Source organism: Bombina bombina, chromosome 10 (genome assembly GCF_027579735.1).
Source record: "Bombina bombina isolate aBomBom1 chromosome 10, aBomBom1.pri, whole genome shotgun sequence".
NCBI lineage: Eukaryota > Metazoa > Chordata > Amphibia > Anura > Bombinatoridae > Bombina > Bombina bombina.
In genome coordinates, this window is record NC_069508.1 from 36,571,387 (window position 1) to 36,643,475 (window position 72,089).

At 36.1% G+C, this 72,089-nt stretch overlaps 1 protein-coding gene across 1 annotated transcript; it reads right to left on the reverse strand.

Moving 5' to 3' along the window:
• Positions 1–26,938: 26,938 nt before the first annotated feature.
• Positions 26,939–38,543, reverse strand: LOC128641341 (glutamine synthetase). The gene is made up of 7 exons (XM_053693953.1): positions 38,391–38,543; positions 34,567–34,753; positions 33,960–34,121; positions 31,380–31,526; positions 30,452–30,579; positions 29,715–29,914; positions 26,939–29,348 (listed from the first exon to the last, which is right to left on the reverse strand). Exons 2-7 carry the CDS (start codon positions 34,730–34,732, stop codon positions 29,030–29,032), a joined length of 1,122 nt encoding a protein of 373 aa, XP_053549928.1. The 5' UTR covers positions 34,733–34,753; positions 38,391–38,543; the 3' UTR covers positions 26,939–29,029.
• Positions 38,544–72,089: the final 33,546 nt, after the last annotated feature.

Here is a 72,089-nt window from a genome sequence, read left to right on the forward strand (position 1 = left end):
CATAAAAACACATAAATACACATGTACACATATATAGACATATATACACATAAAAACACATAAATACACATGTACACATATATAGACATATATACACATAAAAACACATAAATACACATGTACACATATATAGACATATATACACATAAAAACACAAATACACATGTACACATATATAGACATATATACACATAAAAACACATAAATACACATGTACACATATATAGACATATATACACATAAAAACACATAAATACACATGTACACATATATAGACATATATACACATAAATACACATGTACACATATATAGACATATATACACATAAAAACACATAAATACACATGTACACATATATAGACATATATACACATAAAAACACATAAATACACATGTACACATATATAGACATATATACACATAAAAACACATAAATACACATGTACACATATATAGACATATATTGGAGCCTTTTGCAGTTAAGTAGATGAAATGCTGAAAAAGAATATTTATGCAATATTTATTTTTAATAAAGTGTTATACTGCGTATTTACTGTAAATATTTCACATTCCGATATTCTGCACATAGCAGAATATTTATGAATATATATCCCTTTTTATATATATATATAGGTATAGATAATATATCTTGTATAAAGGTAAGCTCACAAGCAGCAATGCACTAGTGAATTTCTGCTCCTTTAGCAAAGGATACCAAGAGAATAAAGCAAATTTGATAGCAGAAGTAAATTTGTCAAGTTTTTTATAATTGTATTTTCTACATGTTTCTGAATCATTAAATAATTGTTTTTGGTTTCATGTTCCTTTAAAGAGACAGTGTACTGTGATTTTTTTTCTTTTAATGTGTTCTCAATGATCCAATTTACCTGCTAAAGTTTTTTGGGTTTTTTTTGTTTTTTTTTATTGTTGAGGTTCAAAATAAGTATACAAAACAAATGAATTCATTACATCTGGTATCGTAATAGGCATAGTACAAATAAATCCAGACATTGCAGATAAAGCAAAAAAGTAGAAAAATAAATAAATACCAACATGTCTTAAACAAAAAAAAAAGAAACAACAATTTCTCTAGGACAGATAACTGATTTTGCCCGATGTGCAAAAAATAGAACCTCTAACTTTTTCTAGTAGCTCCACATAACCCAATATGGGGGACACCCCCTCAACTCAAAACAAATCCACAAACATAAAAAAAAACGAACAAACGGACAAACAAACAACAAAAAAAAAAAAGGGGAGATAAGATGAATGAACATAAAAGGCATAGAACTGTTTACCAAAGCTTTAACAGTACAAGTTCAGAATTTCGAAATGGATAAATTAAATAATCAATTTCATTAGGGGAAAGGGTTTTGATAAAAGATGACCATTTTGAAAAGAATACAGAAATGTCTTGTTCATCAGTTAAGTTGGTATCGACCTGCTCTAGGATACATTGTTTTTTCAGACAATTCTTGACCTCCGGAATACTGGGGGTCTTCTTGCTTTTCCATTTTTTAAAAATTAGGTATCTAGCCGCTAAGATGGCCATGTTAACCAATCTATGGTTTACATGCCGATTTTTTGAGTCCTCCTGAAGGAACAATATATATGTCAGTTTTAATGTCAGAGGGGAAATCCCCAATTTATTATTAAGCCAATATTGTAACTTAAGCCAGAATTGTCTAATCCCTGGACACTCCCATAGCATATGTACAAGGTTAGCCGCTAGTAGTGAACATCTAGGACAAGTATGAAAGCTGAGATTTCCATATCTGAAACCTTTATCAGGAGTAAAATATGTCATAAAAAGTAGCTTGATATGAGATTCTCTCCACGTAGCGGAGAGAGTAGTTCGTGTTACTGCAGAGATTGAATATTGAATGAAATCAGTATTGACATGGTTCTGCGGAGAGCTAAACAAAACTGTGGCCCATTTTGAAGAAATATTTTCCAAATTAATGGTACCTTTTAAAGAACTCAAAGTTTGATAGCAAGGGGAAACTGACATGTGTCCATTTTTGGCTAACACAAGCCAGTTTTCCATGTGTCCTAAAGTCCAATTCCAGCCGAACTTATTTGTTAGATCAAATAGAAAGTGTCTTGCTTGTAGATACGCGTAAAAATCCTTTTGAGGTAAATTGAACTCCTCACAAAGGGAACTAAACGTTTTAATACACTTGTTATCAGAATCTAATAATTGAAAAACATTATGTAGGCCTAGCATAGACCACCTTTGAAAGGGTGATGTTTGGAGTCCTGCTTGAAATTGTGGATTACCTATTAATGGCATATATTTAGATACCCCATAGTCTAGATCCATTAATTTAGTAACTTTTCGCCAGACCTGAAGCGGATTAAATATAGTTCTCATTTTTTTCACCTCATTAGGTAGTACACTAGAATTACAATGGATTATTGCTGAAGGCAGGAATGGAGCAATTACATTTTTTTCCAATTCGTTATCTGTGACATAGTCTTTACTGAAAATCCAATCCATCACTAGACGCACGAGAAAAGCATAATTATAAATTTTAAGATCTGGTAAAGCCAGCCCTGCAAATTTTCTAGGGAGGGAAAGTTTAGCTAATGAGATTCTGGGTTTTTTACTTTGCCAGATGAAGTAACTCAGAGCAGAATTGATCTTTAGAATATCATTTCTCTTAAGAATCAATGGAGTGTTTTGGAGAACGTACAGAACTTTGGGAAGGCAGACCATCTTATATAGAGCTATTCGGCCTGATAGAGATAAGGGGAGATTATGCCAATTCTTCAAACTCTCCTTTATTTTATTTAATATCGGTGAGATATTAAGACGATACCACATGTCAGGGTCGGGAGAGATTACAATACCCAGATATCTAAAAGATTCGGAGACAATCCTAAATGGTATGTTTACCGGGGGCTTGTTGGGGTATTTAATCCACATAAGTTCAGATTTGGTAGTATTCACCTTATACCCGGAAAAGGATCCAAACTGATCTATAGTCGAAAGAAGTTTTGGGATATTAGAATAGGTGTTTCTAATATAGATAAGGATATCATCCGCATACAAAGCAATTTTCATTTCCTTCTTACCTATCCTGATCCCTTCAAGATGGTGTCTGACGTAAATAGCAAAAGGTTCGATGGAGAGGTTGAAGAGGAGGGGGGAGAGGGGACATCCCTGCCGGGTACCTCTTTTAAGGGGTATATCCGAAGAAATCAATCCATTGACTAACATCCTTGTAGAGGCAGAGTTATATAAATTAGTAATAAATTTGAGAAAACTACCATTCAGACCAAAGCGTTGAAGAGAATAGAATAAGTGGTCATAATGGACTGAGTCAAAAGCTTTTTCTGCATCTATTGCAATAATCGCTAAGTCCGAGGTGTCCCCCCTCTCCCCACCCCCCAACCCCTCCCTAGTTCTAAAATAATCGATGGTGAGAAAAACTTCTCTTATTTTAGCCGAAGAATTACGTTGGAACATGAATCCAGCCTGATCCTTATGTATGATGGTAGGGAGAAGGGACTGAAGCCTAGATGCTAAAATGGAGGTGAATATTTTATAGTCTGTATTTAATAAGGCTATAGGCCTGTATGATTCCTTTTTTTCAGGATCCTTCCCTTGTTTTAGAATTAAAGTAGTATAGGAGGCAGTAAAGCTGGAGGAGGGCTGACTACCCTTGATATACATATCGTTATATAATGAGGTTAGGTGAGAAACAATTACCGGAGATAATATCTTATAAAACTCATTAGGGAGAGCATCTGGGCCTGAGGCTTTATTCAGTGAAAGATCCTGAATTGCTTTAAATACTTCAAGCTCCGAAATTGGAGAATTAAGAATTTTGGTCTTTTCATGTGTAAGTGTTGGGTGCAAGATTTTGCTCCAGAAATCTTCACGCTCAGAGTAGTTAGAATTTTTGAGGGAATAAAGGTCTTGGTAATAATCTGAAAAGGTCTTTAGGAGTTCCTCTGAAGTTGTTAAATTTTTACCTCTATCTTGTAATGAAAGAATCAAAGAAGAACCTTTATCCCTCTTAACTAATTTTGCCAGGAATTTCCCGGTTTTATTACCATATCTGAATAGTTTAGCCTGAAGTCTCAGGTCTTGCTGGGAGGTCCTATATAGTAGAAAGGAATCCCTTTCCTGTAACATTAAAGTATACCTTGCCCAACTAGCCGGTGATTTCTCTATTAAATGATTATTATATGCATTGGACACTGACCTCAGGATTTCCTTTTCTCTTAGTTTGACTTTCTTTGTCCTATTAATGACATAGGCTAAAATCTCCCCTCTGAGGACAGCTTTCGCCGTTTCCCAGAATATGGTAGGCCGATCAGAGTATTCATGATTAAAAAGAGCATATTCTTCAAACTTAGAAACAAGCCAAGTTTTAAACTTAAAATCTGTTGCCATATACGCCGGGAAATGGAACCGCAAACTCCTAGGAGCAAAATCATTAAGCTGAAAATCAAGAAAGATGGGGGCATGGTCTGAAATGCATATAGGGAGAATCCCAGAGATGATTTTTGATTTACATAGCCTTTCATCCACAAGGAAGATATCGATCCTTGAGAGTGACTTATGGGCTTTAGAGAGACATGTAAAGTCTCTGGTATCGGGATTCTGTGACCTCCAGAGATCTCTAACTCTGAGATTCTGAAAAAGTCTATTAAATAGTTTTGACTCTAGGTTATCTCTTTTGGTTTTTGGGCTAGAAGAGTTTTGTCTGAGCCTATCTAAGGGATATTGTGGTGCCATGTTGAAATCCCCTCCTACTATAAGATAACCTTCCGCATATGCCATGATATTAGTTTGGAGTGTTTCCCAGAAAAGAGGATTGAAAACATTAGGAGCATAAATGTTACAGAGTGTAAATAGCACCTTATCTAGTTTGATCTTCACCAGAAGAAACCTCCCCTCTGTATCTGTTTTAGTGTGGAGAACCTGATAATTTAATTTTTTCCCAAGCAAAATTGCAACCCCACCTTTCCTGTGTTTGCTAGGGGATGAAAGGACTTCTTTAACCCAAGAAAATTTAAGTTTTAAAACTTCTTCTGGTTTTAGGTGGGTTTTTTGCAAGAAGGCAATGTTAGTATTTATTTTTTTTAAGTGCGAGATTATTGTTTTTCGCTTAATAGGGGAAGTGATGCCCCCAATATTCCAAGAGGTCAGCTTAAATTTGCCTAAAATATCTGCCATTTAAGAGAATAAGGGAAAAAAGACAACAAAACACAAAAAAAAAAAAAAAAAAAAACAGAACAAGAGGGCCCCCCCCCCCCCAAAAAAAAAAAAAAAAACCCCACACAAGTAATAACCCCTTAGCTTGTTGGACCATCTTCTACACATAGTTAGTTACTAATAGATGAGTATTAGAAACATTAAAAGGAATCATGTCAAGCCCCTATTTTCCAGTGGGAGGGTCTCGGTACAAAATTTCTCAGCCTCTTTGGATGAATCAAAAAAATGCGTTTGATCATCTACCATGATCTTCAATCTGGCTGGGTAAATTATAGTAGCTCTAATCCCCTGATTAATTAATCTAGTACATATTGGGGCCAACTCTCTTCTTTTTGCAGCAGTTTCTGCAGAAAAGTCTTGAAAAATCATAATTTTTGCCTCTCCCAAATAAATGGGCTGATTTTTACGGTAGTAGTGTAGAAGTGTAACTTTATCCTGGAAATTTAGTACTTTGGCTATAATAGGCCTGGGTCTAGTTCTTGTGTGCTCTTTGTCAGCTGTATATGAGCCTAACCGATGTACCCTTTCTACTATAATTTGTGGGTACGAGTGTGGAATATTTAAGAGTTGGGGTATGGTAACCGTTAATAATTTGTTTAAGTCATCATATTGGTTTTCTTCCGGTACCCCAATAACTCTAAAATTGTTCCTCCGAGAACGATTTTCTAAATCCTCTAGTTTACCCTGGATTTTTAAAAGAGTGGTATTCATAACTTCTAGCTTGGTGTTATGACTCAGTGTCAGATCTTCTACATCAGAAGTTCTCTGCTCTACTTCTGAAAGTCTAGCAGAGAATTGTCTAACCTCTTTAGACAACAAGGTAATGTCCTGTTTAATTTCAATCCTAAGGGAATCAAATTTAGGGGTCAAAGCATCAGATATGTTAGAGACCAAAGCCTGGATATCCAACGGCTCCCCTGCATGTGACGGATTAGGGGTAGCAGTGTGTATATCTGCCAGAGTCTCAAGAATGTTCTTATTCCTCCTTTCCCTTTGGCGGGCTGCCATAACTGAAGGTGAAGTTTTTGCGTGAGTGGATAAGAATTTATCCATGTGATTAATAAGTGAAAAAAAGGTAATTAAATGGTGATCAGTGCACTGAACTATTCAGTGAAAGTGAAGGAGTGGTGGATGGGACCCTAAAAAATTGTGCGTAGTAGAAGTGAGATTGTTACGTGCTTCGAAGTAAGTAGGTGAGGTGCTTAGAAAAGGTAAGGTAGAAAAGAAGAAAAAGAGAAAAAAAAAAAAAAAGGGGGGGAGGGGAGTGATAGGAAGTGGGTGATAGGGGGAGGGGGAAAAAAAGGGGTGTAAAAAGTGAATAAAGACTTTAAGTCAGTTATTAGAGCCTACCATGGAAAAAAAAAGGGAGGGCTTTTACAGCCAATATTTTGACGGTGAATGGATCAGAAGAGGGTTTAGATCAAGGTTGAGCAAGGAAAGGCCTAGACATTTGTTTCAAGACCTAAATCTTATTCATGCAAGACCTGATGAATCAGACTGAACAGAGTATATATTACTTGATTAGCTCTATAAATATACTAGATTCGGTTGAAAGAGGCAACTTTTAACTGCAGTTTCCTGCTTATCAAAAGAAAAATAAGAAAAAACTTTTCAGCAAAAATTTTAAAGTTTAAAAAAGTAATAGAAAAAGAGAAAAGTCTCAGTTTTAACTTGTAACTGTGTGTATCCCCCAGACTGCTAGAGACAAAGCAAAAAAAAAAAAAAAAAAACCCCAAAAAAAAAAAAACCCCAAAGAACAAAAACAAAAAACCATCTAATATCAGATGAGAAGAAATAAATGAATAGGTAAATAAATGATTTCTCTCTTCTCTTTTTTTCCCCTTTTTCCCTCTCTTCCCTTCTCACTATATAAATCCTACTAAGGGATGTAATAGCAATATGGCTGGGTTCGATCTAAATAAGAGAGATTTTAGGACCAATAATTAATATTCAATACTTATGATCTGCACAATTATATCAGAACCATAGGAAAAAAAACTCCTCTTTTATGATAGCAAGTAAGAGAGGAAAAAAGAGCAGCCTTAATCAACTAGAAGAAAAGAAAAATAAAAAAATAAAAATAAAAAACAGTCCCAGTAATAACAAATAAAGAGTTACTTGCAGACAGACATCGTTCAAGGGACCTGTTAAAGTATTTGGTTACACAGGTAAAGCATTTCCTCGCCCCTTATGGTGTATTGGTTGCAGGACAGAGCCTCCGAAGTACAGAGGCAAGTTCAGACACTTCCCAAACAGCAACGATGTCTTGAATTTCAGCAGCAGTGAAAGGCACTCCTGGGAAGGGGAGAAGCAGAGCTGATTTGAAATGACGTTCAGCCGGATCCTCAACACACTATCAGACCAGCCGCCAAGGAAAACCCCTGCTCACCATACCAGCGAGGGGAGAAAGTAGGACAGGCTTGAGCGACAGCGGCAAACCGTGGGAAGAAAACAACCAACCCTCCGCATCTAGAAGCCAAGCAAGCCGCTCCAAAACAGAGCCCGCCAGAGAAACCCAGCACGAAGACAGCAACTCCCGTGTGGTGCGGGTGTGAGAGCAGCAGTTCCGGGACGCAGAAGCAGGATAAGTCCCCTTGTATCCAGGAACAGGCAATCCGCTCGTGTAAGAAAGGGACACAGACCCAGATCCTCCCGTGGGAGTTTAGCTGCCGCTCGCAGTGTGGACAAGTCTCACAACATCCCCCTCTCGCAACACCGGTGGGAGGGGGAGATGATCCAAGCAGGAGTGGCAGCCTCCAAAAAGAGATCAGGCAAGGGACCCGGCCCAGCTGGTAGGTAAGAAACACAGTTGTTGCAGGTGGCGAGCCGAGGAGATATTAGCCGTGCGACTAAAATATACCTCCGCAACTACCTGACAGTCCGAGTCCCAGGTACTTCTGGGCGATGTGAATGAAAGTTTCTGCTTGGTCCCCGTAAGGGAAGGAGAGCTTGTGCTTATCCCTTTGTCCAGCAGGTTCTAGGTGGCCTCTGACCTGGCAGTATCAAGTGTAGTCCGGGGAGCCAGTTAAGTCCCCCCGCACCCAGCGCCGGGGGGGGGGGAGGGAGAGAAGAATATTACCGGCTGTTTACCTTTGCACTTAAGGGGCTAATTCATAGGTTAGAAGTCCAGGACAGGTAAACTGAGGAGAAACGATATGGAGAAGACAGTCTTTTCAAGCGTTATGCTGTACAGCAAAGTGCGATGGAAAATGCACTTTTAGAGCTCCGGTAGTGCTAGTAGTTAGACTAAGCAAGCCGCCCAAGGTCTAAGGCTTTCGGCGCGAAGATCCACCGCCAATGACTTGCAGGGGAACAGAGAGCAGGTGCTCACCTGGCCTTGCACACACGCTCCTCCCCCGGAACTCCAGGGCATACCTGCTAAAGTTTATTACACTCTTTACAAATAGCTCCTTTATCTTTATTCTGTACTTTGAAATAGCTACTTTTGCTTGTTGAAACCTCCTCTTATACAGATAATATTAGTACTGAAGTACCAGCTTTAAAAAGCTATGCCTATAAGAGGCAGAAGAAGAAATCAACCTCCCAGTGGGGGCATGGAGGAGAGAGCCCTAGTCACCTGAAAGGGTTTTAATGCAATGAACTCTTAGCTGCTTGCACTGACCCTGTAACATTTTACACGGAAATTGTTTATATCAGAGAAAATAATTATTTGTTCTACAAGAGAATGGGAGCATGGTTTCCACCAGGGGTTTCAAGTGTTTATGCCTGAACTGCTCTTGATTTGCAAAACTTTGAAAATGACAATATGAATTATTATTAATCATTTATTGTGCATACAAATAATTTGCATTGCACTGCTTAATTGCTGGCATATTCTCTGCATATATAAAAAACTCTAATAATAATACTCTAATATTTTCTTCTTTTAAATGGGTTCCCAATTATCCATTTACCTACTGGCGTGTATTCAATTGTTTACAAATAGTTCATTCAGCTTTATTTGCTCATTTGAAATAGATGATTTTGTGTATTGTTTCCCCACCTATACTAAACATTTCTGAATTTAAAGGGACATTCTGTTCCAGAATTGTTATTGTTTCAGAAGATAGATAATCCTTTTATTACCCACTCCCCATTTTTGCACAACCAACACGGTTATAATAATACACTTTTTTACCTCTGTGATTACCTTGTATCTAAGCCTCTGCAGACTGCCCCCTTATTTCAGTTCTTTTGACAGACTTGTATTTTAGCCAACCAGTGCTGGAGTGAGCACAATGTTATCTACTGTGAAAAACTGTCAAAATGAACTGAGATAAGAGTAGGCCTTCAATGGATTAGAAATTAGCATATGAGACTACCTAGGTTTAGTTTATAACAAAGAATACCAAAGAGAACAAAGCAAATTTGAAGATAAAATTAAATTAGAAAGTTGTTTAAAATTGCACGCCCTATCTGAATCATGACAGTTTAATTTTGACTTGACTGTCCCTTTAAGTTTTGTTTTTGTTTTTTAAAAAAAGGAAAGAAAAAGATTTAGATAAAATATTGCTCCCAGTGGGGTACTGAGACAGAGAGGTACAAAAATGTTAATTTTCCTTTGAGTAAACAGTAATAAAGACGATAAGGAGGACTTTGTTTAAAAAATTAAACATATAACATAATGAGGTATTCTCTCTACAAGATCAGCCCACTCTATTGGGTTGTGATTTCAGTTAGTAGAAACAGTTATTTCATATCCAAAAATAAACCTAAATGAACAACTCCCCATACATTTTAAACTCTGCTGCTGGTATAACAAGTATTTAGAAACACGTTAAGGAGAAAACAATTTTACAGTATACTGTCCCTTTAATATCCGCTGAAATGTATTTTGTCACTTCCGACTTGATTTGTTTGTATATTTTTTTGAACATCTGATTAAAATGAAATCTAAAAAAATGAAGATTGCTGCACAATAACTGATCTGTTTTGGAAAATGTTAACGTAATCATATTTTGATGCACTACTGATTCCTTTGAGAATGAATGTCTTTTATGTGGTGAAATGTTGCAGAAGGTAGCGCCCAGCTGGAAGGGAAATATCTGCAGTAGAACGTGTAGACGCACGTGCACTTTGGGAAAACTGATTTATTTATTTTTTTCACATTTGGCCAAAGTCACTGAACTGTTCATAAATGTTTCACCTAAATAATATCATTATTATTTGGGGAGCGCATGTTTACATCTAGTCTAGAAAAGATAGGGCCGTAAGTCTGGGGGGAGCGGAATTTTTAGTAAAAAGCTCTGCAGCAGAAGATGAATTTTACACTACAGAGGGTTTGTATGCCAGGTAAGTATTTTCTTCATGCTTATAAAAATAGCTGTTCTTGCATGTGTTAAGGTTTTTTTTAGATACTTGTTATGCCAATAAATCATATATTCAAGTGGCTTCATTTCAACATCATTTTACTTGGTTTTAATGCTACAACTACAGAACTCCCAGCCATGTTGTGCTATTGTAACTGTTTTTAAGATCTGCTCCATTGTCCCCCCTGCATATTCTTCTTCAGGGCAAATGTCCCAGTTACCAGTATTCCCTCTAAGGCCAGTTTTGTGAGCAGTCCAGCAGCGAAACAGTTAAAGGGACACTGAACCCAATTTTTTTCTTTTGTAATTCAGAAAGAGCATGCAATTTTAAGCAAATTTCTAATTTACTCCTATTATCAATTTTCCGTCGTTCTCTTGCTATCATTATTTGAAAAAGAAGGCATCTAAGCTTTTTTTGGTTTCAGTACTCTGGACAGCACTTTTTTATTGGTGGTGAATTTATTCACCAATCAGCAAGGACAACCCAGGTTGTTCACCAAAAATGGGCCGGCATCTAAACTTACATTCTTGCATTTCAAATAAAGATACCAAGAGAATGAAGAAAATTTGATAATAGGAATAAATTAGAAAGTTGCTTAAAATGTCATGCTTTATCTGAATCACGAAAGAAAATTTTTGGGTACAGTGTCGCTTTAATTAGAGCAATTAGCAAACGCTACACAATACAAACTGCAAGGTATGGATCCCTTATTAAATGTTTCACTGCTGGGTCGCTCACAAAACTGGCCTTAGAGGGAACACGGCCAGTTACCAAAGGGAAACCAGGGACTGACCACAGCCAATCCGAGCAACACCCATTGTACATTTAACCCTCCACTGCAGAACACACTTGACTTAGGGCCAGATGAGCTAAAGGTCTCTGGGCTGGCAAGTTTATTAAAGTGATGGTAAACGTTCCCCTTTATAAAATCAGATCCGGAATATTAGTGATATTTTAGATGGAGTTTAATTAATCAGTTGTAATGAAGTTGCGCTATAGTTTACTTTTTGATATAGACATGAAATTCAAATGCCCCGCGCTCCGCCACTCACTTCAAAAGTCATTTTTTTCTGTGAGCTAAAAGGTTTGAATTAATCACAGAGGTAAAAAACATATTAATATAACTGTGTTGGTTATGCAAAACTGGGGAATGAGTAATAAAGGGATTATCACCAGTATGCACCAGAGAAGCAATGCACTTACTGGGACTATACATGGCTTGAGCTAATGACAAGAGAGGAATGTGTGTAACCATCAATCAGCAGCTATCCCAAGTAGTGCATTGCTGCACCTGAGAATACTTAGGTATGCTTTTCAACAAAGGATGCCAAAGGTATGAAGTAAATATAATAATATAAGTAAATTGGAAAGTTTTCTTTAAATTGCATAGATTATGTGAATTATGAAAAATACTTTCCTGTCCCTTTAAAGGGACACTCAAGTCAAAATAAACTTTTATGATTCAGAAAGAGAATGTAGTTTTAAGACACTTTCCAATTTACTTCCCTTATCTAATTTTGCCCAGTCTTTTTATATTCACACTTTCTGTGGCATAAGAACCTACTGAGCATGTGCACAAACTCACATGGTATATGTATACTAGTCTGTGATTGGCTGATGTCTGTCACATGGGGCCAGAAAATGGGATATAAAATAAATGTGTCAGAAAAAAAATCTACTGCATATTTGAAAATTTAGAGTAAGTGTTATTTCATTGTCTTTTTATTATGCACTTGTTAAGTGTGCAATTGTACTTTATTGAGTGGTCCTTTAAAGGGACAGGAAACCCCAAAATTTCATTTCATGATTTGGATAGAACAAACGATTTTAAAAAACTTTCCTATTTACTTCCATTATCAAATTTGCTTTGTTCCCTTGTTATCCTTTGCTGAAGGAACAGCATTTCACTACTGGCAGCAAGATGAACACATCTAGTCAGCCAATCACAAAAGACAAATGTGTGCAGGCACCAATTAGCAGCTAGCTCCCACTAGTGTATGATATGTGCGTATTCTTTTTCAACAAGGGATATCAAGAGAACAAAGCACATTTGAAAATAGAAGTAAATTTAAAATAGTCTTAAATTTACCTGCACTGATAGTTTAGTTTTGACTTTCCTATCACTTTAAGCATGTTCTTTAAAATACGGTCTATTCTATTATGTCTTAAAGAAGGGGCGGGGTTGTTTGCAGAGGGCAGGTTGTGGGTGTGTCTAACAATAGGTGTGGTTTATGCAGTCTCTTAGAACAAGGACAATGATTGGCTGCAGGCAAGCAGCAGACAAAACCTCCCAACCAGTGACAATCCTGCAGGATATAGGATGGGTTGAAGCTTACTAGACACATTCTGTTTATTAACTGATCTACAATTGAAATAAAAAAAACCAGAGACAACTTGTAGCAGAGTGATCAAGTAACAAAGTATTAACCACACCCACCAATGGTTTCCATAGATCTGATCATTTATAAGGAACGCTCCTACCATCAGTCTGGTATCCTATTGTCAAACTATTTGAATAAACATTTAACGATGTGTGTGTGCTTTTATTAACAAGGTTTTGTGTGGATAAATTAAACAAAACTATTTTATGTTTGATATTACACGGTTTGTTATATCCATAGAAGTTACATTCTTGCATGTATTAGAATTGTTTCAACAGATATCTAGGATATTAACCTATCTGCCCATAATACTCCGGGAGATTCTTGGATGACAGAAAAATATATTATTTTTTCCTTCTGCTATTGTAATGTAAAGTGCAGCAGAGTCAGATGTCACAATATATAGAGTAATATGTACACAAGACCTAATGTCACAGATATCCCTGCCAAGCCCACACCTCAGGGTCAGGCTTTTACAATGAGGGACAAAATCCCAGTCAATTATACCATGGGAGGAGACCAAAAACTGGTACTCTGGTACTGTACTTACTGTACCAGAAAAAAAGGACAGTTGGCAAGTATGACCAAACATTGTCATAACAATAAAATATAAAGAAGTTTGGTTTAGTAGTGAAATAAATATAATCGTCTGCAGGACATTTGTGCTATCCTATTATAACTAGCTGCTTTAAAGGGACATGAAACTCAAAAAAATATTTAATGATTCAGACAGAGAATACAATTTTAAACAACATTCCAATTTACTACTATAATCAAATTTGCTTAATTCTTTAGATATCCTTTGTTGAATAAATGGCAATGCACATGGGTGAGCCAATCACATAAGGCCTCTGTGCAGCCACCAATCAACACCTACTAAGCCTATTTAGATATGCTTTTCAACAAAGAATACCATGGAAATGAAACAAATTTGATAATAGAAGTAAATTGGAAACCTTTTTAATACTGTATGCTCTGCCGGAATCACAAAAGAACATGTTTGTGTTTCATATCCCTTTAAGCTAACAAACTGCCTATTGACATACTGCTGAATCAATAAACACTACTTCAAGTTAACCCTAATCTCTCTCTCTCTTCTGCTTTCAGGTATGAATTGAGTCCCTGTACCATCTACTGCACAATTCACTGCTCCTCACCTCCTTTTGTCATCCCCTAAACCCCCCTTAGAATGTAAGCCTACGAGCCCAGCTGTTCCTGTAGATCACCTTCATGAAAGCTGATTTACAACAGCGCAACTCTATCCATTTATCTCCCATAATTGTTACCTTGCATATTAGACCCATGTTTATAGAACTGAGGAATCTGTTGGCGCTCTACAAATAAATTATAATAATATATGTTCTTACTTTATTAACATCCTTAAAAACACTTCACATTATATTCATAAGCCATAAAAAATAGAAAAAACAGGTGATAACATAAAGAGATAACCCATACTCTACTGCACCCCCGGTATTCCTGGCTGATAACCGGATACCTCGGCATCAGTTGTGGGTGCTGCTGGTGAGCACATATATTCTGGTACAAGAAAACCCAAACTGAAGAGTAGCTACAGAATTTTTATTATTCACAAGTTTGAAAAATGCAATTTTCGGGCTGAAACGCGTAGCTTCTCTTCTGTTATTGTACCAGAAAACAAGTGCCCACCAGCACACCCCCAACTGATGATGAGGTATCTGGTTATCAGCCAAGAATACTGGAGGTGCGGCACTGTTGGCTATCCTCTTTCTGGTGCTGTCTGTTTTCGTTTTTTCTAGCTCTTAAATGTAAAGGCCTAGGTTTATCAATGCAATCCGCATGTATTTACACGTCTAAATACATGCAAAATACATGTGTAGTCAAGATCTCAGATTTATCAAGCTGTTGACCTATGTTTTTCCCATGGTGCCATATGAAATTCTGATCTGTATTTGGGAAAGATCGATTTTACTGATCCAATCAGGTCGTCCAAGTTATCATGATGTGATGTCTGTAACTCACATCTAATAATCCGTTCGTATAGCAAATGTGTATTTGTCACCATAGCACACAATAGTCTTGAAGCTGAGTCACACTAGATAATAAAGTCGCTCTAGATAAGAAAATTCACAACTCGTAGACTATATTAAATTGGGTAATCAAAACATGTCTATATGAAATTGTGAATTCAGAAACCAGTTTTAAATAAATTACCATAGATAACAACAAGTTTATAAGTGGGCTAAGAAACATACATGTTTTGAGAATGGAAGTATTTACAGTAGCAGCAATCTGGAGGAGGTCTACAGCAGAGGCAAGAAGTTAGCAGTGAAAGACAGCGCATAAAAGTGCCAAGATTATTTTCCACCCATTGTGTCTGGAAGCTTTCACAGATCGTGGAATATTTCAGCGTTTCAGACTGTCATGGCACTCCATTTTAATGATTTATAATGAAATTCAACTATTTGGAGACGGCCACATTCAGAACAAGGGCTATTCTTAGTAGGATAAAATTGCTGCCTGTATAGCATTTCATGGCAACGGGCTCTTTTCAATTGCTTCTTATCACGTCCGATTTGACGAGAATATATCAGGTTAATTTTTTATAAATCTGACGGTCAAGCTAAAATTTGTGGTGCTTAAATTTACACAAATTTAGGTGGATATTCTCTTAAAATGTATGTCTATTTATAGACACTTTGATAAACTTAGGCTAATGTGTAGCATTTAAGGAAGACAATAATGTAAAGATATACTGTGTAGATATGATCAAGTGGGGAGGAGCCACATGAAACGCGTCAGGCCACGTTAAGAGTAAAGCTGCAAATGGGATTCTACCCCATATGCAACAATGTGATTAAGGGGAAGGAATACATTTATATGTTTGCCTATATCCTTTGATGTATAAGGATTATATGTGATTGGTTTATTTTTCTGTATCATTATTGTTAGTTTAGTTGTTAACTCATTTCTTTATTTACATTTTCAGCGCTATTGCTGAATACTGTTTTTAGGGATGCATTGTATTTTTTTTTGCATCTGTATTTTGATTGCGTGTCTGCTATATTCAGTAGCGACTAGGATGCTAGCTTTTTATGGTAAACATTGTGCTCTTGTCCTTTTTGTATACATTTTATCAAATTATTGCCATTAGTTCTTCAAACTTAGTTGATGAACCTCTCAATTATAAACTACGGGTGATATAGACTCATTTTATATACATTACTATCTATTGTGTGAACAATATAATATTTCCTTGTATATCATATTTTCTTTTTTATGTGTGTGTATAGGAAACATATCTGAAATGGTGTAGCCTTTAATCTTTGTGTGTTCATTTAGCTAATAGAACAGAATATGGATGGTACTAGATAAGTTAGGTAATAGGTATTTTTCTCATGTGGGGTTAATTTGTGGCAATTTTCTCCACCTTTTTTCCAATCAGCTACACAGAATGAACTGGCAAAGCAAAGACATTGGTCTCTCTGTAAACCAAGAACATAGCTATGTTAACCCTCTAAAGAAAAAGTTTATCGATACAATCTCTTCCTTAGATCTTGTGTTCTGTGTTTTGTGGTGACTTTGTTCCGTGGTGTTTACAGTCTGTTATACTAAACGTTAAAACAGGTGTTTGTAACTGCAATTTTTTGTTTTTGTTGTTTAATGTTTAAACTTTTAAAGTGATGGTACATTCTCCCCTTTTTAAAAACAGATCCATAATGTTAGTGATAATTTAGATAGAGTTTAATGAATCAGTTGTAATTAAGATGCGCTATAAGTAACTTACTTTTTAATATAGAAATGAAATTCAAATTCCCCGAATTTCTGTGAGCTAACGGTTTGAATTGTTATCCAATCAGCGCTCTTGCTACAACAAAAGTGCCATATAGGGAGAGCGCTGATTGGACAACAATTCAAACCGTTCACTCACAGAAAAACTGACTTATAAAGTGGGCGGCGAAGCACCGGGAATTTGAATTTCATATCTATATTAAAAAGTAAGTTATAGCGCAACTTCATTACAAATGATTAATTAAATTAAACTAATTAAACTAAAATCTAAAATATCACTAACATTCCAGATCTGATTTTAAAAAGGGGGCAGTTTACCATCACTTTAAATTAAAGGTACAGTGAGCACCTTGAGATTTTTTTTTTACAAAATGTTTAGTTATGATTAATGACACAACTTTGCAATATATTTTTATTATTTATTTTTCTCCATTTTATGCAATTTAGCTCTGAAAATGTTTTTTTTGTTGTAAATCTCATTATTTGAAAGCCACCCTGCTGATTTCTCAAGGATAACCCTGCTCTCCCTAATCAGCTTTAGCTGATGAAAACTGCAATGCATTTTATACTAACATTATAGCCAGGACTAGACATTATGAGGCCCATTTATCAAGCTCCGTATGGAGCTTAAAGGGACAGTCTACACCAGAATTTTTATTGTTTTAAAAGATAGATAATCCCTTTATTACCCATTTCCCAGTTTTGCATAACCAACACAGTTATTTTTATATACTTGTTACCTCTGTGATTATCTTGTATCTAAGCCTCTGCAAACTGCCCCTTTATTTCAGTTCTTTTGACAGACTTGCAGTTTAGCCAAGCACAGTGTTATCTATATGAAACACGTGAACTAACACCCTCTAGTGGTGAAAAACTGTTAAAATGCATTCTGAAAAGAGGTGGCCTTCAAGGTCTAAGAAATTAGCATATGAACCTCCTAGGTTAAGCTTTCAACTAAGAATACCAAGAGAACAAAGCAAAATTGGTGATAAAACTAAATTGGAAAATTGTTTAAAATTACATGCCCTATCTGAATCATGAAAGTTTATTTTGGCCTAGACTGTCCCTTTAAAGGGCCGTGTTTCGGCAAGCCTTCAGACTCGGCAGAAACACCAGTTATGAAGCAGCGGTCTAAAGACCACTGCTCCATAACCTATCCGCCTGCTCTGAGGAGGTGGACAGAGATTGCGTGAAATCAACCCAATCCAATACGATCGGTCTGCAGGGGGCGGCCTTGTACCAGCAGTTCACAAGAACTGCTGGTGCAATGATAAATGCCAAGGGCTTATTGCTCTCCGCATTCAGCGATGTCTGTCGGACATGATCCGATGATCGTATCATGACGGACAGACATTTCAGAAATAGGCCCCGTTGTCTGTACTAAAGCCCAGATTGGCTCCTACAAAGCAATGTCTATTAAAAAACAATTGCTGCAAACAAGATGTTAATTTCTTTTAAAATGTTAGGACTTGGCTGATATGTTTTTCTTTAGCAACAACAGAAATATATTAAGACATGATGATATGTAAAAAAAAAATTCTGTTCTTTCAAGACAATGTTTCAAAATGTATTACAGTGCTTTGTTTTCTATAAATTAATTTCTCTGTGCTGAATAAACCAACTTTTTGTGTGGGATTTAGTTAGTGAGCAGTGCTGACACTTATTTGTACACTTCATGCTTTCCTGTTACTTGTACTTTACATGTAAACAGATTTCATTTAACCTTTTCCATGAAAAACATATTTTGGAGACAATTAATTGGCTGCCCAACCATAAATGGTTGACTATAGATGTGGTCTCCCTATATTCAGCAATTCCACATGATAAGGGGCTTGAAGCCATTACATTCTTTTTGGACAATGATACAGATTTGAGCGAGGCCTTCAAAAGTTATTTGATCAAAGTGGTTGAGTTTCTTCTAAGTCACAATTATTTTATGTTTGAGGGGGTTTTCTTTCTGCAAAGGCATGGAACAGCTATGGGAGCCAAATTTGCGCCCTCATACGCCAACCTGTTCATGGGCGGTGGGAGCTGTTCCGAGTCTTTGAAGATGGGAACCCCTTCATAGATCACATTTGCTTTTACAGAAGGTTTATTGATGATCTCTTATTTATCTGGCAGGGACATGAAGCGTCTATACGATGCTTTGTAGAATACCTTAATATAAATAATATGGGCATTGAATTTACCCATAATTGCCACATGTCAGAGATCGTTTTTCTGGACCTTCTGTTGACTTTCGATGAAGTAACCAAAAAAGTTAACACCTCATTACATCGTAAACCGATTGCAGGTAACTGCCTCCTACATGCACATAGTAACCATCCACAACATGTGTATAAAGGTATAGCGAAGGGGCAGCTTCTGAGAGCTAGAATGAATTGTAGCTTAGACTCAGATTTTGTAAAGGAATCTCAAGACTTAGTGGTACGCTTTGTAGAGAGAGGCTACAATAAGAATATGGTTGAAAAAAGTATCCAAAGAGGTTGCTACTTTGGACAGGGAGCAAATGCTTGGTAAAGGCAAACACAGACCGGAACATAAAGGTCTAAAATTTGTTACAAAATATTCAAATCAATTCTCTGAAGTCTGCAATATAATCATGAAATACATGCCCATATTATATGGAGATGATACTCTGAAACATGTAGTGGAAAATGGTTGCGACTTCATATACTCTAGAAATTTGACAATTGGCAATATGCTTTCACCTAGCATGCTTCCTGACCGCAGCATCCGCAGTTCATGGTTAAATGCTGTGGGTACTTACAAGTGTGGTAAATCCTGTTGTAAATCATGTGTATATTTGAAACAAGGGGATGGTTTTGGATCCTATGTAACAAATGAAACTTTTATCAATAGGGGATGTGTAAAATGCTCTTCTGCATTTGTTATCTATTTGGTTGAATGCTCAGAGCATAAACAACAGTATGTGGGATTAACCACCAGGGACATACGTACAAGGATTAAGGAACATCTAGGGTACATTTCCAATGACATACATTGCTCAGCACTCTCAAGACATTTCATTGAGATACACAGGAAAAATGTTGACACATTCAAGTGAAATGCGGTTGAAGCAGTACGCAAGCCACGAAGAGGTGGCAGTAAACAAAAAATACTTGAGAGATATCTACTGGATCCATAAATTAAAAACATTTGTTCCAGATGGATTTAATTCACAATTTGATGTAAAAAATTATTGGGAATAAACACTTATATTGTTAATAAATACGCAGGGAATAGACTACAAACAATATATGTACTTTTGTAATCCTTAGGTGTGATTTATTAGATATTAATCCCATTACCGTGGGAGATAATTTATTAATATCTTCCTAACTAAAATACGTCCAGAAAAAAGTATAAACAAATGTGTGTATTTATATAATATTTATACATGGTATGCTAGAAGGTTACCATAGTGCAAAGATAAATTGAAATTAACTGTGGTTTTTCCTTAAATGGGGGCGGAGTGTTGCCCTATAAAAGCACACCCTCTAAGAAGGAGCGATATGTCTATGATTACGGCCAGACTGGCTAAAACATGCTAGGCTGTGTTCAATCATTTTCTTTTATCTGAAGACTCTGCTACTCAGGGTTTTTTACCTTGGCAAACTTTGCATATTAAAGCTTGGATTTTTTACATCAAATTGGATGCCTGGAATCCTTCATTCTTTGCTATATATATATATATATATATATATGTGTGTGTGTGTGTAAAATATATATGTGTGTGTGTGTATGTGTGTAATATATATGTGTGTGTAACATGTGTGTGTATGTGTATAATATGTATGTATGTGTGTAATATATATGTGTGTGTAACATGTGTGTGTATGTGTATAATATGTATGTATGTGTGTAATATATATGTGTGTGTAACATATGTGTGTGTAACATATGTGTGTGTGTATGTGTATAATATGTATGTTTGTGTGTGTAACATGTGTGTGTGTAACATGTGTGTGTGTGTATAATATGTATGTATGTGTGTAATATATATGTGTGTGTAACATATGTGTGTGTGTATGTGTATAATATGTATGTTTGTGTGTGTAACATGTGTGTGTGTGTAACATGTGTGTGTGTGTGTATAATATGTATGTATGTGTGTAATATATATGTGTGTGTAACATGTGTGTGTGTATGTGTATAATATGTATGTATGTGTGCAATATATATGTGTGTGTAACGTGTGTGTGTATGTGTATAATATGTATGTATGTGTGTAATATATATGTGTGTGTGTAAAATATATATATGTGTATGTGTATAATATGTATGTATGTGTGTAATATATATGTGTGTGTGTAAAATATATATATATATGTGTATGTGTATAATATGTATGTATGTGTGTAATATATATGTGTGTGTAACATGTGTGTGTATGTGTATAATATGTATGTATGTGTGTAATATATATGTGTGTGTAACGTGTGTGTGTATGTGTATAATATGTATGTATGTGTGTAATATATATGTGTGTGTAACGTGTGTGTGTATGTGTATAATATGTATGTATGTGTGTAATATATATGTGTGTGTAACATGTGTGTGTATGTGTATAATATGTATGTATGTGTGTAATATATATGTGTGTGTGTAAAATATATATATGTGTATAATATGTATGTATGTGTGTAATATATATGTGTGTGTGTAAAATATATATATGTGTATGTGTATAATATGTATGTATGTGTGTAATATATATATATGTGTGTAACATGTGTGTGTATATGTATAATATGTATGTATGTGTGTAATATATATGTGTGTGTAACATGTGTGTGTATGTGTATAATATGTATGTATGTGTGTAATATATATGTGTGTGTATGTGTATAATATGTATGTATGTGTATAATATATATGTGTGTGTAACATATGTGTGTGTATGTGTATAATATGTATGTGTGTAATATATATGTGTGTGTAACATATGTGTGTGTATGTGTATAATATGTATGTATGTGTGTAATATATATATATATATGTGTGTGTAACATATGTGTGTGTATGTGTATAATATGTATGTATGTGTGTAATATATATGTGTGTGTGTGTATAATATGTATGTATGTGTGTAATATATATATGTGTGTGTAACATATGTGTGTGTATGTGTATAATATGTATGTATGTGTGTAATATATATGTGTGTGTGTGTATAATATGCATGTATGTGTGTAATATATATGTGTGTGTAACATATGTGTGTATGTGTATAATATGTATGTATGTGTGTAATATATATGTGTGTGTAACATATGTGTGTATGTGTAAAATATGTATGTATGTGTGTAATAAATAATGTGTGTGTAACATATGTGTGTGCGTGTGTGTGTATGTGTATAATATGTATGTATGTGTGTAATATATATGTGTGTGTTTCTGTGTGTGTATGTGTATAATATGTATGTATGTGTGTAATATATATATATGTGTGTGTAACATGTGTGTGTGTATGTGTATAATATGTATGTATGTGTGTAATATATATGTGTGTGTAACATATGTGTGTGTATGTGTATAATATGTATGTATGTGTGTAATATATGTGTGTGTAACATATGTGTGTATGTGTATAATATGTATGTATGTATGTGTGTAATATATATGTGTGTGTATGTGTATAATATGTATGTATGTATGTGTGTAATATATATGTGTGTGTGTATGTGTATAATATGTATGTATGTGTGTAATATATATGTGTGTGTATGTGTATAATATGTATGTATGTGTGTAATATATGTGTGTGTGTGTGTATGTGTATAATATGTATGTATGTGTGTAATATATATGTGTGTGTAACATATGTGTGTGTGTATGTGTATAATATGTATGTATGTGTGTAATATACGTGTGTGTATGTGTATAATATGTATGTATGTGTGTAATATATATGTGTATAATATGTATGTATGTGTAACATATGTGTGTGTATAATATGTATGTATGTATGTGTGTAATATATATGTGTGTGTATAATATGTATGTATGTGTGTGTATAATATGTATGTATGTATGTGTGTAATATATATGTGTGTGTAACATGTGTGTGTATGTGTATAATATGTATGTATGTGTGTAATATATATGTGTGTGTAACATATGTATGTGTGTAATATATATGTGTGTGTGTATGTGTATAATATGTATGTATGTATGTGTGTAATATATATGTGTGTGTATAATATGTATGTATGTGTGTAATATATATGTGTGTGTAACATATGTGTGTGTATAATATGTATGTATGTGTAATATATATGTGTGTGTAACATATGTGTGTGCGTGTGTGTGTATAATATGTATGTATGTGTGTAATATATATGTGTGTGTATAATATGTATGTATGTATGTATGTGTGTAATATATATGTGTGTGTATAATATGTATGTATGTGTGTAATATATATGTGTGTGTATAATATGTATGTATGTATGTGTGTAATATATATGTGTGTGTATAATATGTATGTATGTGTGTAATATATATGTGTGTGTATAATATGTATGTATGTGTGTAATATATATGTGTGTGTATAATATGTATGTATGTGTGTAATATATATGTGTGTGTATAATATGTATGTATGTGTGTAATATATATGTGTGTAACATGTGTGTGTGTAACGTGTGTGTGTATGTGTATAATATGTATGTATGTATGTGTGTAATATATATGTGTGTGTGTGTATAATATGTGTGTAATATATATGTATGTGTATAATATGTATGTATGTATGTGTGTAATATGTGTGTGTGTGTGTATAATATGTATGTATGTGTGTAATATATATGTGTGTGTGTGTATAATATGTATGTATGTATGTGTGTAATATATATGTGTGTGTAACATATGTGTGTGCATAATATGTATGTATGTGTGTAATATATATGTGTGTGTAACATATGTGTGTGTATAATATGTATGTATGTATGTATGTGTGTAATATATATGTGTGTGTATATGTGTATAATATGTATGTATGTGTGTAATATATATGTGTGTGTAACATGTGTGTGTATGTGTATAATATATATGTATGTGTGTAATATATATGTGTGTGTGTGTATAATATGTATGTATGTGTGTAATATATATGTGTGTGTAACATATGTGTGTGTATAATATGTACAGGGAGTGCAGAATTATTAGGCAAATGAGTATTTTGACCACGTCATCCTCTTTATGCATGTTGTATTACTCCAAGCTGTATAGGCTCGAAAGCCTACTACCAATTAAGCATATTAGGTGATGTGCATCTCTGTAATGAGAAGGGGTGTGGTCTAATGACATCAACACCCTATATCAGGTGTGCATAATTATTAGGCAACTTCCTTTCCTTTGGCAAAATGGGTCAAAAGAAGCACTTGACAGGCTCAGAAAAGTAAAAAATAGTGAGATATCTTGCAGAGGGATGCAGCACTCTTAAAATTGCAAAGCTTCTGAAGCGTGATCATCGAACAATCAAGTGTTTCATTCAAAATAGTCAACAGGGTCGCAAGAAGCGTGTGGAAAAACCAAGGCGCAAAATAACTGCCCATGAACTGAGAAAAGTCAAGCGTGCAGCTGCCAAGATGCCAATTGCCACCAGTTTGGCCATATTTCAGAGCTGCAACATCACTGGAGTGCCCAAAAGCACAAGGTGTGCAATACTCAGAGACATGGCCAAGGTAAGAAAGGCTGAAAGATGACCACCACTGAACAAGACACACAAGCTGAAACGTCAAGACTGGGCCAAGAAATATCTCAAGACTGATTTTTCTAAGGTTTTATGGACTGATGAAATGAGAGTGAGTCTTGATGGGCCAGATGGATGGGCCCGTGGTTGGATTGGTAAAGGGCAGAGAGCTCCAGTCCGACTCAGACGCCAGCAAGGTGGAGGTGGAGTACTGGTTTGGGCTGGTATCATCAAAGATGAGCTTGTGGGGCCTTTTCGGGTTGAGGATGGAGTCAAGCTCAACTCCCAGTCCTACTGCCAGTTTCTAGAAGACAACTTCTTCAAGCAGTGGTACAGGAAGAAGTCTGCATCCTTCAAGAAAAACATGATTTTCATGCAGGACAATGCTCCATCACACGCGTCCAAGTACTCCACAGCGTGGCTGGCAAGAAAGGGTATAAAAGAAGAAAATCTAATGACATGGCCTCCTTGTTCACCTGATCTGAACCCCATTGAGAACCTGTGGTCCATCATCAAATGTGAGATTTACAAGGAGGGAAAACAGTACACCTCTCTGAACAGTGTCTGGGAGGCTGTGGTTGCTGCTGCACGCAATGTTGATGGTGAACAGATCAAAACACTGACAGAATCCATGGATGGCAGGCTTTTGAGTGTCCTTGCAAAGAAAGGTGGCTATATTGGTCACTGATTTGTTTTTGTTTTGCTTTTGAATGTCAGAAATGTATATTTGTGAATGTTGAGATGTTATATTGGTTTCACTGGTAAAAATAAATAATTGAAATGGGTATATATTTGTTTTTTGTTAAGTTGCCTAATAATTATGCACAGTAATAGTCACCTGCACACACAGATATCCCCCTAAAATAGCTATATCTAAAAACAAACTAAAAACTACTTCCAAAACTATTCAGCTTTGATATTAATGAGTTTTTTGGGTTCATTGAGAACATGGTTGTTGTTCAATAATAAAATTAATCCTCAAAAATACAACTTGCCTAATAATTCTGCACTCCCTGTATGTATGTGTATAATATATATGTGTGTGTAACATTATGTGTGTGTATAATATGTATGTATGTGTGTAATATATATGTGTGTGTTTGTATGTGTATAATATGTATGTGTGTAATATATATGTGTGTGTTTCTGTGTGTGTATAATATGTATGTGTGTAATATATATGTGTGTGTTTCTGTATGTGTATAATATGTATGTGTGTAATATATATGTGTGTGTTTCTGTGTGTGTATAATATGTATGTGTGTAATATATATGTGTGTGTTTCTGTGTGTGTATAAAAGAATCTGCAGAAGCTTACATGTGAGTCCCAGGTGCAAAACCAAAGGTTCTGCCAAAACCCTCACAACAGAAATGTACACGTCTACAGCCCCTTGAAGTAGAAACGCTACTTTATTGAGTTACAGATGGTAACGATTGATGATGATTTAGGGTGATACCCAAAACGTTGCTGTGTTTTTACCATCTGTAACTCAATAAAGAAGAATTTCTACTTCAAGGTACTGTGGACATTTATATGTTTGTGTATATATATGTACTGTATATATAATTTTGTGTATTTAGCAGTTAAAGGAACATTGTACAGTAGATTTATCTTTGCATAAGAGTTTTGTAGATGACCCATTTATACAGAACATAAAGAAGTGTATTAGTAAAAAGGTATAGTTTTGCTTCTTTTTAAAAAACATTGTGCTGATTTTCACACCTAACCAAGCCTAAAGTTTTACATGTATACTGATGTCTACAGACTCCTGCTTGTGTAATGGGTCTTTTCATATGCAGGGGTGGGGGGAGTGTCTGCCTGTTCCTGCTTTCTTAGCCCCTTTCAGTGGGTGTTCCAGGCTGACCTCATCAACAGCGCTAAACTGAGAGCTTCTAAGTACGTTTTTAAAAGGTTTTATACTGGATTTTTAGATCAGTACCTGTTAATATTCTTCTTTATAGTAGTGTCTATTACATGAAGGTATATGAAAATTGGTGTATACTGTCCCTTCAATTGTTTGTTTCAGTTTCCCTTGAAGTGCCACACAACTTGTTTCTGGGAACTGATACATCTTAAAACCTAATCCCTTGTGGAATGTTGGGTGTTGTCATTAACTAAGGTATTCATTCATCTGTCTGGTCCTCAGGTGACCTTTTTTAGCTAATTAATATAAGAAGGTAGCAGGGTGAGGGTTAGGACCACTCATACAAGGACCTGAAACCTGAGAAAAAAAACCTAAAGGTTGTGTACGGTTTTTGTTTACCTTGGAAGCACCAACTAAGATTTTTTAAATTGACTACGTTTCTTTATTTCTTTTCTGCTACCCACCCTACCCTCTGTTTTGCTTCCCTCCACTTTATATGCTATCTCAAACCCTCTCCCTCTCTCAAATTAGTACTCATTTGGTGTCAGGAAGTGAGTGAGCCCCTTCCAACTGTGAAGCCTACATTAGGTAGCCATCTTGTCCAATTAGCAGTAGGATGCTGTAAATATTATGAATGTAGCAGTCAAATTCTACCCCAGTAAAATGAATGACACAAATACGTTCAGATTTAGTTTTTTTTATTATAAAAAGAAAACAAAATCTATTTAAAAAAAAACAGACTATGTCAGAGACGCAAGTTAGAAGCAAAGTCCTAACCAGCCATTAATACAGAGACACATCTATAAAGGAGCAGGAAGTGGTTTTGATGTGCAAAAGTTCTTAAAATCATTTGACATTTTTTTGTATTTTTTTTTTAAGTCAGCATTGTACCATTTCTGTGCCTTTACTGGGTAGTGGTAAAATATCAGTAACATAAGAGCAAATATTAAATATTAATCCAGTTCTTACCCCTTCAATATTTTTGGATGTGTCTCTAAATACATCAAACTTGTTCTGTTATTGAGAAATAGTACAATAGGAAACTGGCATACAGACATCACATAGTGTAGCAACAGATCTGATTTTTTTTTTTTTTTTACAAAAAGAGACAAAAGATCGCTATAAGTAACAGACTTATTCCAAAACATTACATGTTGGCAACAATGCCCATTTTACAGTTTAATGCCATAGCTTGAAACAACCAGTACATCTTAGCAATATTCCACAATGCAATCAAGCTTCCCTTGTTTCTGAAGAAGACAGAGCTGTCTTCAGAGTTTTAGGGGTCGATTTATCAAAGGCTTTCACCAGCCTTGGAGCCCCTACGGCTACAGGTTCTCCCAAGAGAACCAGTACGCCGTATATAACAAGCAGCGGTCATCAGACTGCTGCTTTCCTAACCTTGTGCCACTTCTAAATTTGGCGAAAAACAATCTCCGCGGTCTAGTCCGACCAGGGAAATTGACAACTCCTGCCAGCGCGTGATAGGCTGTGCGCGGGCAGGGGGCAGGATTGCACACAAGCGCAAAATAGCGCTCGTGTGCAATGCTCAATTACGTCAGGGGAATTCAGTCCACCAGAGGCGAGCTGCGTCAGACAGGGGTGCGTATGTGCACCCCTGTCTGCCTCAGCTTGATAAATCGCGTTCTTAATCCCCCCTATAGTTTAGCACCTAACATAAACTTTGCTAAAGATAATTATTATTATTGTGTACACTGGAGAGGAGAGAGTTAAAAGTAATTTAGTTATCTTTATTACTTTTATTTCAGCCAGATTGTTAATAAGCATTCTGTTTTTTTTATTTAGTTCCTGCACATTTTTCCCAGAAAAAAGCACAATGAACACTTTATATATACGACATATTTTTAACTTGTAACTAGACTGTTGTACATTTAAATATAAAAAAATACTACACAAATGGACCCAAATGACAAAATAGAAATGAACAGGAGTGTGCACTTAATGGTTGCCTTAAACCTATATGCATTTGGCAACATTAAATTAGTGAGTTTCCTGTTGTTTAATTATGAAACATGGAGTTGAGCAGCCAAGGATTCTCAGATATATTTAGGTACCTGGTTGAGTATTTCTTATAAGAATGGACATAGCCCAATTCTTTTTAATTAGTGGTTATTAAGAGTAAAAGAGGCGTACCTAACATGCGGCTGGACTTGTCTTAATGCCCTTCCTACCACCTTAAAGTACATTTGTAAGAAAAAGTTGAGTGTAGCCTATATTCAAGTCATCCTAAGTATCCTCTACCATTCACAGATATTGGCTGTTTTCTATTAAACATTATAAAACAAGGGCAAACCCAAGGCCCTAAATAGCTGACACAGATTAAAAAGTAACCAAGTTCAAAGACCCCTTTACTGCCAGTGGAACATATAGAAAAGTCAAGCTGGTTTATGTATCCACATATACCCACTGCACAGCAATTTGTAACAGCCTTGATTAGCAGGGAAGTATTAGAACCAGTCCTGTTTCTGTTTATGATATTAGTTCCAAAAACCCAAGAAGAAACACTACTTTACTTAAAACCATTGAGGGTTACTATAAATGCTCCTCCATTGATTTGAATGTAGTGATTTCACCAAATGGGACATGAGGAGACCCTAGCAATATACCTGTAACCTGGCTAATATTTTATTCAGCCCTACTACCTGGAATTGCCAAAACTTGAGCAAAGAGATGCTCAAAATATTGGAACAGAACTGGCTAATAACATCAGCATAAGTAAGATGGCAGCCATGTGTTGGCAAGGTTCCTCATTCAGTTCTTGTACTCAAGAGGTTCATCTCCAGTTTCTTTCAGTAAGCAGGTCCGGATCAGCGCCTCTGTCACAGCATAGGGATCACAGTTAGCAGAAGGACGACGATCCTCAAAGTAGCCTTTCAGCTCCTGCCCCACTAAACGAGGAATGCGAATGCTTGCACCACGATTTGCCACTCCTGCTGAAAAATCATGGATGTTGGAGGTCTCGTGGAAGCCGGTGAGACGGCGTGCATTGTCAGCACCTCCTTTAGGGTCATAGCTTCGGATGTGGCACTCATGTCGCTTGCTAAGACATTCAATGGCTTCTTCTATGTACCTGGAAAATAAATTGGATAGGAAATTACTAAAGCTGCTAGACTGTTATCCTTTAATAATTTCTGGTATAAAGAAGTTTTTCAAATGTCCAGTTTTCCTAAGAATTTTAATAACATTTCTTTTTTCTGCACTTTTTTTTTAACATGTCTTCCTTCATTTAATTTTCCATATTTATAGACGGCAACATTTAAAAAAAAGAAAAAAATCCAGGAGCACTTTCCGGCAGAGCAATCAAGTCTGATTTTTACAATGTGGGACAGATTCCCAGGAAAATTATAACATGGGACAGAAGGTTAAAACTTTAGACTATCCTGGGAAATTAGAAATAATATTTATTTCCTTCCTTTGTATAAGATATGGTACTTACTTGAGTCCTCCTTCGTCACGCATTGCCTTTGTGCTAAAGTTAGTGTGACACCCGGCTCCATTCCAGTTGCCAGTGATTGGCTTAGGGTCAAATGAAACAACTATTCCAAAATCTTCAGCTACACGATGCAGAATAAAGCGAGCGATCCAGAGGTGGTCACCCATATCAATGCCCTCGCATGGTCCCACTTGAAATTCCCACTGTGAAGAAAATACACCATTACTTCTCTTTAAGAGTTATTGGTCCACCTAAACCCCTAGGATACAGTCAACCATAAACTATGTTAAAAGGGACACTTACATTTTCATGATTCAGAGAGAGCATACAATGTAAAAAATGTACTTATATTATTAAATTGCACGTGTCTTTTTATATGCACACTGTTTGAGGCTTCAGCTCTTACTGAGCATGTGCAAGAGTTTTACAGCATGTATATACTTTATATATATATATATATATATATATATATATACTGTATATATGATTCTGTGATTGGTTAATGGCTGTCACATGATACAGGGGAAAAGGAAATGGAAGGGAGCTTTGAAATGTCAGAAAAATCTACTGCTGTTCCTCTGTCTTTTCATTATGCTAATTATGCAATTCTATTGTATTTAGAGGTCTTTTAAGCAGTGACCTGTTACAATATGAGTTTCCTTGTCTACGTCAGAGTCTATTGTTGACATACGTGAAGCTCTAATACTTTTTGTGGTAAAAGCATTCAATAGTTTGGTTACCTGTGCTGGCATAACTTCAGCATTGGTTCCCCCAATTTTTACGCCGGCATAAAGACACGCTCGATAATGTGCTTCTACGATATCCCGACCATAGGCTTTATCAGCACCAACACCACAGTAATACGGACCTAAAGAGAAGGGCAAATGTGAGGAGATAAGCAAAAATAAAAACAACTACAATGCAATATATACAATTTGCTGCACAATCAGATATTTGAACAAAGGAAATATTGTTCCATAAAGTGACACTGAAGGCAAACGTCTTCTAACAATTATTTTTAACCCTTTGAGTGCTAAGCACTTTCCCACCTGGGTGCTAATATTTTCTAAGATTTTTTTTAACTTTTTTTTTTTTTTACAGACCCCCAATACTTACACTGTTGGAAAGGTTAGGCGATTACCTTTCCAACAGTGGGTCTTGGGGGTCTGTAGCTGCTTAGATGTCTGAGATACAGGCTTCTAAGCAGCATGCCCCCTCCTCCTATACTTAATATTGTTAAGAATAAATAAAGTTGCGTGGTGATGTCATCACGTCATTGTGCGTGATGTCACCGCACATCACGTGAATCCCTGGCGATGCCTGTCACTCTACATGCACGATTGCTGGGGTAGGAGCGGTTAGAAGCCCCCAGATCTCCCTCAAGGTGGGAGAGTGCTCATGACGGCTCTGAGCCGTCATTAGCACCACAGTGAGAAACTCTGTGACGGCTCAGAGCCGTCATTAGCACTCAAAGGGTTAAAGACCTTGTTTTAAATATAAACAAAATGTATGTATAAATTAATGGTCCAAAGTTGGATTCACACTCAGCAACCCCTTAAAACTATCCTAAAAGGTTCAGTATTGTTACCTTAACTGAGCTAAACAAGATCATTTGTATCTATTTAAAAACTATAAACTGTAAATAGTCTTGATAATTTCTGTATGTACCTTGAGGTCCTGGAAATCCATTGGATGGCCAACCAAAGGGGTGTCCGTCTGTACCCAACAATGTGTATTCTTGTTCCATTCCAAACCATGGGTGCTCTTCCGTCACCATATTCATAATCTGGTTACACGTATGCCTCAGATTTGTTTCTAAATTAAAAATATTAGAGTGGTTTTAGAAATGGTGAAATGAGCATTCATCCATCTATTTGCCTATCCGCCTGTCCCCCCTGTCTCTATATCTCCTCATGTATATGTATGTATCAGTTTAAAGTAAGGAGCTGGCAAACTGCATAGATATGATTGTTTTTTGGGTCCAAACCCTCCCCAAAAAATGAATTGATCATGACTTTCCCATGCAAATATAAATTGGCATTAACCCTGAAATGTTTATAGGGGGAAATAACATGCTCTAATTTGTTATAGCATGTAATTATATGTGTTTAACATCCGCAAGGGAGTTAAACATACACAGTGAAACTATCTATTGGGAGCTGCAGAGCACTGCTGGTCTTGAGTGGAAACTGCAGTGACAGTAGTGCTCCGTGATTCCAGAGCAGTATTTTATCTATGTGTTAAGCCCCTTTGTAGTTGATCATATAGAGTTGCAGGTTCACTTGTGTTAAAATGACACGCTCTACCAAATTAGATTGTGTATTTTTTAATTGACTATTTCTTTATAATCATAACTATATAAGAATAACAAATTTTAATTGAGTTATTGAAATTATTATAAATATCATATATCGGCCACTCTACATGTGCAAAATTATTCCTACATTTATTTAATAAAGGAAAATACACTTTCTTTTGCTACTAAGACAGACAGACAGATACACATTTTCATAATCTTTTATTTCTGTGAGTTTTGTTTGTTAAAATTTACTCTCATTGTTATTACTAAATAGATACATTTTGTGATCAAAGACAAATAATTAAAGGAACATAAAACCACACATTTTTCTTTCATGATTCAGAAAGAGCATACATTTTTTTAACAACTTTCCAATGTAGCTCGTGAGCCTACTTAGGTATGCTTTTCAACAAAGGATATCATGAGAATGTAGTAAATTAGATAATAAAAGTAAATTGGAAAGTTGTTTCAATTGGTATTATATGATTCATGAAAGAAATGTTGTGTTTTGTGTCCCTTTAATAGATTCTGCTGTCAAATTAGTGGCTAAAAAAATGCTTTGCTTAAATGGTGGTAGAAACAGGAAATAAAAAAAAGCTTTGAAAGTAATCAATTAGATATTATTTTATATATTAAAGGGACAACTAGAGTCAAAATTAAACTTTCATGATTCAAGTAGCACAAGCAATTAAAAAAAATGTTTTCAATGTATATATTATCAGATTGTGCACAGACTTTTTATATGTACACTGTCAGACACACCAACTACTGAGCAAGTGCAAGAATTCAATTTATATTCAAGTCTGTGATTCGCTTATGGCTGTCACATGAGTGTTCTCTTATTTAATGGGCACAACACCTGGTTGATTTTACTGCCCACCCAGCTAAAATTAAAGACAATATTAAGCAAAATATTAGCTGAGATTACATTTTTTAAAGTATTTGTTGCACTTTTTGTTTAATTGTGCAATTAATTTGTGCTTTGCATAGCTTAAAGGGAAGGTAAACTTGAGCGTACTTGCTCAAGTCATAGAATATAATTTAAAAAAATGAGCTAGACTTTAATTCATGAAATCTGTAATTTATACAGATCTTCTTAGATATTTACATTTTAATGCAGGAACGATAACCACCGTTCTTCCCCCCGCCATAGTCTTCAGTTGATTGGCAAATGACACATCTGCAATCAACCAATCGTTGTTTCCTCTGGGGCAGTGACGTTTGTGCAAAGTAACATTTATAAAATGTTATAGTAAGCATATCATTCCCCCAACCCGGCTACTTCATAATGCCACCCAGCTGGTGGCAACTTTGGAGAGCACTGCACATGATACAGGAGGCAGGGAAATAGAAGGAAATTTTGAAATTTGCCCCCCCCCCCCTCCTCAAAAAAAGAAAGTAAGTGCTGTTGCAGTGTCTTTTTATTTGCTGATTGTGCAATTCTACTGTATTTAAAGGGGCATGCAAGTCAAAATTAAACTTTTATAAATTCAGATAGAGCAGCAATTTTAAACAATTTTCCAATTTACTTCCATTAACAAAATGTGCACAGTCTTTTTATATTTACACTTTTCGAGTCACCAGCTCCTACTGAGCATGTGCAAGATTTCATAGAATATACATATATTAATTTGTGATTGGCTGATGGCTGTCACATGATACAGGGGGAGTGGAAATACACAGAACTGAAATCTGTCAGAAAAAATCTACTACTCACTTGAAGCGCAGACTAAGTGCTATTGCATTGTCTTTTTATTGTGCATTCATTGTTTATGCAAATCTACTGTATTTAATGTTCCTTTGAATATATATTAAAATGTTGTTTTATATATGAATAATGTTTCTAAGTAATTACAATCACTGTATACAAAGTCAATTTTTAAAAATCATTTAACACTGTCTCTCCATTAGATCTGATGTGGAATATAAAGTAAACAAATGTTCCTCACCTGCTGTTTTCCTGTTGTATTTCAGCACTTCACAAAACACAAGCTTGTTGGGGTCTCTACGAAAAGGATCTCTAAACATGGCGACTGGTATCAGGAACATGTCGCTGTTTGAGCCCTCCGATTGGTATGTACTAGAGCCATCGAAGTTCCACTCGGGCAAATCTGCACAAGGTTAGAGCCACAATGTATGGAATGGCACACCCTTGACCTCTACTACAAAATTTGGTTTTATATTTACACCCTTGACATCTAGTACAATATATTGTTCTATATTTGTTACTATGAATTAGTTTGTGGAAGAACATACATTATTTTATTTTATTTCAAAGGAAGGGTTACTATGGCTTTGAATAAATAGCCAAACTATTATTTTTTTACTAATTCATTAGAAGCCATTTTTGAATTGTATCATTTTTCATTAACGGATAGGTTGTAGCCTTATAAGTATACCCTTCCTTGCTTTAGCTAACATGTTAAAGATATTGTATACACTTATATATGCCATATTTATATATATATATGCTATACATTAGGGACTGTATATTTATTAGAAGGAAAGGAAGGAGAGGGGCTTTATTTTCCTGGACATAGAAGGGATCATTCACACCTTCAATTGACTTGGGTTCACAGTCAAGGGTGCGAGTCTTGCAACGTAGGCTTTCCCCAGACCCGTCAATCCAGATGTACATAGCCTGGACTTTGTCTCCTTGCGGCAGTTCCAGATACATCTTTTTAATCTCTTTACTCAAAATCGAGCTAGCTGAGGTGGCCATGATTGGAGCTGAGGGTGGTCACTGTAGGGTAAAAAAGAGCACACAGGAGGTTAATGTAGGAAAGATTGCTTGAGTATTTGTGTTCTCTGTATATGTAACACAATGTTTCAGGAGCAATATGCAAGGCTTTAAGCTTTCTTCCAACATTTTATTTTCAAGGGTGTAAGGAGGCGGAGCCCATGTTGCTTGGGGGCAGGGCCAATCAACCCTAGGGTGTAGACTGAGTAGTCTAGGGCAGAGCTGAATAACACAGGCCAGGGGTTTAGATGTTCCTGGGTATGCTTTGCCCAGAGTTTATATGTATATGAGGAGTGACAGCAAGATATATATATATATATATATATATATATATATATATATATATATATATATATATAATAGTAGCTGTATTAGTTGAATAGTAAAATAAAAAGAGTATTGCAGTATGCAGCAATACCTTTTTTATTGGACTAACATTACATAGTAAACTACAAGCTTTTGAGATTTCTCTCTTTCTCAGGTCTGAAGCAATACTGCCAATCAACCCTATATGGCAGTACTGTACCATATATATATATATATATATATATATATATATATATATATATAGGTGTAGTGAGGAAGACAGAAATCTTAAAAGCTTGTTGTTTACTATGTAATGTTGAAAATATCTCTATAGTCTAGTCAGGGGTTAAATGCTAGTTGCCCAAGTCAAATGTTTTACTTGTATAATACATAGCCGGTAGCCCAGAACTCCTTCCACACAGGTTTAATCACCGCCTGGGTGCTATCCTCGTATAAATATGTAGAAATGTCTTGATGTAGGAGGGCACTCACAGGACTTGTATTGAAGTAAAAAACAGTGCAATTTTATTTCCAAATTTGTTTCACATTAATTTTAAATGTCAACGTTTCGACCCATTTATGGGCCTTCTTCAAGACAATTATAATTATTGTAATGCAGCATGCATTACTCGCAACGGCGTGCAAGCCGGACTCCCAACTGAGCAGCGGTATCAGTGATCACTGCTGCATTACAATAATCATAATTGTCTTGAAGAAGGCCCATAAATGGGTCGAAACATCGACATTTAAAATTAATGTGAAACAAATCTGGAAATAAAATTGCACAGTTTTTTACTTCAATACAAGTCATGCGAGTGTCCTCCTACATCAAGACATTTATATATATATATATATATATATATATATATATATATATATTATATATATTAAAGGGATAGAAAGGTCAACATTGAAATGTGCATGGCTGTGTTTCAATTTTAAATAAAAGCATTTTGCAATTTACTTTCATTAGCAAAAATGCTTCTAGTAAAAGATACTGTTTAAGTGGCATATGCACATATGCAATATTTTACTAGTGGATCAGAATTTCAACTCCCATACCTAATCAGAGAGCTGGTAGTGTTTTCTATTACATCCGTGTACAGTTAATTTGTGTCACACAAGCCACCACCATTTCCTGTGAAGGTGTAGTGTTTAAATGCTGGTGCACAGAGCATTCACAGCAAATGTGCGTATGCGCACCCATGCACCTTTCTATCCCTTTAATATTAGATAAAAACAAGGAATAATTCAACACAAACAAATATATATTACATTGCAGCAGTATTTAAGTATAAAGTAAATACTATTAAATAGGGGGTAGATAAAATCATTGTGTGTGGTTTATAATTTAGACACATAAGTATAAATAGATTGCAAGCTCTTCAGTACAGAAGTTTTGCAGCACATTCTGCTTTTATGTAAAAGGCACACGTTTATAATGGAAGGATGAGAACTAAACAAGCTCTGTGCATGAGAGGTTCTTTAACTAAATATACATAAATACATTATCCTACAAAACCTAAAGATATTGTGAAAAGAGCGTGTGCAACATAAAGACATTAAATTACTAAATGATAATTAATAAATAAGTATTTAGTTAAGATCATTGCATAACAAATTGCATAAGAATGGCAGTCGCTGCAATTCCAGGTACATTACTCATTTTTCAGATTATAATTAGTGACTGTAAGAACCAACAAAATGCATAATCATATATTACTATATTATAAACTCAACAATAATATAAGTGTGGGGCAGATTTTTCACTTAAATATAAAATTGTTTGTTAGGAAATAAAAATAAAAAATATTTTTTTATTTTTGTTTTAAATATTAGATAATGACAATGAATAAATATAAAATACTTAAAAGATGTACTGGGTATAACCACAGTATGTATTTTATTTTTGTACTTCTTGGATACTAAGCTCTAGTTAAAGCATTTGAAAAACAGCAGGATAGGAAAAAAGGACCAAGCGTTTCACATTCTCTGAAGCAATGTATATAGTACAGATGTGAAAGGGAAGAATAACAGGCAACGCAAATAGGCATTGTCAGATGGACAGAGAATACTGCTAGATGGTGAGCACATCATAATGAGTATATAGGTACACAAAGACAGAAGTGAGGTCATAAATCTTAATGTATATATATATATATATACACACACTATAGATATAAGCAACCATCAAATGAGCAGTTATTTACATAAATATATGCTGTTTTGTAGACACAAGGGACAATAGCTTCCTAACAACATACAATGATGTATCTGTGTTTTTGAATAGATCCATGAAGACATAAACACATCTACCACAATTGTCTGTTAATTAATCTCCATCTGTACCAATCTGCTCCTTAAAGAAGAATGTTTCTTCTTTAATATTAAAATACTGACAAAAATCATTGTATATAATATTCAGATTGGAGAATTGGAAAGCCAAAAAATATATTAAAGGGCCCATTGTGTTTTAGGTTGACAAGAATATTTGATTAATTTCCATATGCTGAGAAAGACAGGTAAAATGCTTTGTAAATAACTGTAGAAGAGAAGCAAGATACACTATGTATAAACACATTTCACGTTAACCCTTTTTACTAAGAGATGCTACATACAAAACAATACAACAAAGGGTTAATCATGTTTTTTTTTTCCAAGTCGTACTCTATCAGTATCCTTGAAGTGTATCTGACACACACAATTATAAGGGCAGGATGCTGATTTTTCTATGACATTTAAGAGAAAACACTTATAAAAATAAATATTCCTGAAAAGGCTTCTGAAAGGAGTGTACTGTTACACCCCCAATGTATACAGGAAAACCCCCCATCTAACAATAGAATAGAGAGAAATAAAAAAAATACAGATGTGGGAAATGTATGTTAAAGTGACAAATTTATATTTGACAGTGAGATAGATTTAGACCAAGGGGGAGTTTCAGGCACAAAAAGAATCACACTGACCCCAAGCGCTAGATTACATTCCGGTTGCAAACTTAACAACTGATAATGGCAACAGAAAATTCATCCATTTTCATCTTTGGAGATTTATGATATTACTACCATTTGTTACGCTTACAACTGGAATATGATCAATCCTAAAACCTAGACATAAGCAACATAAGCAGATATTTGTGTAAAAGGACACATAACCTCACATATTAACAGAGCTTCCTAGACATGAATGGATCTATACTAACTCCTTACAATATAGCAAATAAACAGCAGATGTGAAGATGGTATAGCAAAAAGCATAATAGGTTTATAAATCACACAGGGAAATGAATGAATACAGTGACAGAATCAGAGGGAAATAAACATGGTTCAGTTACCTGTTTAGATGGAAAGGTAAAGAATATTCAGATACCCTAAGGGGTAGTGAGTTTGTGCTGGTTTGTTGCTAGGTGTCAAATTGTATCTCCCATTCTCAGGATTGAATAACACAGTTTAACAGCCTACATTTATTCAGTAGCACTGAGCCAACCCACAGCTCAGTGATTGGCTATATACAGACGTGATCTGTACATGCCACGCTGGCTACTCCCTCCTGGCACATTGCCATTCGACCTGTAAATGAAAGGAGGTCCCCCCCCCCCCATTCCAAGAAAGCTCTGCACAGTGAAAAACAAGATGGGGAGGGGGGTAAGACAGAGAAGAAAAGCACAGCTCATATATTCTAAAGTACTAGCAACAACACAAAATGCTGACACTTAGGACAGGTAGAATGCAGAGAGGAAAGTGTGAGACAAAGATAAGGAAGTCATAAAAAATTAAGTTCACCATATAACCTGGGAATAGACCAGGAATGGTTCTAGACCATAAAATCTGATTGTTTGAAAAGGTGATCTCAGTTTTGCAACTTATTTTATACTAACTATTCCTACCTGTACTCATTTTGTATTTGACATATCTCTTCTCCAAGCACTAGGCTTGCAAAAATATCACTAGCTTGTATATTCAGGGCAGCTGTCATTATTATTGTTATTATATAGTCGTATAGCGCCACCAAATTCTGTAGCGCTGTGTACGTGAGCCTGAGTACATGATAATACTGGGTTTTACTTAATACATATAACAGACTAAACAAGACATTAATGTACAAGATGAGGATCCTGATATAAAGAGCTTACAATCTATTTGAGGTTTGTGGGTGCTGCAGAAATAATGGGGTGTGCAGAGCACCCCGCTAAAACTGCCAGTGACGGAGGTGCATAAAGGGAAAAGACAATGGCCTCTGAATCCGCTATGGGACAAATAAGATGGCAAAATACATGTTTTATAAGAAATTACAACTAAACAGACAAACAGATAAAAAGAGATATGGGCTTATTAATTAATTTATGATGCATGAGATCTTATATATCATGTGGGTCATGGGAATGCCAAAAAATTAAAAAGCTATGCTCAGAATATGCTGACAATTTAGGGTTAATAGTGTAGTGCTTTATTTTGCAGTGGGGGCTGGCAGTTTAGGGGTTAATAGTGTAGTACTTTACTTTGCAATGGGGGTGGCGGTTTAGGAGTTAATAGGGTTGTTTAGTGCAACTCTTTCCTCCGGACAAACTCTTTATGCAACCTTTTAGGTTGTGTAAAAAGTTTGAGCAGTAAATGCCATTGCGTTCGAGCGATCGCATTTACTTTCAACTTGTAATATAAGTGCATATTACCGCTCAACACTGCCCATAGAAAATATGGGGAGTGTAAATTACTGCAAGTTTGCTCAAACAAATTTGCAGTAATTTTAACAGCGTGCCACTTGTTAAATGGATTTGAGTATAAAGAACACTGCAATCTCGTGATCGTGTTTACGCTCCTCACGCTAACGATAGCGTTCTACTACTAATCTGGCCCTAAATACTTGCTAGGTTGAGTGATGCATTCAAAGAAAAGATTAGTCTGAGAACAACATGTAGATTTTTTAAATATTCATTAGCTGTTTAAATATGGACAAAATAAGTGTAAAGTTTTAATGTCTTTAAAATAATGGGAGCTGCCATGTTGTAACTTAAAGTGAAGGTTAAGTTTAAGAATATGAAATACAGGAGTGCATTTATTAATCTTACCCTAACTTAATCGCTAAGTTTATTATTTATTTTTTTTCTAATGAACTTATTTTTAAATCGTTAGCTCCCTAAGTTTCCTATGTCTAACTCCTCCCACATACCAGTTCCGGCTTTTCTTGTGTTTGTCCCATCCGCTTTCCTTCTAAAGCGTTTTCACGATGCTCTGTGAAACAGCGCATGCGCCACTCGGCAATTTAACAGTCTTCAGCGCGAAATGAGAATGCGCGTTTACTGTGATAGAGTTTAGCGCATGCACATATCCTCAAGTAGGCGGATGACGTAGGGTCACGGCCGCCTAACGGCCAGAATTTCAACTGGCTGAACTAAAAACGTGACCCAAAGAAAAAAAAAGAAAAAAACAAACGGGTTGATTTAGCAAAGCGGCAAAAATGAAATTAAAAGTGAGATTACTGTCTTTAGAATAAAAAATAAAAAAAATAATGAATTACAGTCCTATTGATTTTTTACAATAAAACTGGATTGTGGATCAGCGCCAAGGTAACTTTACCTTCACTTTAAAGGGACAGTAAACACCAGAATTTTTGTTGTTTAAAAAGGTAGATAATCCCTTTCTTACCTATTCCCCAATTTTGCATAACCAACACAGTTATAATAATATACTTTTTACCTCTGTGATTACCTTGTATCTATGGCTCTGCAAACTGCCCCCTTATTTCAGTTCTTTTGACAGACATCCATTTTAGCCAATCTGTGCTTGCTCCTAGGAGCTTCACGTGCCTGAGCTCAATGTTATCTATATGAAACACATGAACTAACGCCCTCTAGTGGTGAAAAACTGTCACAATGCTTTCAGATTAGAGGTGGCCTTCAAGGTCTAAGAAATTAGCATATGAACCTCCTAGGTTTACCTTTCAACTAAGAATTCCAAGAGAACAAAGCAAAATTGGTAATAAAAAAAATTGGAAAGTTGAAAGTTTTTTGTTTTTTTTACTTGACTGTCCCTTTACCTTCTTTGCTGTGGCCAGTTAGGGGCAGTTATAAATAGGTCATTAGAGTGTGCAGCCAATGGCTGCGTGGAATGTAATATGCACTTCCAATAGGGAAAATTATTTCATATCTTTTCATTCGAATGGAATTAATTTACCTTCTCACACCTACTGTGTGAACAAAAATACTGACAAAATGCCAGAAATAGAGATTTAAATTGAATAAAACTGCGGATGAGAGAATCTATATCTTGAACAGTTAACAGGGCATCTTGGGACGTGATGTGCTGCCAAACAAATACGAATCATCAATACAAAGACAAAAACACTCCTATTAAATTGTGCTTCTGTTCTCCTGGGCACAGGATCTATGCCAATTTGCCACAACAATTTTGGGATTAACCTTGTAGTCTTGCATATACATGAAGCTCATTCATATATATGAGGCCACAGGATGTCTTGTGTACCTAAGGTTTTATATTTGCTATTTGGATTTGAATATACTGAGATTTGAATAAATACAACAGCATGTGCAGCTTGTCTTCTTAGGGGGAGAACACCCCAGATAATAAAGAGCAGATCTGAGGAGTGACTGGTTCCCAACATGTGGGCTTATGTAACAGGACCTGGCATAGCAGACAGAACACAATGTCCTTCCTTTCCTCCCTTAACTTCAAAGATTTCTATCTGTTAGGACCTTGTTTACAGAACAAGGTAGAATCTGTATGAAAAAAGGGACTTCAGAGGTTGCCTTGGAAGAACAAGGTGTAGGGCACCATCTGGTGGTTAGAAGTTTGAATTTCAGCTTGTTTGTGTCAAATTACTGTAGGAATGTCCTGTGCTGGTGTATTATTTGGTACAGCTAATAAACACAGCGAGCAACAGATAAACACTGAGCAATATGTGTTCCTATTTACTCTCAGTGGCAAAGGTGCATGATGTCAGTATATGACTCAGATTACCTTATGCTATTTGACAATATTTTTACTGGGATACTTGTTTATGTTAGGATGGAATGGTCAATTGGGGAATCCTTTTACAGCTATTCACTAAAGGAAGAGAAGGAATGTGACAATGATATACACACAAGGGGTTAATTCAATTCTGTTAAATATAAGAGCTATCTGCAATACTGGGGGGATTTACTATGGTGGTTTTATACAAAATGTATGGAGCTGAAAAATGGACAGTACCTTGACGAATTATTAGACCCATTGATCAAAAATAGTCTTTTTTTTTATTTCAGATTTATTCTTAATAGTGTTAATTTATTTTTTTAGATTTGTAACCATGTATTATTCTATGTTATACTGGCAACATCTGCAATACATATTTACGGGTAATTTGATGTAATATTGCAAAAATATTTGGTGATTTAACAAACGTATATGTTTTTATACATTGGTAAACAAAGTGACTTGTTGTTAAAGAAAGCCGGTCAAATTGTCGGCCTGTTGAAGGCAAAAAAACATGTCGCAATACAAGATCGCTGAAATTGTAGGTCTCACTTAGTTATGTAAAGAATATTACCAAGAAATGCGTATTTATAATACAAAAATTCAAAATGTATTATTTTCCTCATTGTAAAATGAGTTTCCACAACTCTGCTAGTGGGCTGAACAGGATTGTTCCATGATAGTGGCTGAAATGTCTCTGCCTGGTTTGACTTATTCTCTAAAAAAAAAAACCTGCAGTTCTCGCTGATTTTTTCCCCCTGCAAACTAAAATATGGCATAATTGTGTCAAAATAAAAAAAATAAAAATATTACCCTAATAGATAAACACACACATACAAAAATAGAAGTGATTTAAGATACTATGCGCTGCAAGCACAGTAATCTGATTTGTATTGGCTGCAGTATTTCATTTCTAAAGTGTGCCTCCTGCTGCCTGCTAACTTCGCTCTTCCCAGCAAAGTCTCCCTTTCCAGTAAGCTCCATTACTTTCTTTTGGAGAGATCTCACAACTTTCAAGGACAGACACCGTTTTTTTAGAGATCTCCCAGAAGGCAGCCTCTGCTAGTGTCAGTGTGGTTTTTTAAGTGTCGTCTGGCAAATTTTTGATAACCAAACTCCTATAGTTATATACAAAAAACAGTGCAATAACAGCATGCGCTAACTCACTGGAGCATTTTCTTTTTTTATTGCACCGTTATGTTAATTTAAGATGTTTGATATTAAAAAGGATAGTATTCATCTGTTGTAGTTTTTTATATATACAGTTATTTTGTATTTTTAAGTTGGCCAGTTGTAGAAAAATTTATTTTTTTGTTTAAATATTGTTTTTAATAAAATCTTGGCTTTAGATAATGTTTTCAATAAAATGATAGTGCTTTTAATGTGTAAGAACCACTTTAGGCTTTAGATCTCATCATAGGCGAGCGTACAGGGTGTGCCAGGTCAACCCAGCACACTTTAATGCAGCCAACTTTAAATTATGTTGAATGGCACAACTAAGAGATTTTCCCGGTGCAGCACAGTTACCTGGGGCCACTCAGAACCTTCAATACTTGCAATTTCCCCATCCAATCAGCCAGAAATAAAAGGGAGAGAGCAACCATAGTGCCCTCACTGCACTGCTGCTCTTGCGATGATAACAGTCAGCTAGATTAAGAGTTGTGCGTTATGGTTCTTATATTTTCAGCGTTAAAACAGCACCACGGCCATTACAAGTCTTGTCGGTATAGCTGTACCCCAAGCCTTTTAGCCTGTAACGCAAAGTCAGTACCGCACTCGTAAAAATAACGTTTTTAATGGGATTCCCATAGCGCTGGTATTACGAGTTTTTCGGTGAGGCTAAAAAAATGGCGTTACAGCCTAAAACTACAAGATCTGTACTGCCATTTTAAGTCAGTAGTTATGAGTTTTATAAACAAAAAAGAAACAGTGAATAGGAGCGTTCCATGAAAAAAACTGAATATAGGATATGGGATTCCTTGGATCAGTCTCTGAGCATGTCAGCTGAAGGGTTAGAGTTGCAGCCACTTCAGAAATACACAGGTCTGGGCGCTGGATATGGCTATACACGAGAGAAAACTCTTAGTGCAGTACGTTAAAACCAGTGAAAATGTATTATTACAAATGCACACTCACACTTAAAGCCCACAAAAAATATGAGGTATGTAAAAGCTCTTGAAACGTAGGTGTCCTCATAGAAGGGTCACTCAGAGTGGCAAAGATTGTTAAAAGTCCCCCACAAATTAGTCAAGATATCCGGTATCGATGTCAGTGTGGAGTCAAGTCAAATTAATGTCTCTTATAGAGGAGTGATACAGATCATAAAATGCAAGATAAAAACAACGCCACTATACTGCATCAGTTGTTAGATATGTAGCCGGCTTGGATACAACTGGGCGAGTAGCGTCAAGACGGTGGGAGTGGCCTAACGTGTTTCGTAGGGTACCTCCCTACTTCGTCAGAGGCTGCCCACATCAAGAATCGGCTGTCTTATAAAGGATTGAGATGATGGTCACATTATGTCTATAATAATTGCTGCATGTCTGAGCGCATAGTTAAAGAGACAATACTTCCCTTGACAAAACATCATTCAGTGTAATTATTATTAATAATAACAATAATACAATTTGCCCAAATGTTATACTTATTAGACATATATAGGATTATAGGAACGGAGTTCCGACATCCATCATATTAGGTAAAAGCAGGAAAACTTTATTCGATTCACTTAAAAGTAGAACACAGCAGTATAGACGAGAGAGTCAGACGTGGGCGCAGCACACAGGCATACGCGTTTCGGAAAAGAGTTCCGTAGTCACAGCCAGGCTGTGTTCTACTTTTAAGTGAATCGAATAAAGTTTTCCTGCTTTTACCTAATATGATGGATGTCGGAACTCCGTTCTTTTGAATTCTTCTATTCCAGTCCTTTCTGACACATCAGCTGTTGCTGTCTCTTGGAGCGGACCCAAGCCGTTGTTTCTCCGGAGAGGAGCGCCTGCCATTGGCGGATTACTGGTGACGTAAGAAGTCCACACCCCCATGCGAGCCGAACAGCGGAGACCCTGTGAGCCGCTTGATTTTGAGCCAGGATCTTCGGGAGCAGCACAGGGGCTGTTACCCATCAGGTAGCAGCGCTGTTATTTGCAATACGGCTCTGATTCGATGTGGTAAGTGACTTTGTATTGTCTTCAATATTAGTGATTTACGAAAGATTGTTCACTGTACCTGGAGTCATTTGCTTGGGTTCCCATATTAAGAATATAGCCCGGTGTGGCTTATCTTAGCCTGGAGTGTTTGGGTTTTCCTTTTTTGTGTGTCTTTATATATAGGATTATACACATACACAAAATAGACTCATTAGCAACCAAACCACATATATAACAATAAAAAACATTAGTAAATGTGTAACCGGTATGAGAACAAGAGAGGGGAATTTTTATATGTATATATATATATATATATATATATATATATATATATATACACATATATGCATACACAAAGAGGAAAAAAGAAAAAAAGAAAGAAAAAGAAGAGAGTGGATACTCATATAAACCCAGGGCTATATACATATGCCATCTAGAGCTCTTATATCTATCAAATACATATATCTCTAGACATGGGTATGGACATATTGTCAAAAGAATATTTCTTTTATCACAAAAACAAATCCAAAGACTAGTTCGATCAAACATTTTGTTGACTGGTTAATGGAATAAATCCCTTGCCTTTATAAGAATAATTAATAGTACTACAACTACTAATCCCCCTTTAGTATTTGGTAATTGATGAATACCACATTCTATATAACTCTCAGATAATGTATCCACATATATGCATGCACACTTACACACATATATAGAAATTAAAAATTCTCTGTATTGTGACCAGTGCCATAATATGTTACTGTTTGTTCTCTGCAGGGTCTCAAATTACTACATGTGCGTGTGCATGCATATATCTAATATAACCCCAAGAATAAACTTAAAAACTAGGATAAAAAACAAAGGCATCCACAATGATAAAACTTACTATATTGAAATCAGCATAAGAAATAAATGTTGTCAAAAGAGTAAATCTAGAGATAGTTAGTCATCAATTAGGAAGGCTGCTAGGTCTATCTCTCTATTCATCCCCCTCGGCACTAGAGTCCCTAAAGTCCTAATCCAATATGTCTCCCTCCGTCGTAATAGAGTAAGTCTATTGCCCCCTCTTACATCTAGTTTAACCCTTTCAATTGCTTTGACTCTGAGACTGCTAGGGTCTTTGTTATGGCACTCAGCAAAATGGGCTGAAACTCCATGGTTGAGAGCACCTTTCTCAATATTAACAATATGTTCTCTAAACCTGGTCTTGAGACTTCTTTTGATTCTTCCAATATATAGTTTCTCGCATGAGCAAGATAAATGGTACACCACATGAGTGCTTTTACATTTATTGAACTCCTTGATCCCATATTCCACTCCATCTCTCAATGAGGTGAAGCTTGTGGATCTGGAATCGAAATGTGCACAACTCAGGCATCCCTTCCTACCACACTTAAAGAAACCTTTTGTTCTTTTATGCAACCAGTTATCCTGTTTATTGATGTCCCTGAGTTTGCTGAGGGCCAAAGTATTTTTCAGATTATTATTTTTCTTGAATATCACTTGTGGTCTCTCAGTTAATACATTCTTTAGAATCCGATCTTGTAAAAGTACAGGCCAATGTTTTTTGAAAGTTCTTTCTATCTGTCTGGAGGCTCTATTAAATTTAGTGATAAAAAGTGGTTGGTTTATGTTACCTTTGTTTTTAGCGGGTTTAGTTTCCAAAAGTTTGTCTCTCTCTCAGTTTTTAGCTGTAATATAAGTGTTTTGTATCAGGGATGGATCATACCCTTTGCCAAGGAACCATTTTTTTAGAACCTGTGACTCTCTCATGTAAGTTTCCACATCCGTACAATTCCTTCTCACTCTCTGGAATTGTCCGAATGGGATATTGCGGATCCATTTATGATGATGACTACTTTTTGCATGTAGATATAAATTAGTATCAGTCTTTTTTCTGAAGAGACTCGTTGGTATGGTGTTATTTTCATGTGATAGAGTCAAATTCAGAAAGGTGATAGGGTCTGCATTGTGTAATTCAGTGAAGGAAAGATTTAGTAAATTACGGTTCACATACGACACTTAATGTTTGATATCTGCTTCAGGTACCTGCCAAATAATCAAAATGTCATCTATGTAGCGACACCACTTGACGATATTGGAAGTGAAGGAATTTTTATATACAAGTTTGCGAAGTTTGGAGCGAACTTAGTCCCCATAGCAGTACCAGTAGTCTGGAGAAAAAAAGGACCATTCGAATAGGAAATAGTTTTTCTTTAGAATGAACTCAATGCTCATTTTAATAAATTCCCTTTGTGTGAGATCTATATAATTGGTCTTTCTAAAATAATATTCGATTGCCTGGAGTTCCAAATTATGTGGAATGGATGTATACAGGGAGGAAACATCTAGGGTGATCCACATATATCTCTGTTTCCATTCAACTTCCAATAACTGAATGATTATGTCAGTGTTGTCTCTAACATAGGATTGTAGACATGGCACTAGAGTTTTGAGTATATTGTCCACATATTGAGATAATTTGGTGGTGAGAGAGCCAATACCTGACACTATAGGTCGCTCTGGGGGGTGTATTAACTGTTTGTGAATTTTCGGAAGGTGGTAGAACACTGCAATCCATGGCTCTACCACCTGTAAAAACTCAAATTCTGACTTGTCAAGAACACCCAATTCTCTAGCAGTCCCAATCAGGTTATCATACTGCTTTTTTAATTCCTTAGTAGGGTTTATTTTGAGTTTAACATAGGTACCATTATCATCTAATAAGCGATATGCTTCCCTAATGTAATCAACTCTATTTTGTAGGACTATCCCACCACCCTTATCTGCCTCTCGAATTACAAGACTATGGTCATGTTTCAAACCCTCTAGTGCCTGTCTTTCTTTAAACGTCAAATTATTATGCTTGTAACTATATATTTTTTTACACAGATCTTCCAGATCGTGTAGTACAAGGCTACTAAATACAGGGATATAATGTCCCTGAGCCTGTAAGGGAAAAACAGTAGAGCTAGGTTTGAGACCCGTGTGATTAACTTTCAGGTCTAATGCCTCTGATTCTAATTCCTCAAGGGTCTCTATCATGTTATGAGTTTCTCTTAAATTTTTGAAACGCCACATTTTCTCTTTCAAGCTCATGGAGAATATCGAGAGTGAAAGACTCCTCAAATATGTTCATCTCCTCTTCTCTCTCAGATTCCTCACTGGTTTCTATTACAGTGTTTTTCCTACTTTCATGGAACCTTTTCAAGGTAAGTTTTCTAGAAAATTTCTGGAGATCAATAAAAAGTTCAAAATCTTTAGGGTTATTGGTAGGGGAAAAGGAAAGTTCTTTTTTCAATACCTCCTCTTTGTCTTTATTTAATACTCTTGAGGAGATATTGAAAAAAAAATCAAAATCCTTTCTTATTGACATTCTTTCTCTTTTCTCCTTTTTGATTCGGAGTTCCATCCCTCCCCTACATTCTCTTCTCTTTCTCTGATCCCTCTTTTTGGGTTTCTCCCTGCTGGGGAGTTCCCTATCTCTAAAAAAGGATTCTGTTCATAATTCTTATTAGTCTTAAAGTAGTGCCCAATCTTATTTTGTTGTTCACCATTACTCCTATTATAATACTTAGGTCTATAGCGCCTTGGTGTTCATAACCCTTTCTTCAGTTTGTTTTGTATTTTTATTTTTATTTTTATTCGGATGTTGATATATTCTAGGTTGGTTAGATGTATTTGGTCTATTATAGTTCTGCGGTGTATTATTCCCTCTCATAGAATCTCTTCTTTCTCTAGACTTAAAATAAGGAGAATTATAATAATTTGTTTGATTTTTATTAGCATTATGCCCATAATATCCCTTATTGACATTTGTATTTGTGTTCTCATGGGTACTTTTTTCTACACTTACATCTCTCTCTCTATCCATCTTTAGGTGGCCCTGCAACGAAGTTGCAGGACAACCTATTGTTATTGTTAGGATTATTATTATTATTATTCTTTTTATTCCGCCAAGCTTTTTATTCAATTGCCCATAACTGCTTAACTGCTTATGCAAAGCTCTTGAAATCAGGTATGCTGGTACATCCTATTGCTCTGCTACATCTCATGCAAAATTGAACTCATAGGTCACATGCTCTGGCAGCCATATTGCTTTTTGCGACAAATTTCGACAAACACTTAAAAATCTTTAGCTCTGGAACTGCTTATGTTACAACTTTGAAACTTGCTGTGCTTAGTGCTACTATGACCTAGATTTGCTGTTGCTCAAGAGAAGTGCCTCGGTCACATGATGTGGCAGCCATCTTGCATTTTGCGAAAATCTTCAAACATCTTCTTCTCTTAAACCGCTTAGTGCAATGATGCACAATTTTGCACAAATGCTCCTTGCAAGGTCCTCTACCAAGTTTGTTCAAATTGCGATTTTTCCATAATCAACATGGCTGCCGTGAGACATTAACCTTTTTATCGACATTTAATTGCGTAAATTTGTACTTAATACATTAGTTTTTCAATATTTAACAATATTACAGTGTAATAGACACATGATTACACATAGTCATAACCCTTAAAGACAATATTGCAGTTAAAATTCGCACTGCGCAGTCGCCATCGTGAAATAAAACATTCGCAAATTTTCATGAAACTTCTGCAAATTGTAGAGGTCTATGGTGAGCATTAGTGTGTGCAATTTGAAAGCCATACATTGCACAGTGTGGCGGCCATTTTGTTTCATATGCGCTGTTTTTAAAAACTACAAAAATCTTCTTCTCCGAAACCGCTTATTAGACAGACGTGAAACTTGGTTTGTAGAATTATCTTATGACCAATATTCAGATTTGTTCAAGAGAAGTCAATTGGTCATGTGGTTTGGCAGCCATTTTGAATTGTTCAAAATTGCTTAACGATATATTTAAATCAATAATAAAACAAAAACCGTTTCACAAAAATGCTTTATTTTTGCCATGTTTATTGACATCTATAGTGAGCACTATTGTGCGTAATATGGAGGCTGTATATCTTACGATCGGGCAGCCATATTGGTTTACGCGAAAATACCGAAAGTCTATTACCTTTGCAACCGCTTATGTAAGAACTGTGAAATTTGCTGTACACTCTTATATTGCGACCTGGATTCACAATTGCTCATTAGGAGAGAATCAGTCACATGATGCGGCAGCAATATCGGTTTTAAGTTTATGGTAATTATTTGTAATTCAATACTGCCTTTTTTGAGTCAATTGCTCACAAAACACAAATTACTTATGCTAAACTCTTGAAATCAGGTATGCTGGTACAGCCTATTGCAATGCTACATCTCATGCAATATTGAACTCATAGGTCATAAGGTTACGCAGCCATATTGTTTTTTGCGACAAATTTCGAGAACTGCTTAATAATCTTTAGCTCTGGAACTGCTTATGTTGCAACTTTGAAACTTGCTGTGCTTAGTGCTGCTATGACCTAGATTTGCCATTGCTCAACAGAAGTGCCTTGGTCACATGATGTAGCAACCATCTTGCATTTTGCGAAAATCTTTAAACATCTTCTTCTCTTAAATCGCTTAGTGCAATAAAATGCAATTTTGCACGTATGCTCCTTGCAAGGTCCTCTACCAAGATTGTTAAAATTGTGATTTTTCCATAATCAACATGGCTGCTGTGAGACATTAACCTTTTTATCGCCATTTAATTGCGTAATTTTGCAATTTATACATTAGTTTTACAGTATTTAACAATATTACAGTGTAATAGACACATGATTACACATAGTCATAACCCTTAAAGACAATATTGCAGTTAAAATTCGCATTGCGCAGTCGCCTTCGTGAAATAAAACATTTGCAAATTTTCATGAAACTACTGCAAATTGTAGAGGTCTATAGTGAGCATTAGTATGTGCAATTTGAAAGCCATACATTGCATAGCTTGGCGGCCATTTTGTTTCGTATGCGCCATTTTTAAAAACTATAAAAATCTTCTTCTCCGAAACCGCTTATGGAACAGACTTGAAATTTTGTTTATAGAGTTATCTTATGACTAACATTCAGATTTGTTCAAGAGAAGTTGATAGGTCATGTGGTTTGGCAGCCATTTTGAATTGTTCAAAAACGCTTAACGATATTTTTAAATTAATAATAAAACAAAAACCGTTTTACAAAAATGCTTTATTTTTGCCATGTTTATTGAGATCTATGGTGACAATTATTGTGCATAATATGGAGGCTGTATATCATATGATCTGGCAGCCATTTTGTTTTATGCGAATATTTCGAAAATCTATTTTCTCTGCAACTGCTTATGTTAGAACTGTGAAACTTGCTATATAACCTTATATTGTGACCTAGAGTCACATTTGTTCATGTTGAAGGAATTGGTCACAAGCTGTGGCAGCCATATTGGTTTACGAGAAAATTTCGAAAATGTGTTTTCTTTCCAACCGCTTATGTTAAAGCTGTGAAATTTGCTGTATAACCATATATTGTCACCTAGAGTTACATCTGATCGTGATGAAAGTACTAATCATATGGTGGGGCAGCCATCTTGAAAAACGCAAAAATTTCGAAAATGTGTTTTCTTTCCAACTGCTAATGTTAGAATTGTAAAAACTTCTATACAGCTTTATATTGTGACTTAGCTGCTTGTATGTCATTGCAATGTCGATGCGCATGGCCACCTCTATCGCTGCTTGCAGCTATATTTAGGTGGCCAGCAACAAAGTTGCAGGACAACCTATTGTTATTGTTCGGATTATTATTATTATTATTATTATTCTTTTTATTCCGCCAAGCTTTGTATTCAATTGCCCATAACTGCTTAACTGTTTTTGCAAAGCTCTTAAAATCAGGAATGCTGGTACAGCCTATTGCTGTGCTACATCTCATGCAAAATTGAACTCATAGGTCACATGCTCTGGCAGCCATATTGCTTTTTGCGCCAAATTTCGACAAACGCTTAAAAATCTTTAGCTTTGGAACTGCTTATGTTACAACTTTGAAACTCGCTGTGCTTAGTGCTACTATGACCTGAAATTGCTATTGCTCAAGAGAAGTGCCTAGGTCACATGATGTGGCAGCCATCTTGCATTTTGCGAAAATATTCAAACATCTTCTTCTCCTAAACCGCTTAGTGCAATGACGCGCAATTTTGCACATATGCTCCTTGTAAGGTCCTCTACCAAGTTTGTTCAAACTGTGATTTTTCCATAATCAACATGGCTGCTGTGAGACATTAACCTTTTTATCGCCATTTAATTGCGTAAATTTGCACTTTATACATTAGTTTTACAATATTTAACAATATTACAGTGTAATAGACACATGATTACACATAGTCATAACCCTTAAAGACAATATTGCAGTTAAAATTCGCATTGCGCAATCGCCTTCGTGAAATAAAACATTCGCAAATTTTCATGAAACTTCTGCAAATTGTAGAGGTCTATGGTGAGCATTAGTGTGTGCAATTTGAAAGCCATACATTGCACAGTGTGGCGGCCATTTTGTTTCATATGCGCTGTTTTTAAAAACTACAAAAATCTTCTTCTCCGAAAACCGCTTATTAGACAGACGTGAAACTTGGTTTGTAGAATTATCTTATGACCAATATTCAGATTTGTTCAAGAGAAGTCAATTGGTCATGTGGTTTGGCAGCCATTTTGAATTGTTCAAAATTGCTTAACGATATATTTAAATCAATAATAAAACAAAAACCGTTTCACAAAAATGCTTTATTTTTGCCATGTTTATTGACATCTATAGTGAGCACTATTGTGCGTAATATGGAGGCTGTATATCTTACGATCGGGCAGCCATATTGGTTTACGCGAAAATACCGAAAGTCTATTACCTTTGCAACCGCTTATGTAAGAACTGTGAAATTTGCTGTACACTCTTATATTGCGACCTGGATTCACAATTGCTCATTAGGAGAGAATCAGTCACATGATGCGGCAGCAATATCGGTTTTAAGTTTATGGTAATTATTTGTAATTCAATACTGCCTTTTTTGAGTCAATTGCTCACAAAACACAAATTACTTATGCTAAACTCTTGAAATCAGGTATGCTGGTACAGCCTATTGCAATGCTACATCTCATGCAATATTGAACTCATAGGTCATAAGGTTACGCAGCCATATTGTTTTTTGCGACAAATTTCGAGAACTGCTTAATAATCTTTAGCTCTGGAACTGCTTATGTTGCAACTTTGAAACTTGCTGTGCTTAGTGCTGCTATGACCTAGATTTGCCATTGCTCAACAGAAGTGCCTTGGTCACATGATGTAGCAACCATCTTGCATTTTGCGAAAATCTTTAAACATCTTCTTCTCTTAAATCGCTTAGTGCAATAAAATGCAATTTTGCACGTATGCTCCTTGCAAGGTCCTCTACCAAGATTGTTAAAATTGTGATTTTTCCATAATCAACATGGCTGCTGTGAGACATTAACCTTTTTATCGCCATTTAATTGCGTAATTTTGCAATTTATACATTAGTTTTACAGTATTTAACAATATTACAGTGTAATAGACACATGATTACACATAGTCATAACCCTTAAAGACAATATTGCAGTTAAAATTCGCATTGCGCAGTCGCCTTCGTGAAATAAAACATTTGCAAATTTTCATGAAACTACTGCAAATTGTAGAGGTCTATAGTGAGCATTAGTATGTGCAATTTGAAAGCCATACATTGCATAGCTTGGCGGCCATTTTGTTTCGTATGCGCCATTTTTAAAAACTATAAAAATCTTCTTCTCCGAAACCGCTTATGGAACAGACTTGAAATTTTGTTTATAGAGTTATCTTATGACTAACATTCAGATTTGTTCAAGAGAAGTTGATAGGTCATGTGGTTTGGCAGCCATTTTGAATTGTTCAAAAACGCTTAACGATATTTTTAAATTAATAATAAAACAAAAACCGTTTTACAAAAATGCTTTATTTTTGCCATGTTTATTGAGATCTATGGTGACAATTATTGTGCATAATATGGAGGCTGTATATCATATGATCTGGCAGCCATTTTGTTTTATGCGAATATTTCGAAAATCTATTTTCTCTGCAACTGCTTATGTTAGAACTGTGAAACTTGCTATATAACCTTATATTGTGACCTAGAGTCACATTTGTTCATGTTGAAGGAATTGGTCACAAGCTGTGGCAGCCATATTGGTTTACGAGAAAATTTCGAAAATGTGTTTTCTTTCCAACCGCTTATGTTAAAGCTGTGAAATTTGCTGTATAACCATATATTGTCACCTAGAGTTACATCTGATCGTGATGAAAGTACTAATCATATGGTGGGGCAGCCATCTTGAAAAACGCAAAAATTTCGAAAATGTGTTTTCTTTCCAACTGCTAATGTTAGAATTGTAAAAACTTCTATACAGCTTTATATTGTGACTTAGCTGCTTGTATGTCATTGCAATGTCGATGCGCATGGCCACCTCTATCGCTGCTTGCAGCTATATTTAGGTGGCCAGCAACAAAGTTGCAGGACAACCTATTGTTATTGTTCGGATTATTATTATTATTATTATTATTCTTTTTATTCCGCCAAGCTTTGTATTCAATTGCCCATAACTGCTTAACTGTTTTTGCAAAGCTCTTAAAATCAGGAATGCTGGTACAGCCTATTGCTGTGCTACATCTCATGCAAAATTGAACTCATAGGTCACATGCTCTGGCAGCCATATTGCTTTTTGCGCCAAATTTCGACAAACGCTTAAAAATCTTTAGCTTTGGAACTGCTTATGTTACAACTTTGAAACTCGCTGTGCTTAGTGCTACTATGACCTGAAATTGCTATTGCTCAAGAGAAGTGCCTAGGTCACATGATGTGGCAGCCATCTTGCATTTTGCGAAAATATTCAAACATCTTCTTCTCCTAAACCGCTTAGTGCAATGACGCGCAATTTTGCACATATGCTCCTTGTAAGGTCCTCTACCAAGTTTGTTCAAACTGCGATTTTTCCATAATCAACATGGCTGCTGTGAGACATTAACCTTTTTATCGCCATTTAATTGCGTAAATTTGCACTTTATACATTAGTTTTACAATATTTAACAATATTACAGTGTAATAGACACATGATTACACATAGTCATAACCCTTAAAGGCAATATTGCAGTTAAAATTCGCATTGCGCAATCGCCTTCGTGAAATAAAACATTTGCAAATTTTCATGAAACTACTGCAAATTGTAGAGGTCTATAGTGAGCATTAGTATGTGCAATTTGAAAGCCATACATTGCATAGCTTGGCGGCCATTTTGTTTCGTATGCGCCATTTTTAAAAACTATAAAAATCTTCTTCTCCGAAACCGCTTATGGAACAGACTTGAAATTTTGTTTATAGAGTTATCTTATGACTAACATTCAGATTTGTTCAAGAGAAGTTGATAGGTCATGTGGTTTGGCAGCCATTTTGAATTGTTCAAAAACGCTTAACGATATTTTTAAATTAATAATAAAACAAAAACCGTTTTACAAAAATGCTTTATTTTTGCCATGTTTATTGAGATCTATGGTGACAATTATTGTGCATAATATGGAGGCTGTATATCATATGATCTGGCAGCCATTTTGTTTTATGCGAATATTTCGAAAATCTATTTTCTCTGCAACTGCTTATGTTAGAACTGTGAAACTTGCTATATAACCTTATATTGTGACCTAGAGTCACATTTGTTCATGTTGAAGGAATTGGTCACAAGCTGTGGCAGCCATATTGGTTTACGAGAAAATTTCGAAAATGTGTTTTCTTTCCAACCGCTTATGTTAAAGCTGTGAAATTTGCTGTATAACCATATATTGTCACCTAGAGTTACATCTGATCGTGATGAAAGTACTAATCATATGGTGGGGCAGCCATCTTGAAAAACGCAAAAATTTCGAAAATGTGTTTTCTTTCCAACTGCTAATGTTAGAATTGTAAAAACTTCTATACAGCTTTATATTGTGACTTAGCTGCTTGTATGTCATTGCAATGTCGATGCGCATGGCCACCTCTATCGCTGCTTGCAGCTATATTTAGGTGGCCAGCAACAAAGTTGCAGGACAACCTATTGTTATTGTTCGGATTATTATTATTATTATTATTATTCTTTTTATTCCGCCAAGCTTTGTATTCAATTGCCCATAACTGCTTAACTGTTTTTGCAAAGCTCTTAAAATCAGGAATGCTGGTACAGCCTATTGCTGTGCTACATCTCATGCAAAATTGAACTCATAGGTCACATGCTCTGGCAGCCATATTGCTTTTTGCGCCAAATTTCGACAAACGCTTAAAAATCTTTAGCTTTGGAACTGCTTATGTTACAACTTTGAAACTCGCTGTGCTTAGTGCTACTATGACCTGAAATTGCTATTGCTCAAGAGAAGTGCCTAGGTCACATGATGTGGCAGCCATCTTGCATTTTGCGAAAATATTCAAACATCTTCTTCTCCTAAACCGCTTAGTGCAATGACGCGCAATTTTGCACATATGCTCCTTGTAAGGTCCTCTACCAAGTTTGTTCAAACTGCGATTTTTCCATAATCAACATGGCTGCTGTGAGACATTAACCTTTTTATCGCCATTTAATTGCGTAAATTTGCACTTTATACATTAGTTTTACAATATTTAACAATATTACAGTGTAATAGACACATGATTACACATAGTCATAACCCTTAAAGGCAATATTGCAGTTAAAATTCGCATTGCGCAATCGCCTTCGTGAAATAAAACATTTGCACATTTTCATGACACTTCTGCAAATTGTAGAGGTCTATAGTGAGCATTAGTATGTGCAATTTGAAAGCCATACATTGCATAGCTTGGCGGCCATTTTGTTTCGTATGCGCCATTTTTAAAAACTATAAAAATCTTCTTCTCCGAAACTGCTTATGGGACAGATTTGAAATTTTGTTTATAGAGTTATCTTATGACTAACATTCAGATTTGTTCAAGAGAAGTTGATAGGTCATGTGGTTTGGCAGCCATTTTGAATTGTTCAAAATTGCTTAACGATATATTTAAATTAATAATAAAACAAAAACCGTTTTACAAAAATGCTTTATTTTTGCCATGTTTATTGACATCTATAGTGAGCACTATTGTGCGTAATATGGAGGCTGTATATCTTACGATCGGGCAGCCATCTTGGTTTACGCGAAAATTTCGAAAGTCTATTTTCTCTGCAACCGCTTTTATAAGATCTGTGAAATTTGCTGTACAGTCTTATATTGTTACCTATATTCATAATTGCTCATTAGGAGAGAATCAGTCACATGATGCGGCAGCAATATCAGTTTTATGTTTATCGTAATTATTTGTAATTCAATACTTCCTCTTTTGAGTCAATTGCTCACAGAACACAAATTACTTATGCTAAACTCTTGAAATCAGGTATGCTGGTACAGCCTATTGCAATGCTACATCTCATGCAATATTGAACTCATAGGTCATAAGGTTACGCAGCCATATTGTTTTTTGCGACAAATTTCGAGAACTGCTTAATAATCTTTAGCTCTGGAACTGCTTATGTTGCAACTATGAAACTTGCTGTGCTTAGAGATGCTATGACCTAGATTTTCCATTGCTCAACAGAAGTGACTTGGTCACATGATGTAGCAACCATCTTGCATTTTGCGAAAATCTTTTAACATCTTATTCTCTTAAACCGCTTAGTGCAATAAAGCGCAATTTTGCACGTATGCTCCTTGCAAGGTCCTCTACCAAGATTGTTAAAATTGTGATTTTTCCATAATCAACATGGCTGCTGTGAGACATTAACCTTTTTATCGCCATTTAATTGCGTAATTTTGCACTTTATACATTAGTTTTACAATATTTAACAATATTACAGTGTAATAGACACATGATTTCACATAGTCATAACCCTTAAAGACAATATTGCAGTTAAAATTTGCATTGCGCAATCGCCTTCGTGAAATAAAACATTTGCAAATTTTCATGAAACTTCTGCAAATTGTAGAGGTCTATAATGAGCATTAGTATGTGCAATTTGAAAGCCATACATTGCATAGCTTGTCGGCCATTTTGTTTCGTATGCGCCATTTTTAAAAACTATAAAAAATCTTCTTCTCCGAAACCGCTTATGGGACAGACTTGAAATTTTGTTTATAGAGTTATCTTATGACTAACATTCAGATTTGTTCAAGAGAAGTTGATACGTCATGTGGTTTGGCAGCCATTTTGAATTGTTCAAAATTGCTTAACGATATATTTAAATTCATAATAAAACAAAAACCGTTTTAAAAAAATGCTTTATTTTTGCCATGTTTATGCACTATTGTGCATAATATAGAGGCTGTATATCTTACGATCGGGCAGCCATCTTGGTTTACGCGAAAATTTTGAAAGTCTATTTTCTCTGCAACTGCTTATGTAAGAACTGTGAAATTTGCTGTACAGTCTTATATTGTGACCTAGAGTCACATTTGTTCATGTGGAAGGAATTGGTCACAAGCTGTGGCAGCCATATTGGTTTACGCAAATATTTTGAAACTGTGTTTTCTTTCCAACCGCTTATGTTAAAACTGTGAAATTTGCTGTATAACCATATATTGTCACTTAGAGTTACATTTGTTCATGTTGAAAGTATAGGTCATATGGTGTTGCAGCCATTTTAAAAAACGCAAACATTTCGAAAATGTGTTTTTTTTTTTTCCAAATGCTTATGTTAGAACTGTAAACAGTTGTTATATAGCTTTATTTTGTGACATAACTACTTATATTTAGGTGGCCAAGCACTATAGTGCTGGACACCTATTGTTTTTGCTCAGATTATTATTATTATTATTATTATTATTATTATTATTATTATTATTTTTATTATTATTATTTTTCCGCCGTTTTTTTTCAAATGCTTATAATAACAACAGCATAACTCAAAAACTCATGAAATTTGGCACAGTGCTAGAGATCTATGCTGTGCATAATCCTATGCAACATAAACCTCATAGGTCATGTGATCTAGCAGCCATGTTGCTTTTTGCGACAAATTTTGACAAACGCTTGAAAATCTTCTTCTCCAGAACCGCTTACGTTACAGTTGTGAAACTTGCTATGTGCATTGCTGTACTGACCTAGAATAAAGTTTGTTCAAGAGAAGTTATTTAGTCACATGATCTAGCTGCCATTTTGAATTGTGCGAAAATCTTTAAACATCTTCTTCTCTGCAACCGCTAAGTGCAATGAAGCGCAATTTTGCACATGTGCTCCTTGCAAGGTCATCTACCAAGGTTGTTCAAACTGCGGATTTTCCATAATCAACATGGCCGCTATGAGCGATTCGCCTTTTTATCGTTGTTTAATTGCGTAAATTTACACTTTATGCATTATATTTACACTATTTAACTATATTACAGTGCAGCAGACACATGATTACACACAGTTATGACCCCTAAAGGCAATATTGCAGTTAAAATTCGCACTGCGCAGTCGCCTTCGTGAAATAAAACATTTGCAAATTTTCATGAAACTTCTGCAAATTGTAGAGGTCTATAGTGAGCATTAGTATGTGCAATTTGAAAGCCATACATTGCATAGCTTGGCGGCCATTTTGTTTCGAATGCGCTGTTTTTAAAAACTACAAAAATCTTCTTCTCCTAAACCGCTTATGGCACAGACTTGAAATTTTGTTTATAGAGTTATCTTATGACTAACATTCAGATTTGTTCAAGAGAAGTTGATACGTCATGTTGTTTGGCAGCCATTTTGAATTGTTCAAAAATGCTTAATGATATTTTTAAATTAATAATAAAACAAAAACCGTTTTACCAAAATGCTTTATTTTTGCCATGCTTATTGACAACTGTGGTGACAACTATTGTGCATAATATGGAGACTGTATATCATATATTCTGGCAGCCATTTTGTTTTTTGCGAAAATTTCGAAAATCTATTTTCTCTGCAACCACTTATGTTAGAACTGTGAAACTTTATGTATAACCTTATATTGTGACATACAGTTACATCTGTTCATGTTGAAAGTATTGGTCACATGGTATGGCCGCCATCTTGAATAGCGCAAAAACTTCGAAAATGTGTTTTCTTTGCAACCGCTTATGTTAAAGCTTTGAAATTTGCTGTATAACCATATAATGTGACCTAGATTTACATCTGTTCATGCTGAAAGTATTGGTCATATAGTGTGGCAGCCATCTTAAAAAACGCAATAATTTCAAAAATGTGTTTTCTTTCCAACTGTTTATCTTAGAACTGCAAAAACGTGCTTTGTAGCTATTTTTGTGACTTAGCTGCTTGTATGTCATTGCATAGGCAATGCGCTTGGCCACCTCTATTGCTGCTTGCAGCTATATTTTCTTATTTTTATTCTTATTCTTACTACCATTATTGTTAGTTTTACTTTTGGGGTTTGATCTTGGTTGGCCATTAATATAAAACTTTTTAGCTCTTACCTCCAATCCTGTACTACCATTATCTTCTGGTACTACATATAAATCAATTGCTGTGGGTGCTGATAGTTCAAAAGCATTTCTAAGTTTATTTTTCTTAATTTTAATCATTTCTTTCTCAAAGGTAGCAACAGATTGTCTATTTCTTTCATCAAATTCTTTAAAGTGGGCATTCTCCCTACATTTTTCTAGTTCCCCCTCTATTTCAATTATCTGTTCGGTGATGTTCTTAACTTTTTTGTCCCTATATTTAATAGCAATATTAATAAGTTTGGTGGAACACTCTGTATGAAGCTCCACCTCCTCTAGTTCAAAAATGCAGGTCTTAGACATTTTCAAACCATTTGGTATAAGATTGTTAGTTTTGAAGTTCTCTAAAGCAATCATGTCATACCAATGTCTGACCTGCATTTTGGACAGTTTCCATATTTAAAAAAAAAGTAATTCTGGATCAATAGAGTCATCTGATTCACCCGAAATTGGTTGATAAAATTCTATTCCTGTTAGTAGTACAGAAGTATTGACCATATTTGGCCGCCATATTGGTGTTAAAACCACCAATAACCCACAGGTAACTCCTATATCTTTAAAATATAAGGCCAATAGAAGAAAAGACAGCAAGAAACAATAATAATAACGATAATAATAATAACAAATGCTACATATAGCAGATACTATATATAAAAAAATTACATACATATATGTAGAAAGTGCAAAAGAACATGCAAAAGAATATGGGAGGAGACATTAAAAAGAAGGGGAAAAGGATTAAGTAGTCTCACAATGGTACGGGGAGATTATGACCACAGATATAATATGCTAAATCAGTAGTATGAGGAAGTGTAATTACATATAAACACCACAATCACTATAATCAGATATAATTGCATACAATTGAAAAAGTGCTGCTCCTAAAGGTACCAGATCAAACTAGGCATATAAACATAAAAGAAACAGTGAATAGGAGCGCTCCATGAAAAAAACTGAATAAAGGATATGGATTCCTTGGATCAGTCTCTGAGAGTTGCAGCCACTTCAGAAATACACAGGTCTGGACGCTGGATATGGCTATACACGAGAGAAACAAAAGAAGGGTGCAAAAAACCCTCTTAGTGCAGTATGTTAAAACCAGTGAAAATGCACACTCACACTTAAAACCCTCAAACAATATGAGGTATGTAAAAGCTCTTGAAACGTAGGTGCCCTCATAGAAGGGTCACTCAGAGTGGCAAAGATTGTTAAAAGTCCCCCACAAATCAGGCAAGATATCCGGTATCGATGTCAGTGTGGAGTCAAGTCAAATCAATGTCACTTATAGAGGAGTGATACAGTCTCATGAAAGCTGCTAAAATCCTATTGGCTGATTTGAACAGCCAATAGGATTTTAGAAGCTCTCATTCTATTGGCTGATTCCAATTTTTCAGCCAATAGGAATGCAAGGGACGCCATCTTGAATCGCATACCTTGCATTAAAGATTCAGTGTACAGCGGCAACCGTATGAAGAGGATGCTCCAAGCCGGATGTCTTCAGGATGGACCAGCTCCGCGCCACCGGGATCAAGATAGAAGATGAAGATTGAAGAGGCCGCCTGGATGAAGACTTCTTGCCACTTGGATGAGGACTTCTCTGCCGGGATGAAGATCGTCCCTTTTAAGGGCCCCCAAAAGGCCCTTTTAAGGACCCTTGGTAGTTTGAGGGGTGGGGGTTTGTATACTGTTAGGGGGTGTTTGGTTTTTTTGTAGCAAAAGAGCTGTTTAACTTAAGCAGATGCCCTACAAAAGGCCCTTTTAAGGGCCCCCCAAAAGGCCCTTTTAAGGGCCCTTGGTAGTTTGGGGGGGTTGGGGTTTGTATATTGTTAAGGAGTGTTTAGTTTCTGCAGCAAAAGAGCTGTTTAACTTTAGGGCAATGCCCTACAAAAGGCCCTTTTAAGGGCCCTTGGTAGTTTATTCTAGATTAGGCTTTTTTATTTTGGAGTGGGTTTTTTTTTGTTTTTTTAAGGGTATTAGAATAGGAATAATTTTTAATTTTTTAAATAATTTTTTTTTTGATAATTTCATTTGTTTTATTTTTTTTGTAATGGTAGTTTTTTATTTTTTTATGATTTTAGTGTTTTTTTTTATTTTTTGTAATGTTAGGTTTTAGTGTAAGGTAGCTTAGGTTTTATTTCACAGGTAAGTTTGTATTTATTTTAACTAGGTAGTTATTGAATAGTTAATAACTATTTAAAGATAAGACAAAGAAAGAAGGCACCATTATTTACTAGCTAGTCTACCTAGTTAAAATAAATACAAACACTTAGCTGTGAAATAAAAATAAAACCTAAGCTAGCTACAATATAACTATTAGTTATATTGTAGCTAGCTTAGGTTTTATTTCACAGGTAAGTATTTAGTTTTAAATATGTATTATTTAGTTAATAATTGTAAATTTTATTTAGCTCTATTTTAACCTCTTAAGGACATATGACGGAATTTTTCCGTCATAAAACAATTGAGAAAACAGAAAGCTGTGTCCTTAAAGGGTTAATTATGTTAAAGTTAGGGGGTGTAAGGGTTACGTTAGGATTAGGTTTGGGGGGTTAATATAGTTTAATTTAGGTTGTTGCAATGTGAGGGGCTGGCGGTTTAGGGGTTAATAGGTTTATTTAGTGGTAGTGATATGGGAGGCCAGAGGTTTAGGGGTTAATAACTTTATTTAGTTGCACCAATGTCGGGAGCAGCGGAATAGGGGTTAATAACTTTAACCCCTTAACGACCAACGACGTATGGGGTACGTCCTGCAAAAAAATGCAGTTAATGACCAAGGACGTACCCTGTACGTCGTTGGTCTTTGAAAGCAGTGGAAGCGATCCTGATCACTTCCAACTGCTTTCATGTTATAGCAGTGATGCCTCGATATTGAGGCATCCTGCTATAATATTTTTTAGCCGTCCGATGCAGAGAGAGCCACCCTGTGGCCCTCTCTGCATCGGCCATTGATGGCCATGTTCGTTGGTGGGTGGGAGCTTACCCAGGGAGGCGGGTGGGCGGCCATCGGTGGGAAGGGGGCGGGATCAAGTGTGGGCGCGCGCGTGCACGGGAGCGGGTGCGCGCGCGGGCGGGTGGGAACCCTACACTATGGAACAATGGTGGTACTCGGTGGGAGCACAAGGTGGTACTCGGTGGGAGTGAGGGTGGGCATTTAAAAAATATTTAGCGATCTGGCAGGGGTTGGGGGGTTGAGGGAGGGCAGCTACACTACAGAAAATAGTATTTTTTTAAAAATAAATAAAAATAACCATATTTGATTTCAAACTGGGCACTGGCAGACAGCTGCCAGTACCCAATATGGCGCAATAAGGCAGAGAGAGGGGGGGGTTAGAGAGCTGTTTGGGGGGGATCAGGGAGGTTGGGGGCTAAGGGAGGATACTACAGAACAGAATTATTATTTAAACCCCCCCCCCCCCCAAAAAAAAAACTCTTATTTTAGTACTGGCAGACTTACTGCCAGTACTTAAGATGGCGGGGACAATTGTGGGGTGGGGGAGGGAAGAGAGCTGTTTGGAAGGGATCTGGGGGTGTGATGTGTCATGTGGGAGGTTGATACCTACTCTAAAGCTAAAATTAACCCTGCAAGCTCCCTAAAAGCTCCCTAATTAACGCCTTCACTGCTGGGCATTATACACGTATGGTGCGCAGCGGCATTTAGCTGCCTTCTAATTACCAAAAAGCAAAGCCAAAGCCATATATGTCTGCTATTTCTGAACAAAGGGGATCCCAGAGAAGCTTTTACAACCATTTATGCCATAATTGCACAAGCTGTTTGTAAATAATTTTAGTGAGAAACCTAAAATTGGGAACATTTTACGTTTTATTTTTATTTGTTCGCATTTGGCGGTGAAATGGTAGCATGAAATATACCAAAATGGGCCTAGATCAATACTTTGGGTTGTCTACTACACTACACTAAAGCTAAAATTAAAACTACAAGCTCCCTACATGCTCCCTAATTAACCCCTTCACTGCTGGGCATAATACACGTGTGGTGCGCAGCGGCATTTAGCGGCCTTCTAAATACCAAAAAGCGATGCCAAAGCCATATATGTCTGCTATTTTTTAACAAAGGGGATCCCAGAGAAACATTTACAACCATGTATGCCATAATTGCACAAGTTGTTTGTAAATAATTTCAATGAGAAACCTAAAGTTTGTGAAAACATTTGTGAAAAAGTGAACATTTTTTTTTATTTGATCGCATTTTGTGGTGGCATGAAATATACCAAAATGGGCCTAGATCAATACTTTGGGATGTCTTCTAAAAATATATATATATACATGTCAAGGGATATTCAGGGATTCCAGACAGATATCAGTGTCCCAATGTAACTAGCGCTAATTTTGAAAAAAAGTGGTTTGGAAATAGCAAAGTGCTACTTGTATTTATTGCCCTATAACTTGCAAAAAAAGCAAAGAACATGTAGACATTGGGTATTTCTAAACTCAGGACAAAATTTAGAAACTATTTAGCATGGGTGTTTTTTGGTGGTTGTAGATATGTAACAGATTTTGGGGGTCAAAGTTAGAAAAACTGCGTTTTTTTCCATTTTTTCCTCATATTTTATCATTTTTTTTATAGTAAATTATAAGATATGATGAAAATAATGGTATCTTTAGAAAGCCCATTTAATGGCGAGAAAAACGGTATATAATATGCGTGGGTACAGTAATTGAGTATGAGGAAAATTACAGCTAAACACAAACACAGCAGAAATGTAAAAATAGCCTTGGTCCCAAACGGACAGAAAATGGAAAAGTGCTGTGGTCATTAAGGGGTTAATATAGTGTGGGCAATGTTGGGGTGCGGCGGAATAGGGGTTAATAACTTTATTATAGTGGAAGCGATATCGGGAGCAGTAGATTAGGGGCTAATAGCTTTATTTAGGTGGCGGCGATATCGGGAGCGGCAGATTAGGGGTTAATAACATTATGTAGGTGGCGGCAATGTCGGTGGGGGGCAGATTAGGGGTGTTTAAATGTGGGGTTTATGTTAGGGTGTTAGGTTTAAACGCTAGTTTTCTTTCCCCATAGACTTCAATGGGGCTGCGTTACGGAGCTTTTCTTTCCGCGATTGCAGGTGTTAGACTTTTTTCTGACCCGCTCTCCCCATTGATGTCTAAACACAGCGCTTGCTTAAAAGCACCATATCGCCCGCACAAGCCGGGTTTTTTAAAACTTGTAATGGCAGCGCTATAGGGGATTAAATAACGCCACTTTTGTTGCGTTCATTAATTTCCCTATAGCGCTCAAAACTCGTAATGTAGGCAATTGTGAATTAAAATGACCTTTCTATTCATGTATTTTGTCACCTAAAAAAAAATCCCTCAGTGCAGACCCAAATGAAATCTACTGGGCACAGCTACGGATTTCATATACACGTGTTGCATATTTCAGAGCCTGTGAGGTCACGGGGAAGACATTTATACAATTTAATTCCCCCTCACTCACTGCATGATATAATAAGACCCCTCTCCAGGGATCTAGGAATAAGTAATGTACAAATGGTTAAAATAAATATACTAGCGGTAAAGATGGAGTGGATAACACAAGAAGTAATCAATAATTTGCAAAAATATAATTCAAATTTAATATCATAAACTAAAGATTATCTCACATAAAAATCTCATCAAATTCAAATACCTCATAAAAAACTATTTATCGAGATGTGCAAAAATCCCAAATAAGGGTGTCTAATGTACCTTGACAAAAATGTCTCAGCAGAGTTGATGTCAGTATAAAAGAACTCCCCACTGTTCTGTTTATGTCGGTAACGTTAAAACCTTTTAGTAAATGTCCCCAGTGAAATGTCTTAATTACATTCTAATTTTTCATTCAGTGTACTAGCTATGCAGGCTGAGTCATGTTTGCAACCGCAGGTTAAGACCTAAGGGTCGATTTATCAACCCGTCAAGCTGCTAATTCTGCGTGAGCCTTGAGGCTCGCCGGAATCAGGATTTAAGAAGCAGCGGTCATAAGACCGCTGCTCCTTAACTCGTCCGCCACCTCTGAGACGGCAGACAGCAATCATACCGATCGGATACGATGATTGACACCCCCTGCTAGCCGCTGATTGGCCGCGAATCTGAAGGGAGCGGTATTGCACAAGCATTTCACGGGAAATGCTTGTACAATGATAAATGCAGACAGTGTATGCTGTCTGCATTTATCGATGTGTGGCGGACATGATCCGTTCAGCAGATCATGTCCGCCCGCACAATGATAAATCAGCCCTATAGTGGTCTTTAGCCTTTTGCATCCTAACATCTCTACAACCTCAGAGGTGTGGATTTAAAACACCCCAGATTAGGGTTGCAGAGTGTCCAGTAATTAACCGAACAGTCCAGTATTTTGCAGGCCATCCACTAAAATCTATACAAATATACTGGACACTTAAATGTCCATTTTTTAAAAAAAAATTCCTTTAGTGACAGTCTCCTGTGCATTTATGCATAACAAATTGGGTCACAAGGAAGTGACACTGCGCATGTAATGCTCTCTGTATTACTGGCAGCCAAGAAAGACAACAACAAAAAAGTGTTTCTGGAAGTCATAGGAGGGGTCAAAACGCTGCCTTGTTATGTTACATGGAGACTTCAGGGTAAAATCTCGGCTTTGTTATTTTTTTTACTGTTAACCATTAAAGGACCAGAGAATACAGTAGATTTGCATAATCAACAAATACATGATGAAAAGACAATATATAAAAATTATATACTGTGGGGCCAATGTGGCACCTAACACCCATGCCCGGTGACCTTCAGGTTGTCCAGTTTTTTTGTGAAGGGCAGCTGACAATCCTTTCCCAGACTAATCTCTGCATGATGTTAAAAGGGACACTAAACCCACATTTTTTTTATTTTGTGATTCAGATAGAGCATGCAATTTTAAACAACTTTCTAATTTACTCCTATTATCACATTTTCTTCATTCTCTTGGTATCTTTATTTGAAAAGGCAGGATTGTAAGCTTAGGAGCCGGCCCATTTTTTATTCAGCACCTGGGTAGCGCTTGCTGATTGGTGGCTAAATGTAGCCACTAATCAACAAGCGCTACCCAGGGAGCTTGGGCAGAGAATGGTGCCTCGCTCCTTGAAAACACAGGAAAGATCTGGAGGAGACCACAAATACTGTGACTTGATAGCTTTGCCTATATCAGACAGTAACAGTTTGATCTTAAAACCAGTATTTCTTGTCAAAGCCAGTGAATGTTGTTTTCAATAGATAACATTTGCTCATGCAGATTTGCTTCAACCAGATGACATAATTATTATTATTTTTTTATATAAGCAGATTAGTTAACACTTGTGCGACCTAAAATCACCTTTATTAATTAATTTAGAATTCCAGTAATGGGAGAAGCTGTTTTGTATCTCCATACCCCTCACTTTGCCACGAGTTTCCATCCTAGACTGCATTTCACTCAATAAACAATGCAACAGCAAAGTGCATCTCATGGATTTTAGAGGGGTGTACAAATTCTATCCTAGTTTTCTGTATAATTATAATTTGAATATAATGATAATGATTTTATCTTATTCCTATATACAATGGCCTATATTTATCAAAGTCTGGCGGACCTGATCCGCCAGTGCGGATCAGGTCCGCCAGACCTCGCTGAATATGGAGAGCAATATGCTCTCCGTATTCAGCATTTCACCAGCAGCTCACAAGAGCTGCTGGTGCAACGCCACCCCCTGCAGACTCGCGGCCAATTGGCCGCCAGCAGGGGGGTGTCAATCAACCGGATCGTACTCAATCGGGTTGATTTCCGGCGATGTCTGTCCGCCTGCTCAGAACAAGCGGACAGGTTATGGAGCAGCGGTCTTTGTGACCGCTGCTTCATAACTGCTGTTTCTGGCGAGCCTGCAGGCTCGCCAGAAACACGGGGAATCAAGCTCCATTCGGAGCTTGATAGATAGGCCACAATATATCTGTATATAGCTATACCTATATATATAATCATGTATACATATAGGTATAGATATATATTGTACAAAAAGCTATCAGATATATATAGAAATATTTATTTATGAATAAATAGAACATATTCTGCTATATGAAGAACATTGGAATGTGAAATATTCATATTTTCATATCAGGTTAGCGTTTGCGAGTTGGGTGTTCTTCTAAGGGGGAATACCTGAACATGCACACATGATATTCTAACTTCGGCTTTGTACGCTTGTTGGGTTAGCACAAGAGTAAAAACTGTTTACTTTCAACTCATAATACAAGCTCAACTCAACAAGCGCTAAAAGCTTACTCCTAGCACAATTAATGCTCAAGCGGGAGCATTAAAAAGCACTCCGCCGGTAATCTGGCCCTTAGGGGTTGATTTATTAAAGGCTTCACAAGAGAACCTGCACGCCGTATTTAACAAGCAGCGGTCATCAGACTGCTGCTTTCCTAACCTAATTTCAATCTCCCTGGTCTCGTCCGACCGGGGAGATTGACAGCTCCTGTCTGCGCGTGATTGGCTTTCGTGATTGGCTTGCGTGGGCAGGGGGCGGGACTGCACGCAAACGCAAAATAGCGCTTGTGTGCAATGCTGAATTCCGCAGCTTGATAAATCGACCTCATAGTGTTTAAACCAGTGTTTCCCAAACCCAGTCCTCAGGAGCTTTACTCAGGCCAGATATTATTATATATTAACTAGAGCACAGGTGAAACAATCAGCTCACCCAACAGATGATTATTTTACGTGTTCTCTAGTTAAGATATAATAAATATCCGACCTGTGGTCTGGAGTTGGGAAACAATGGCTCAGAGGGATAAGAAGCTCAACATTTTTCCTTACTCCTTTCAGTTTGCTTCTATTCTCTAATTTGCTTAGTTCTCTTGGTATAATTTGTTGAAAATCATAACTAGGTAGGCTCAGAAGGTGGGAGCTAGGTGCTGATTGGTGACAGCACACATATGCCTCTTGTCATTGGCTTACCGATGTGTTCAGCTAGCTCCCAATATTGTATTGCTGCTCCTTCAACAAAGGATATAAAAAAGAAGCAAAATTTGTGATAAAAGCAAACTGGAAAGTTGTTTAAAATGGTTTGCTCTGTCTGAATAATGCAATCATTTTGGGGGGTTTCATGTCCCTTTAATGTGCTTTGTTTCATACTGTTGAGCCCTTATAACTTTTTTGAGCATTTTTTTTAAATCTGTTTTATTATCTAGTGTTATTGTGAGTGTAACTGTACATTTTAATGTCCTTCTGATGTGTTTTGTGACACTTTTTTGCTTCGCGAAACCGTTAAACAGAGCTCTGAGGACGTGGCAATCATTCTAGCATAAATCGCGATTGTGCTCACGCGTTAACGTTTACTTTCAACTTGCAATACCAGCGCTAAACCAGACGAGCGCAAACACCCATGATAAACCCCTTTTATCTTGCGCTCCACTCGTACTCTGGCACTAAATAGTTGTGGGGGAGAACATTGAGTCATATCAATATTAATTAAAGGGATATGAAACCAACATTTTTTTTCTTTCATGATTCAGATAGAGCGGCCATTTTAAGCAACTTTCTAATTTACTCCTATTATCAATTGTTCTTTGTTCTCTCTGTATCTTTATTTAAAAAAGAAGGAATGTAAGCTTAGGAGCTGGCCCATTTTTGGTTTGGCACTCTGGGTAGTGCTTTCTGATTGGTGGCTAAATTTACCCAGGGGCTGAACTAAAAATAGGCTGACTCCTAAGTTTTACATTCTTTCTTTTTCAAATAAAGATACCAAGAGAACGAAGACAAATTGATAATAGGAGTAAATTAGAAAGTTGCTTAAAATTGCTGCTCTATCTGAATCATGAAAGGTTTATCTTGACTAGACTATCCCTTTAAAGGTAATTTGTCTATTACATCAAGGATGGCCAACTTCCCAACACACAGGGGCCGCTGATCAATATTTTAGAATCCTTAAGGACCACATATAAATTTATGGCTATTAAAAAAAACAAATAAAATATTTTCTAAAATTGTCTAGTGGCACAGGGCCAGGTTTAGCTAAGGTCACCCAAGAACACACATTTTTTCATTTCAATTGTTCCTGGGCCTCAAAAACGATGGGACACATTTTTAGTTCTGTTTTTCCTGGGGCCACAAAACCTACTGCAGTGGGCCACATGTAGCCTGTATTACATAATGGTACAGATATTTAGGTGGTTCCTAACATTTTACTCACCCTGTATATTTGTAGATAGATAGATCAGAAAGATAGACAGACAGACAGACAGACAGATAGATAGATAGATAGATAGATAGATAGATAGATAGATGATAGAAAGATAGATAGATAGATAGATAGATAGATGATAGATAGATGATAGAAAGATAGACAGATAGATAGATGATATAAAGATAGACAGATAGATAGATAGATAGATAGATAGATAGATAGATGATAGATAGATAGATAGATAGATAGATAGATAGATAGATAGATAGATAGATGATAGATGATAGAAAGATAGATAGATAGATAGATAGATAGATGATAGAAAGATAGATAGATAGATAGATGATAGAAAGACAGATAGATAGATAATAGAAAGATAGACAGATAGATAGATAGATAGATAGATGGATAGGATAGATACAGACAGACAAACAGATAGATAGATAGAAGATAGATAAATAGATAGATAGCTAGGATAGATAGATAGATAGATAGATAGATAGATAGATAGATACAGACAGACAAACAGATAGATAGATAGATAGATAGATGGATGATAGAAAGATAGACAGATAGATAGATAGATAGATAGATAGATAGATGATAGAAAGATAGACAGATAGATCAGAAACATGGATAGATAGATAGATAGATAGATAGATACAGACAGACAGATATATCAGAAATATGGATAGATAGACAGACAGACACACAGACAGACAGACACACAGACAGACAGGCAGACAGACAGATAGATAGATAGATAGATAGATAGATACATACAGATAGATAGATCAATCAGACAGACAGACAGATCAGACATATGGATAGATAGATAGATAGATAGAGACAGACAGACAGAAAGACAGAAAGATATATAGATATATCAGAAATATGGATAGATAGAGATAGAGAGAGAGATAAATATATAGATAGATAGATAGATAGATAGATAGAGATTAGACTCATATAGATATAGAATGGCTTACAAGTGTATTACCCAGCTTGGTTTCGTTTTATAAACAAGCTATAATGTCTGTTAAATAGAGCACATACAGCTGGAGACCAAAGTAACAAACATTATTCAGGGTAACTGCAATTCACAAAAGCTGAGCCCCCCCAGGGTTAAACCATTGGTTGTTTTCGATAGCTTGTTCCATCCATCACTCGGCATTTCACCAGAAACATTAGTTTTTTTATACGTTTTTGGGATGAAGCATCTGCCTGGCCCAGAAATAGAACGTACAGGAAAAAAAAACAAGTTATTTGTATTACTTGCTATGGAACTCAACAAAACAAAAAGGATATCATTTTGTTGTTGTTTTTGTTATAAACCCATATG

Coding starts and splice junctions, on each gene's coding strand:
- LOC128641341 (XM_053693953.1), bottom strand. CDS start 34,732: ATGGCCACCTCAGCTAGCTCGATTTTGAGTAAAGAGATTAAAAAGATG. Junction 30,580..31,379: donor TGGATTTCCAGGACCTCAAG/GTACATACAGAA, acceptor CCTTCTCTTTAG/GTCCGTATTACTGTGGTGTT. Junction 29,915..30,451: donor CTGAAGTTATGCCAGCACAG/GTAACCAAACTA, acceptor TTTTCTTCACAG/TGGGAATTTCAAGTGGGACC.